Source organism: Eucalyptus grandis, chromosome 7 (genome assembly GCF_016545825.1).
Source record: "Eucalyptus grandis isolate ANBG69807.140 chromosome 7, ASM1654582v1, whole genome shotgun sequence".
Classification (NCBI taxonomy): Eukaryota; Viridiplantae; Streptophyta; class Magnoliopsida; order Myrtales; family Myrtaceae; genus Eucalyptus; species Eucalyptus grandis.
The window spans coordinates 55,555,539-55,625,969 of record NC_052618.1 but is presented as its reverse complement, the minus strand read 5'-3'; the positions used below and the strand labels follow the sequence as shown (position 1 = coordinate 55,625,969).

General features: G+C 40.9%; 8 protein-coding genes, 1 long non-coding RNA gene and 1 pseudogene across 11 annotated transcripts; 4 read left to right on the top strand and 6 right to left on the bottom strand.

The window, feature by feature from the left end:
• The first annotated feature begins 4,031 nt into the window (after positions 1-4,031).
• On the top strand, positions 4,032-6,181 carry LOC104454312 (probable E3 ubiquitin-protein ligase RHC2A). The gene has a single exon (XM_010069123.3). The coding sequence runs from the start codon at positions 4,398-4,400 to the stop codon at positions 5,541-5,543; it is 1,146 nt and encodes a 381-aa protein (XP_010067425.1). The 5' UTR covers positions 4,032-4,397; the 3' UTR covers positions 5,544-6,181.
• Positions 6,182-12,013: 5,832 nt separating this feature from the next.
• LOC104454311 lies at positions 12,014-13,743 on the top strand (annotated as a pseudogene).
• A 2,751-nt stretch (positions 13,744-16,494) lies between these two features.
• LOC104454309 (E3 ubiquitin-protein ligase SDIR1) lies at positions 16,495-20,044 on the top strand. The gene is made up of 9 exons (XM_010069121.3): positions 16,495-16,910; positions 17,368-17,538; positions 17,635-17,689; positions 17,793-17,845; positions 17,977-18,205; positions 18,351-18,465; positions 18,690-18,735; positions 19,105-19,233; positions 19,644-20,044. Exons 2-9 carry the CDS (start codon positions 17,461-17,463, stop codon positions 19,764-19,766), a joined length of 828 nt encoding a protein of 275 aa, XP_010067423.2. The 5' UTR covers positions 16,495-16,910; positions 17,368-17,460; the 3' UTR covers positions 19,767-20,044.
• A 70-nt stretch (positions 20,045-20,114) lies between these two features.
• LOC104454308 (peptidyl-prolyl cis-trans isomerase FKBP20-1) lies at positions 20,115-23,615 on the bottom strand. The gene is given in 7 exon segments (XM_010069119.3): positions 20,115-20,519; positions 20,522-20,532; positions 20,673-20,765; positions 21,042-21,121; positions 21,199-21,332; positions 22,319-22,443; positions 23,459-23,615. Coding segments are annotated over 6 exon segments (564 nt in total). The 5' UTR covers positions 22,428-22,443; positions 23,459-23,615; the 3' UTR covers positions 20,115-20,382.
• Positions 23,616-26,595: 2,980 nt separating this feature from the next.
• Positions 26,596-27,550, bottom strand: LOC120295531. Its single transcript, XM_039316744.1, has one exon. It carries the CDS (start codon positions 27,363-27,365, stop codon positions 27,099-27,101), a length of 267 nt encoding a protein of 88 aa, XP_039172678.1. The 5' UTR covers positions 27,366-27,550; the 3' UTR covers positions 26,596-27,098.
• Positions 27,551-34,657: 7,107 nt separating this feature from the next.
• On the bottom strand, positions 34,658-36,719 carry LOC104454307. Of its 2 annotated transcripts, none has more exons than XR_001988762.2 (2): positions 35,867-36,719; positions 34,658-35,764 (listed from the first exon to the last, which is right to left on the bottom strand). It is a non-coding gene; the product is annotated as an uncharacterized LOC104454307 (long non-coding RNA). The 2 variants fall into 2 exon arrangements; XR_001988763.2 differs by having other exon boundaries at positions 36,049-36,719.
• A 6,434-nt stretch (positions 36,720-43,153) lies between these two features.
• LOC104454306 (protein FIZZY-RELATED 3) lies at positions 43,154-46,636 on the top strand. The gene is made up of 10 exons (XM_010069118.3): positions 43,154-43,825; positions 44,554-44,676; positions 44,817-44,921; positions 45,005-45,184; positions 45,291-45,353; positions 45,440-45,634; positions 45,852-45,953; positions 46,071-46,133; positions 46,223-46,291; positions 46,383-46,636. The coding sequence occupies exons 1-10, from the start codon at positions 43,349-43,351 to the stop codon at positions 46,434-46,436; spliced, it is 1,431 nt and encodes a 476-aa protein (XP_010067420.1). The 5' UTR covers positions 43,154-43,348; the 3' UTR covers positions 46,437-46,636.
• A 250-nt stretch (positions 46,637-46,886) lies between these two features.
• LOC104454305 (ribosomal RNA large subunit methyltransferase E) lies at positions 46,887-49,395 on the bottom strand. Its single transcript, XM_010069117.3, has 6 exons — positions 49,184-49,395; positions 49,003-49,089; positions 48,845-48,907; positions 48,579-48,680; positions 47,396-47,654; positions 46,887-47,264 (listed from the first exon to the last, which is right to left on the bottom strand). The coding sequence occupies exons 1-6, from the start codon at positions 49,259-49,261 to the stop codon at positions 47,152-47,154; spliced, it is 702 nt and encodes a 233-aa protein (XP_010067419.1). The 5' UTR covers positions 49,262-49,395; the 3' UTR covers positions 46,887-47,151.
• Positions 49,396-51,059: 1,664 nt separating this feature from the next.
• On the bottom strand, positions 51,060-54,333 carry LOC104454304 (scarecrow-like protein 9). 2 transcript variants are annotated; one of them, XM_018859613.2, is made up of 3 exons: positions 54,063-54,333; positions 51,552-53,972; positions 51,060-51,345 (listed from the first exon to the last, which is right to left on the bottom strand). In XM_018859613.2, the coding sequence occupies exon 2, from the start codon at positions 53,783-53,785 to the stop codon at positions 51,581-51,583; it is 2,205 nt and encodes a 734-aa protein (XP_018715158.2). In that variant the 5' UTR covers positions 53,786-53,972; positions 54,063-54,333; the 3' UTR covers positions 51,060-51,345; positions 51,552-51,580. The 2 variants fall into 2 exon arrangements, with proteins under 2 accessions (XP_018715158.2, XP_010067415.2); XM_010069113.3 differs by having other exon boundaries at positions 51,552-53,936.
• Positions 54,334-66,435: 12,102 nt separating this feature from the next.
• LOC104455875 (scarecrow-like protein 14) lies at positions 66,436-69,893 on the bottom strand. Its single transcript, XM_039316696.1, is given in 6 exon segments — positions 66,436-66,942; positions 67,148-67,587; positions 67,589-68,082; positions 68,085-68,287; positions 68,289-69,486; positions 69,781-69,893. Coding segments are annotated over 4 exon segments (1,806 nt in total). The 5' UTR covers positions 68,987-69,486; positions 69,781-69,893; the 3' UTR covers positions 66,436-66,942; positions 67,148-67,176.
• Between the last annotated feature and the right edge of the window lie 538 nt (positions 69,894-70,431).

Here is a 70,431-nt window from a genome sequence, read left to right as displayed (position 1 = left end):
TTTTTTTTCGATTCTCTCCTTTTTCGGAAGTGAAAGCTGAAAAAGGGGAAAGGGACAAAAAAGCAAAATATTCAAGAAAGACCCTCAAAATAAAATAAATAAAAATATTCCCTAAAAAGGAGGATAGATTAGTGGGACAACTTGGAAAAAAACAGGGGGGACATGCTCCGTTTTCCTTAATTTCGGCGAAACAATTGTTGGGTGGGTGAGCCGACCTTTAAAATCGAATTGATTAATCGAAAATCATGTGAACATGTAAACCATTTGTCAGGACTATAAATACCAATCGCGTTAAAGTTTTCTCAACCATTTAAAAATGATTTTCTAAATAAAATAATCAATTTGCTGACTAAGTGCGGGGTCCACGGAATGGTTCTCAAACTGTAGGGAGCAAAATAGCATATTCCGGGAATATCGATGTCGACTTTCCTTTCGAGAGTCGTCGGTGTAATTTCTTGGGGCTTAATTCGCACGAAGGCACCAATGAAATTGTGTTTAGGTAGACAAATTAATATAGTACGAATGGGATTGAATATATTTATATAAGTTAGCAGCATTCATCAAAGGGAAATGTTCATATTTAGTTACTTGTGAATTTTAGTGAGGCCACTATCAACTGTTATAAAAAATTAAAAGTGTCCCCCTCGCGTGTGAGTTAAACTTTGGCCTTAACCTAAAACGTGAAAAGATTCAATTGGGAAGGCAAAATAAGGGTTTGCAAGATTCAAACTCATAACTCTCTAACTTTTATATGGTGTGAATTTTGATGAAACTACTGTCGATTATTTTCAAAATTTAAACCGTTAGATGAATTTATAATTTGTTATTTAAATATTCTAATAATGCTCATTTAAATTTCGTTGGATTACTTCACAAATTACACGACTCATGTATAGGTCATTTAAAAGGAAAAATTATGAAACGAAAGAGTCGAATGGTTTTTGAACCATTGAGTTCAATATTAAGGGTATCTAATGTGACTTCCAGTCATGAGGGCTCATATGCGAAGAGGATAATTATCATAAAAGTTGTGAATCGATTGAGTCTAAGCTCAAGGGTATCTAATGTGACTTCCAATCACAAGGGTTCATATGTGAAAGGGATAATTGTCATAAAAATCATGAGTCAATTATACATCGATCAATTCGGTTAAAAACTTTTTTATTTTATTGATGTTAGTAAATATAACATTTTCGGCCAATCTTTGCAGAAAAATCACTGATATGGACGCCGTCATCCTATATGAAACAACTACCATGTCAACGATCTACATTCAAAATTAATCAAAATAACTACATTAGCGAATAGTCAAAATGTTTGGCAAAACTAAAATAAACTATGCCTTTGTAACTTTTATGGCAATTGTCTTCATCTGCGAATGTGCATCACGTTGGTGAAACAAGTTAAGAGTTTTCTTATTTTCTCCTTCATTTTACTCTTTGACTTCGAGACTTGAGTATTCGCCATAGAAGACGAAGATGGATGCACGGTGACAAGACTCGTGTCCTTGTGCGTGTTGTTGGAGGCGGACCATCTTGTGCTTCGAATTCAATGAATATGATCAGACGACTCCTAGTCTTTAACCACTTCTTAGAGTAGCGTACGTGGCTAGTGAGATGATGACGATTAGAATAATTAACTCAAATCTATCATTCATTCGACCGGTATCTTAATCAATTGTCTCTTGCGTTAAAAATTGATAATTAGACGAGAACGCACGCCTGCCATTATTATCTTATCGAAGAGTTTGATTAGTGCTCCAATTTATAATTGTTACGGGTGACTAATTACAAGCTCTCGTCCCCAACTTCCCTCTCCACAACTGTAGATATTTCCCCATCACTTTCTCCTAGCTTTTTTCTCCATCTTCAACGACGGTGATCACTCCACAGCGGCAAAAGGGCAAAAAGGTTCACCCCGTCCGATGTATGAGATTACGGCTTTACTCCACCCCCGCTTTGTAACCCCATGTTTGTTTAGAGGGAAGAATCGATTTGGTCAATTTTATTTATATTTCGACTCCTTGTGAATCCCGTCAAATAGGAGGGAATTGAGTATCGCCTAATAAATTTATCCTTCTTTCTCACTTATACTCTTAGTCTACACATGTTAAAAAAATACACACAAAGGGTATTCATGTCATGATGCATAATCTTCTTTTTTTATTTCTCCACTTACTTTTAAACAACATCGCAACTTAATCATTCCAAATAAGTTCTCTTTTCTTATTTTTTATTGTAATTATGTAAATCCCGTCTTTTCCTACCTAATCGGTCCATTCAAACCACGGCCAAAGACAACAGTTCATGTCAAGAATAATTAAATATTTCGGAAAGTTGGCTTATATATATATATACATGCATGTATGTATGTATGTACAGAAATGTTAAATTGGGAATAAGACCAATTGGGTGGAGTCTTTCCTAAAAATGGGGAAGCAACTGCACTGACTGACAATCAAACTAATTCAAACTCCAGCTCCTCCAGTGTAAAGCAAGGAGGCAGGCCCAATCGGCATCGAGATCTGCGTCCACGTGGCAAAAGATTTTGTCTTGTGATCGACTTGAAACATAAAAAAAGAAAAAAAGGAAAAGTAAAAAAGAGGAAAAAGAGACAGAAAACGGATGTAAACGGCGTTTATAGGACAGCCCATGATTGAATTTGATGTTGTCCCCACGCATCCACCGAACGCAGCCCCACCTGAAGAGAGGGACGGGGGGACAAGGAGGCGGTGACGTGTCGGGCGACCGGCCGTGGCCCCCACCATCCACGTCGAATCGCCATGATTCGGACCCCCACGCGCTGTCGTCTTTCCCCATCTGAGGGGGGGCGCGTGGCCCACCGCTGCTCCCCCCCGAATTCCCATTTCCACATTTGTTCGCATGCTGATATGTCATTTTCCCGCCTAAGGTCTTCTTCTTCTTTTTAATTCGATATTCCACACCGTCATACGGATTAAGAAAAGAGAAAGTAACCCTTTATATTTCCATTTTGACATTATTTTAATCAAATTATACCAAACATTTCCAAGAGAAGAATTCAAATGATGATGTTTTTAAAGCACAACGAGATTACGCCATGTCTATTTGTTGAACTTGCTTCTAATCCTATTTTTTTGTGTCAATATCATCCCAATTACATTTCTTATCGGCATCTCTAATTAAATGAAAGTTTAGTTTTATTGATCTTTCTTCTTTTAATTTTCTTAAGAAGATGCAACCCGAAAAAATCGCTTTTATTGCTTAACATGATTTATCAGAAGAAATTAATTTTACTAATTGAACGGATCAATATAGTACATGAAATCTCATAGAAATTGTAAATGAGATACCTGTGCAACTCTTAGGTAGATTATTTAATTGTTTTGGAGTTAGTCCACAGATTTTGATTTAGTATCGTTTCGTTTTGTAGAATCAAATATTGCAATTTTGAAGATTTAGTGTGGTTTTGGTATGTTCCCATATTTTTAGCACTGTATTCGAAAATTTACTCGCGGTACAACAATCACATATAAGAAATTTATAATAAGTTTAAAAGGTATAAGATATTTATGTAAATGTTATGTTGTATATCAAGTAGCTAGAAAGTGATGGCTCTCGTCAATTCCCACATGTCTAATAAAATTAGATCTACACGAAAACGGAATTACAGCATTTAATAAACAAATTGCCATTTTGGAGTCGTGAGTGGCCTTTTTTATTTTTCCTTTTTATCGGATTACCGAAAAAAAAAAGGGGGCCCGAGTGTAAATCCAACTCAAACGTACCCCACACGCCAACGCGCCGATACGAACATTCCGCGGGCGCGTGAGCCTCCGCCACCCGTCGACCGGCTCGTCACTTAAAACAAAATAAAAAAAATAAAAGATAAAAAAATTCGAAAATGCTCTTGACCGACCTCGCGAAGTAATCGCCGGGACAGAGCCGACGACGTCGTTTAAACTTTAAGCCGCGCCCCGCACCCACGGCGGATCCACGTGTCCTCTCGCTAAAGGGCTTAGATTACACGCTAACAGATGATAAACGCGTTTTTGCCGTTTCTCCCTCGTATTCCACGCACGATCTCTTCTTCTCTCTCTCTCTCTTTCTCTCTCCTCATTCGCGTCCCCTTCAAGGGGAAAAGAACCAAAGAAGAAATAAAAATTCGATCTTTACTCTCTCCTCGAATGATCTCGAGCCTCTTTTCATGGAGTTGATCCTCTTCTCCGGTCTGGGTTCCGGGAATTAGGGTTTCTTTCGCCTCTTTGAGGAGCAAAATCGGCTCGGATTCGCCGGCGTTCGAGCCGAAAGTCTTGATTTTTAGGGTTGTCTCGGGTTGGGGTTTCTTTGCCTCCTTCGGATCTGCAGGAGGAGGAGGGATTCAGGGGCTCGATCGGCAGGTTCCCCGGGGGCCATTAGATGTCTTCGGCGACGTCGTCCTACTGGTGCTATAGGTGCAGCCGCTTCGTTAGGGTTTGGAGCCCGGATTCCATCACTTGCCCCAATTGCGACGGCGGGTTCGTCGAGGAGATCGAGAACGCCGCGCCGCTTCCGATCCCCGGCGATGCTCGCCGCAGCCGGAGGTTCCCCACCGCCGCGATGTACATGATCGGGTCGAGGTCGAACCAGGATCGGAGTCCCGACTTCGGCGGCGGCGGCGGCGGCCTGCGCAGGAGCCGCAGGAACGGGGGCGACCGGTCGCCGTTCAATCCGGTCATCGTGCTGCGCCGGCCGTCCGACGGCAGCGGCGACGGTGGCGAGAGGAGCAGCTACGAATTGTACTATGATGATGGTGGTGGGTCTGGGCTGAGGCCCTTGCCTGCGAGCATATCTGAGTTTTTGCTCGGATCCGGGTTTGATAGGTTGCTCGACCAGCTGTCGCAGATCGAAATTAATGGTATTGGGAGGTTTGAGCATCCGCCAGCGTCGAAAGCGGCAATCGAGTCAATGCCCACAATTGAAATCGGTGAGCACCACGTGTCGACTGAATTGCACTGTGCTGTTTGTAAGGAATTGTTTGAATTTGGGTCTGAGGCTAGAGAAATGCCCTGCAAGCACTTGTATCATACCGATTGCATATTGCCTTGGCTGTCCTTGCGCAATTCGTGCCCTGTGTGCCGCCATGAGCTGCCGGCAGATACCTCAGAATCCCAGGACACGAATAGAGGTGAAAATGGTAGGTCGGAGGATGAGGACACAGTAGGTTTGACCATATGGAGGTTGCCTGGTGGTGGGTTCGCGGTGGGACGGTTCTCTGGTGGAAGAAGAGGTGGCGAGAGGGAATTACCGGTTGTTTACACAGAAATGGATGGTGGGTTTAATAATGGAGGAGTGCCCAGGAGAATTTCTTGGGCTGCAAGAGGGAGTAGAGGTAGAGAGAGCGGTGGGATCAGGAGGGTCTTGAGGAATCTGTTTGCTTGTTTTGGTGGACGGTCAGGATCATCTGTTGCGTCGAGTTCTGGGTCCAGTTTGGATTCAGCTGCGAGAACTAGGTCGATTTCGACCTCTAATATGTCTTCTTTGAGGAGGCAGAGAGCTTTAGCTAACGCTGCAAACAGGAGATAGGGCATATTCTTTGAGCTAAAGCGCCAATGCAGAAGGGACTGAATATTAGTGGGGGAAGGATCAATGTAAATAGAAAGGTGATGTGATGTTCTCTCAATACTTGTTCTGCTGGGATGCCGAGTTGATCACTAGATTGATGAAGATTTAAAAGCAATGTGACGTTCTGTCGATACTTCTTCTTGCGGGACTTTTGAGTTATCTTCTGCATGGAAGGATTTAGTGGGGGAAATTCGTTCCTGTATAAATAGTCATTATCTGTTCAAGCAAAAATTTTATGAGGATCACTGTGAATGAACAGACTATGCAAGAAGGGATTGTGTATTGTGGAGAAGAAGTGAGTCCACAATCTCATGTACCCCACCCATGTCTGGTCCAAGTCACGTCAGTTTAGCAGGATTTATGGCAATCTCTTTTGTGTATTTCCCTTTTCTCTATCTGTTTAGATAGGATGCATTTTGTTGTATTTGTCGGTGTCATTTTTTTTTTCCCAAGGCAATATGATAAATCTTATGCAGCGGAAGAATGAGTTAGTGAATGCTTCTTTCTGCTAAATTATCTTTTTCTCCTGGATGAGTGATGAATTTCTTCACAGAGCTGTCAACCTCCGCCGATGTATTTCCAACCGATATCAAACTTAATTCTTAACTTTTGTTGATAGGTGAGAATTGAGATCCATTTAGCAACTTGGATTTACAATGATGGTAGAGAAACTTATGTTTCTGGTATAGCAGATCACCTAACTAGTCATCATGAGGTTTTCCTAAGTTTTGTTACACCAGCACTCGGAGTTCTGAGCGGAGGGACGACTAAAGGGGCAGTGAATAGAGTGATTTCTTTCCGGGGTCTGGTGGGTGCTATGGAGTTTGTTACCCGAATGTGGTGATCTCCTTTGTAATTGTTGATAGTCATCTGTTGCACCGTAATTCATAAAGGTCTGTCGATTATTTCTTTGCGTCTGTCGTCATTGAAAATCTGATCAGGGGAACTTTTTGTGAACAAGATGTGCATAAATCTTGCTTTCTTTTTTACCTGAAGTGAAAGGTCTTCTGTGGAATTTGATCTTTCACCGGGTGATAGGAGAATAGAGATGAGAATTGAATCCGGACCACTAATCAGGGTAGATAGAAATTGTGCTTTGTTTCCGTCTACTGTCCAAATCCTCACCACCATCCCTACCCGACTGGTAGTATACAAATTTGAATGCCTGCAACTTTGAGACTCGATTCGCTACAGACCTGCCGAATGAGCAATTTGTCGTCTGGACTCTCTTTGCGATATGTCCCGCGATTCTCATCCAATTGCTGGGCAACTGAAGTTGTATTGCATTCCACAAGAAACAAAGGAAATGAGTGTGGAAAGGGCTGTAATCGCGTGCCTCCATGATTAATTCCTCCTATCACTTTTCCGGGTGTCTAGTTATTCATACGGACATAACCAACTATATTATTCAGTTGAGTTTGCATAGAAGTGATGCCCATAGTTTATTAACCATAGATCAGAAGTCCTCTGATCAGGGATAGAGAAAATATAGCCGTGACTATTGCATAAGCCATGCAATTGCGAGTGCCAGATCAGCTGAACAGAGAGAGAGAGAGAGAGAGGGAGTCCCATTTTCTGCAGGGTGACAGGGCTTATAAGCAATGTGTGGTGTATTGATAAAGACAGTTTGCAGGGCTTCCCTTCATAGGTTAGTGCCTTTGTCAGAAATGGGAAGTAGGGAACCTTTCACAGGAGGAGGAGAGCAATGCTCTGCCCCAGCTGCCCTTTTTCTCTCTTCTCTTTCTTGGACCTTAAAGGGGTTCGCTCTGTCCTTGGTATTCCTCAAGTAAAGCGCAGAAAAAGAAAACGTTTCTTTTCCCTCTTTGCTCGTTTCCTTAGGTGCCAATGGCATGTGCATTCAGATTGGCAATCTTTTGGACTTTCGGAACAGCCCGGGGGGTCTGCCGTGCGTAAGTGTCATTTCATTTCTAAGCAACTTTCAAACGTTCGAATGATCATCATTGAACCGTCGAAACAGCTAATTCCCTTCTGTAATTCTCGTCTGTGCGTTACGTTCTTAAAAGCATCATCGACATGATGACTGACCTGCGCCCATTTTCAATGCTTTCTCTGTCGTGGCAGGTGTCCAATCACCAAAGTTAAGGGGGAGAGAACAGTGATTCGCTGGTCTCCTCTGCCCCTTCTCCACTTACTCAGAGTATGGTACGTAACGTATAAATGAAAATTTTCTGGATTAGATGCTTTCACTGGCACCGACCAGGAAGGTAGCTGTGCTTCATTTATTCGTGCCCTGTTTTCGGTTTGACTTCACATTGGCAGATGCTGTGATATTTGCTATCGCTTGAGAATGACACTGATGATCTTGAAACATTTGGAGGACGACTCTCTGCATTATGGAACCGCTGATTGCTCAATCACCCGACCTAATTCCTCCTCGTTTGGTCACAGCTGTGTTCTTGAATTTTCCGAAACAGCTAAACTTGAATTTAGTCGGGTGTTCGCGATAGACAAAGTTACATCAAATTTCATGGAGCGAACCCCACGTAACCTGTCCCTCGAGTCAATGAATTGATTATCATAAGGTTCGCATAACGTGAGATTATAAAGGTAATAAGACGATAGAGATCATGAGAGAGAGAGAGAGAGAGAGAGGGAAAAAGACAATTGCACGCAAAACCGAAGGTTCAAGACTGATTTAAATGTTTGGGTTGCGTCTGCGTGGGGGGTCCCTACAGTGGTGCTACTACAGTGCAATGCTTAGATTCAAGTTTCATCACGACCTGCATTTTCTCCTCTGAGGGCGAAATATCACCAAATTTTTTGTTTGCTACTTATGATCTCTTGAATTTCCTATTTCAAATTGGACTTCGTAGTATCTTTACCATGGCTTGGACAGCCATCTTTCTTTTGCTTTGCTATTATTTATTATTAGGTTTAATACCACGAAAAATCCTAAACTAATATACCATCGGCTAACTTGTCCCAAACTAATTTTATGTTCATCAAAATTCTAAACTAGTACTCTTGTGACCAATTTACTTCCGTTAGTTCCCATTGAATTTTATAGTCAAATTGCTTTGCACAAATATACTAATTTAGGATTTTTAATAATCATAAAATTGATTTTTGGTAAATTCATCACAGTTGTTCTACTTTTGGGATTTTGATGGTAAAAGAAATAAGTTTGGGATAAATTTGTAAAAAAAATGTATAAGATTTTTCATGATATTAACTTATATAAGAATTTATGGCTATTATCATATTCAACTTTGATCCCCAAGCATGCACCCTCTTCAAATTTCAAAATCTATATTTGGCATCTTCACGACCTAAACATGCCTATTTGAACTCATGCACATAGGAAACCTCCGTCAAGAATTGAAATCCAATGTTTCGAATGGAGCAGTTCGAGGAAGAAACTAGTAATTTAGGCCCCGTTTGTTTGCGTTTCTTTTTTTTTTGTTTTTAAACAGTTTTTTCTGTTTTTTTTGTTCCTAGGAACAAAAAAAAGGAACAAACGCGTTTGTGTGCGTTTTGTTCCTTTTTGTTCTTTTGTTCCGTGAACAAAAAAAAAAGTAAACAAGAAACACAAATTTTGTGTTTCTTGTTTCGAACACAAATCGAAACACTTTTTTTTTCTTTTTTCTTTTATTTTCTTGTTCTTCTTTCATGGCCGAGGGCGGCGACCGGCCGACGAGGGCCGCGGCCTCGCCCGACCACGGCGAGGCTCGCCGGCCCGGCGAGGCCGACGCTCGCCGTAGCCGGGCGAGGGTCGGCCTCGCGCCGGCTCGGGCGAGCTCGGCCTCGCCGGATCTCGCCAGATCCGGCGAGGCCGACCGCGCCGGCCCGGGCGAGCTCGATCTCGCCCAGCATCCGGCCTCGAGCTCGCCCGGCCGGCGAGGCCGAGCTCGCCGGCCGGGCGAGCCTCGGCCTCGCCCGGGTGGTGGCCGGCGAGGCCGCGCCGCCCACCGCCGGGCGAGCTCGGCCTCGCCGGCGACCGGCCAAAAGAAGAAAAAAATGAAAAAGAAAAAAGAAAAAAATAGAAAAAAATAAAAGAAATAAAAAAATTATCCAAATTTACCAAACATGTTTTTGTTTATTTTTTATTCCCGGAACAAGTTTACAAACACGTATTTTTTATTCAAAAATTGTTCTGAATGTAAATACTTTTTCTATTTCGTTCTAACAATTTTTAAATGTAAACACAACCAAACGCGCCCGTATATGTGCGTGGGAGTTACTACTCGAAATACGATGCAAAAGGTGACCGTGTTTTTAAAATGCAACGGGAGTATTTAATTTGAGGAGTAAAGTTTGAGAGTAGTATTAGCAATTACGATGATATTCTAGCTAGCACTTATCCCGATCCACAGTAGAATGAAATATAATAACGTATTTCGAAAGCGATTGAGCTCTCTGATTTTGGCACGTCGGATAATTTTCAACCCTCGTGGATTTCGTTCCCATTGACCTCGGAGACAACGAGACCAGCTGTTCTTTTTTCTTCTTTTCTTTACTGTCGAAGCCATCTCATCCATGTACAAGCGCTGAAATCAAACAATTTTCTAGAGAAATAACACTTGGCAATTATTTATTTCCATACAGCAGAAAAAATATATAATATATATATATATATTCGAGAAAACCATGAACTGGACTCCATATGGCACGTCAATCAAGGTCAATAAAGATATCGAGAGAGGTCCCTCTGATTTTCGAAGTTTGGTGGCTTCCCACGGCTCGGATTCTCCATTGGCCCAAACTTGATAACATCGATTAGGTTTATGTATACTGTCTGTTAGGTTGATATATATTTATATAATACAGAGTGATGTCTTTCAAATGTCCGAATCCATATTGAACATATATATACTTTTTTTCCAATGAATTCGAAGTTAGAGATTTTCAATCTTTGGTGGTTGAGAGGTGTGTCGGGATTCTCGCGATGATTGTACATTCGACAAGACACTTTTTTTTGGACGTAACATATCATTTTCTTGTACGTTTTCACAAGGGAGGGAGGCAAATATTCACACTTGAATTAACTTTTATCTTATTTGAATAGAAAAAATTATCTAAAAAAGTCACAGGACAATCATATTTTTATTAATTCAATCATAAAACTTTTGGTTGTGCATTCTACAAGACACACTTTTGTTTGGACATAGCATGTCATTTTCTTGTATGATTTCACAGGGTTCTTTTTTAGGGAGGCGAATACTCACACTTGAGTTAACTTTTATCTTATTTGAGTGGAAAAAAATTATCTAAAAAAGTCATGAAGCCATCATATTTTTATTAATTCAATCATAAAACTTTTGATTGTATTAATTGAGTCTTAAATATTTTTATATCTCCCAATTACAATCTAGCCACTTTTAATCAGAAGTTGCTAACATGAATGTCAATAATGTCACATAGGATGGTCAATCTCGATGTTAATTTTTATATCTGTTGCTTTTTTTTTCCATTCCATTCGGCCAACTTTTATTTTATTTTTTATTTTTTTTCTATCAAGTTTGGTGAGGGTTAACTAACCCTCACTGACCATCGTGCAAGGGCCAACAAGAGGAGGGTTGGCTGGCCCTCACTGACCCTCATTAGGCTTGGAATTTTTTATAAAAAAAAGGAGAAAGAAAAAGCAAAAAAAAAATAACAAGAAATTTTTAAAAAATTTCACTTCTAGCCTAATCGTACTATGTAGGATAGCCACCGTTTATGTTAATGATTTCTGACAAAAATTGGTTTTGACTGGATGGACTCAAATGGTAAAAAATGAAATAAGATTTAAGATTTGATTAATAAAATTGAAATATTTATCACTAATTTGATACAAGTACAATAAATTTAGGATTTTTATGATAATTTTTCCAATATACATGTACTATTAATATATTATCGAGAAAATAGCAAAGTGTGTACCTTAATAATAGTATTTGTTTCTAAATTATGTTCGCCAATCCTATGTTAATATATGTCATTTATCGAGCCATTTATGTACTTCCGAACTTATCATGCAAAAAAGGCGGTCATTAATTATGTATTTGTAGAAACTAGTGTAGCATCAACATCCCTGATGTTGATAAGAGGCACTCCCTCGTGCCATATTTAAAGATAGTAACTATATTTTGACAATAGATTGTTCCGAGTACCAACTGTTTTCGGACAACAAAATCGACATGTAATTTGACACAGCTTTATGAACCTAAGAAAAAAGTTTCGGCTGAAGTAATTACAGTATAAAACACCCATCGATGAGGCACGAACTCAGTTGCCCTCGAAAGTAATCGCACGTTGAAAAGTCGGCCATTGTCCAGACGACACGAACACGAACACGAACACGAACACGTACGCCTGCGTCCTTGTCTCCTTCGTTACCTCTCATCTTCCATCCATCCATCCATCCATCCAGAACCAGAACCAGAACCAGAACCAAACCAGAACCTCCCTCCCTCCCTTAAAGGACCTCCTTCAAAACATGTCCATGGCCGTTCTCGGCCACCGCTCCCGTCTCCACCACCTCGCTTTCCTCTTCTTCGCCGCCATCTTCGACTCTAAGTGCACGCTTTCTCTGTCGCCTCCGACGCCAAACCGACAACAACAACAACCACTCCTGCTCACGCTCAAAACCCAGCACGTCCCGCGCCTCTCCTCGTCCCTCCCGAGGACAAGAGCCACCGCCGCCGCCGGCAAGCTCCCGTTCCGCCACAACGTCACCCTCACCGTCTCCCTCTCCGTCGGGTCCCCGCCGCAGTCCGCCACCATGGTCCTCGACACCGGCAGCGAGCTCTCCTGGCTCCGCTGCACCTCCCCGAGCTCGCCCTCGCAGCCCGTCTTCCGCCCGCTCGCCTCCAAGTCCTACGCCCCCGTCCCCTGCTCCTCCCCGACCTGCTCGGCCCGGACCCGGGACCTGCCCGTGCCGGCCTCCTGCGACCCGGGACCAAGCGGTGCCACGTCGTCGTCTCCTACGCGGACGCCTCCTCCGCCGAGGGCGCCCTCGCTTCGGACACCCTCCTGATCGGCCCGTCGGCCCGGCCCGGCTTCCTGTACGGGTGCATGGACTCGGGCCAGAGCAGCAGCCCGGACGAGGACTCCAAGACCACGGGGCTGATGGGCATGAACCGCGGGTCCCTGTCCCTCGTGACGCAGATGGGCCTCGCCAAGTTCGCCTACTGCATCTCCGGCCTCGACTCCTCGGGCGTCCTGCTGCTCGGGGAGGCGGGCTTCCATTGGGTCGGGCCCCTGAACTACACCCCGCTGGTCCAGATCTCGACCCCGCTCCCCTACTTCGACCGGGTAGCGTACACGGTCCAGATGGAGGGCATCAAGGTCTCCGGCAAGGTCCTGCCCCTCCCGAAGTCCGTGTTCGAGCCCGACCACACCGGGGCGGGCCAGACCATGGTCGACTCCGGCACCCAGTTCACTTTCCTCCTCGGGCCGGTGTACACGGAGCTGAAGAACGAGTTCGCGCGGCAGGCCCGGGGCGCGCTGCGGGCCCTGGACGACCCGAACTTCGTGTTCCAAGGGGCGATGGACCTGTGCTACCTGGTCCCCTCGGCCCGGCCTGAGCTGCCCGAGCTGCCGGAGGTGAGGCTGGTGTTCCAGGGGGCCGAGATGAGCGTGCCGGGGCGGAAGCTGCTGTACCGGGTGCCCGGGGAGAGGAGGGGGACCGACTGGGTGTATTGCTTCACGTTCGGGAACTCCGACCTGCTGGGGATAGAGGCGTTCGTGATTGGTCACCACCATCAGCAGGACTTGTGGATGGAGTTTGATTTGGAGAGGTCGAGGGTCGGGTTCGCTGAGGTTAGGTGTGATCTTGCTAGTCAACGGCTTGGCTTGGGTTAGAGGTGGTTGACCTAGAGTGGGACCAAATAGTCCACATTGTTTCTTGATAGGAAGCGCCGTCAATTTATTACATGGTCGATGAATCTATATCATCTGAATCATTAGTCAAGGGAGCCTCAACTAGGCGCTTAGCTATTCCAAATAGACTTAGTTTTCGTGTTTTGTAGATTATTTGATATTCTTTTCCAAATGTGGCTCACTGGTCAGGTGATGTGAGAAGGGGATGCTATTTAGGTAAATAACTTCAACTGTTATATAATTTGTGTAAAGTTTGATTTTAGGTTATCATTGATGTACGTCACATGCATTTCGGATGATTGTTTTTATGAATCGAGAGTAATCATCTCGGTAATCATTGTAATGTGTGTTGAGAATTAGTTTTAGTTTTATATACAATACATCATGTCAGATTTATTCAAGTTTAGTTTCTAAAGTGATTGGACAGGAAAGTACATAAATATGGTGGTTAGAAATTAAATCTTGAGATCACTGTACTTATTTTTGTCAATTCTAGGCTCGGGATGATTGGAAGGCTAGAGATATTATTCTGTAACTCTATTTAATGTGCCGATGGTACACATGTAAGGTCGATCAATCGATTCAGCTTAATACACATATATAGAGAGAGACACACACACACACTAAGCTTTTATGTAATAGTATGATGACAAGAGCCTATTCATCAACTGGGTAGGCCAAAGTGAACAAATACATACAAATTTACGAACTAACAAATAAAATAGGGTTAAAATTATGAAAAATCCTAAATTAATACACTTGTGAAAAATTTATTTTAGATTAATTTGTTGACCATAAAAATAAAAATTAATACACTTATAACAAATTTGCCTTTCGTTAGTTTTTATTAAATTTTACTGTCAAATTGTTGAGTTGGATAATATATAGTAGTTTATGGGTATATCGATTTGGGGTTTTACCCTCCATTTGTCATATATAGGTTTATAGTTCTTCATGGTATTAATTTAATTTGACGAAATGTAATTGATGGTAAATTAGACACAAATATATCAAATTAGGTTTTTGGTAGTAAAAAATTAATTTTGGGCAAATTTATTATAAATATATTGGTTTGAGGTTTTTGGTGTTCCAAAAATTAACGATGCATCGATTTGAAATCCTTCGTATATTAATCTAATAAAACATTTATCTTTGTTTTTGAAAGGAAAAATAGATTTACCGAATGAAATATGGGTCGTTGCATTGCAGAAAAAGCGAGAAAAGGGAAGGAATTGGGGGTCCCTTTTCTGACCGGCTCTGCAAGTCCTCTCCACCTCGAAAATTCGGGACGAAAGCGAACCACACGTACGTGTGCTGTCGTCTGTACTCGATTCGATTCCCACTCGACGGTCCCCGAACTTTTATAGACCGCGTCTTTTGGCAGTATCACCGCCAGTCGCGCCCGTGATCGCCATGATACCAAGACAAAGCCAGACCCCACTTTCAGATTCTTTGGTTACGGACGACAACGCTTTTTAGCTGGAAAGATTTTTTTTTTTTTGTTTTCAGAAATAGTTCTTTTTGGTTTCTACCTCCAAAAATAATTTATGAATAAAAAAATGCGTTTAGTAATTACACAAAATTTTTACTCTTGAAATAAAAAAAAGAATAGAAATACGTTTGATAACGCAACAGTTTTTTTTTATATATTTATTCGTTTTTTATTCTTACTCACAGATCGGTGGCCCGTGGCCGGCCATGGGAGGAATTGGTGGCGGCCGACCGTGGAAGGAATTGGTGGTGGCCAATGGGCTGTGCGGCGGTGGCCAACGACCGGTGACGGCGTGCGGTTGTGGCGGTGGCCGGCGGTCGGTGGTGGCTCCGGGCGGTTGGAGGTGGCCGTGGCAAGAGAGAAGAATAAAAGAAAAATAAAAAAGAAAATTGACTTATTTCCAGAAATTATTACTGGGAATAAGAAGCAACTTTTTATTTTATTTTATTTTATTTCTCCTTTCTGCTCTAAGTCTATTCTTAGGCTAACCTTCTATTCCGAGGAATAGAATAACAATTTACTGTTACCAAACGGATTTATATTCTTTTTTTGTTCTGAGGAACAAACGAACATAAATTCGGAGAAATAGAAATGTTACCATGCGCTGCCTTTCTGTTGCTCCTTACCTACTCCCTCGACACCCGCTGACACGCACGCGCTGGGACCTGTTCCATGGCGATCGATTTTTCCAGCGTCCGGGACCCTCCTTGAACCTTCCGAACTGGGTTTAATGCGTTGCCCGAAGGGTATACTGCAATGCATGGATTGAGATCAGTCTGGGCCTAACTTGTCTAAACTAAACCCATCCGTCTGCCTATCAAGCCTGTCGAGCCTAAGAGGGTGGGCCACCCGTTCGCTTATTAGTCTTTTGCATTTCTCGTTCGTGAGAACACAAAATGTTTATCCCGCTTTGATTTGCACTTCTCTGGTTTCTCTACACCACTCGTATTCTTGTCTCGTTTTCCTGCGAGAGTCGTTCGGAGAACACTTGTCAATGCCATCGTGTCATGTACTGTGGACTCGACGATCGCTATTGTCAAATCGAATGTTGCGTCCGAAATTCGTTTTTTCATCAATATATGTTCATGCGTCGGCCTTTGCGCCATGTATTGTGGATTTAACAATCACTCTCGTGAAATTGCTATTGTCAAATCGAATGTCATGTCTGAAACTCACTCGTTTTTTCATCGATATCTGTTTATGCGTCGGTTTTCGCGCCATATATTGTGGATTTAACAATCACTATCGTGGAAGAATGTCGCGTTCGGAACTCGTTTTTCTCCACCAACATTTGTTCATGCATCGGCTTTTGCGCCATGTATCGTGGAATCAACCATCACTATCGCGGAATCGAATGTTGCGTATGAAATTCGTTTCTCTCACCAACATTTGTTCACGCATCTTTCTTCGTCCCACTAGCCGCCCCACTACGAGACAAGGACTAGCGAATCCTAATTTCTAAAAGCTACAAGGCTGCCTGCCCACTCACCTTTTCCGTACTCTAATGTTCTAATTTAGTGTCCAGTCAATTCCCCAAACATTTCAATACAATATTCTTTAAAAAAAAATTCCAAACGAGTGGAATCACAAGGATTCCAAGTGAATTAGGTTCCCGTCGCGTCGACTTATGAAAGTAAATAAAGGATTATACAATCACGGCGAGTCGATCGCGTCCATGAATGAGGAGGCGGCAACGCTGAAACGACGTCGTTTGAAAGGCCCCGACATGGGGTGCGGCACTAACGCCTAACGGTTTAACTGTTCGCTCCTGCCAGACGTACGAGGAAGGCGTCGGGGGTTTGTCCTTTGAAGAGGGAGACGAGCCCAGAAGCGCGACTCGTCCGAGCTCGACTCAGATCTCTCTCTCCCGAACTCTCTCTCGACTCGGGCCCCCTCCCCCCCTCGATTCCTCGGAAAAAGTCGAAGCCTTTACGCGGAAAGAGTTCGACCGCGATATCGAATTCGGCGTTTTTCCTTCTCTTCTCGTTGCCCGGTCGTATGAGCATGATCCCGTGAGTTTTTTTCGCTTCGATTGATGATACCCTTTTCTTATTCTGTCGTTTCCGTTGATCATTTCGACGCAAGTGTTGTGCTTGACGGATAAATGTGCAAATTTGGGAATAGGGTCCGGAATTGTGGTGAATTTTGGGCTTAGGGTTCTTCTTAATTTAATCTTTCGGTAGCCTTAACATGTTTGGTTTCAACAATTTTTACGGTGTTAGCCTTCGTGCGGTAAAGGTGCTTGCTTTGGCTAATGTGGAGACTTCTGGAGTTTCATGGTTGCTTTGAATTTCATAAGCAGCAATCTTGCAGCCCGCATTTTGTTTGTGCCCAATGTACATGAGATTAGGGTCCCTTCTCTCGTTTGAAGTCCGATGATTATCGATTCCACCTGAAGATGCTCTTCCTTGCTTAGTTGTACGTCATATATATGACTGCCAAGTTTACAATATCCCTTGATATTTGCAGATAATTGAAGGGACGGTTGGTCGTACTAAATTTTTCTTCGCATTCGACCATTCCTATAGCTGTGACTGGTGCTCTTTGGAAACTTGTACGGAGATGAGTTTTGTGTTTCGAGGTAGTAGACCAGATATAGAGAATGGATTTCCAGAATTTATTCCCGAGCGTCGTGCTGTGGTATGCTTTTTGTACTTTAATAATAGAGTTTGATGCTACATTTGATTTCATTGTGTCCTAGCTGCCTGTATCGCTTAAATTTCTCTGTTTGTCCAGCGTCTTCATGCAGCGCGGCCGGTTAAGTCGAACTCCCTAGCATTTCTTGTCACAGGTACATTTGTTGCCTCTAGAAATAATGTTCTTATTTAGGTTTATTAGCTATGTCAATTGTCAATATTATGTGTTTGATTCGTCTGTGGTTTTGATTGTCACAGTTCTCCTGCTATTCATGATTCTCAACTCCAACCAGATGTCACCAAATTTTTTGGTGCTGCCCTAGGCTTTCTAACTGAAGAATTAGTTTTTGTTTAGATGCCTTTCTTATACATTAGCAGTTTGCAATTGATTAATGAGGTCCTCTTTCCTCTCCCTTTTCCAACCTTTGGAAAATTCGTGCAGCTCTGGCTCGTGCTTGGTGTCTTCTTGATGGCAACAACCCTTAGGATGTATGCGACTTGCCAGCAACTTCAAGCTCAGGCCCAGGTCCATGCTGCGGCTGCCAATAGCCTTCTTGGTCATACTGAATTGCGGTTGCATATGCCACCGTCCATAGCACTTGCAACAAGAGGACGTTTACAAGGCCTTAGGCTTCAGCTCGCTCTATTGGACCGTGAATTCGACGAATTAGGTTCCTGTGGCATACTTCGACTTTGATTTTTGGAGATCATCTTTTGTGATTATCATATAATTCAAGATTTTTCATCTTTTTCATGCTATATGTTTTATTGACATTTGTGAGAGGTTGTTAACAGATAAGTTATATTTGTTTGCAGACTATGAAACTTTGAGAGCACTGGATTCTGATAATGTTCCAACAGTTCCGGCAATGAATGAAGAGGAGATTGATGCTCTTCCTGTCCACAAATACAAGGTTACCAGTCTTCCATGGTAAGACTTCACAGGCATGAGAGATTAATCAAATCTTTTTCGTTTTTTCTGGCATTTGTGTTTGTGGGGTTACTCCTCTCTGTTCTTAGCTTTGGCAGTGATCGATTGTAGTTTAAGATGGCCTAATTAATTCTAGTTTCACAATGTCTTTATAGCATAATTTCTTGGGTGGTACAATCTATAAGTTTTATCGTTATGCTAAATAGTCAACCTGTTTCTTACAGCGGTGGCTCCTCTGCGGAAAATGGCTCGTCTTCATTATCATCCGAGGTATTGACTGTACCATCTTGTATTGTGCCGCATAACATCTAGAATATCGCGTGGATGTCCCTCTCTATTTCCCCCCAAACATGTGTCAGCTGTCATTTTTCTTGTGATTTGTTATTTTGCTGTGCGTAACATTAGGATGGTTTACTTATTATCTGAAGACAGTGTACAATCGTAATCTTAAGACTCGTGCGTCTTTATCTTCATGCATTGTTTGAGGTTTGAGCTGTCCAGGATGATGTGCATTGATGACTTTGTTCTTGCTGAATGTCCATGGCTGGATTAGCTTTCTGTGTCCCAATTATTGTAATGGGTTGTGTTCTTTGATCAATGGTGTCAGTGGAGCATGAATGTCTGTGTGCACGTTTTCAGGAGAAAAAGCAAGATGTAGGTGCTGCAGCTGGGAGCATGAAGAGTTCAGATGATGAGCTGATGTGCAGTGTGTGCTTGGAGCAAGTTTCAGCAGGAGAGCTCATCCGAAGCTTGCCATGCATGCATCAGGTAAATCCCACGGTGATTAATTTTTCTTTTCGCTTGGTTTACCAGAATTTTAAGTTTCGTCAATCAAGTAACTAGTCTGCCAAATATCCTTGGTTTGTCGGAATAAGTCAGACCCACAAAATATAATTTTCCACTAACCATATGTGGCTATTTCGTTGCGAAGTCTTATGATAATTTCTTTTGTGGATTGCATATGAGGCATTCTTGTTGTGCAGCAAGAAATTATTTTTGTTGGGATTAGGTCATCGTGAAAATTTGATAGAAATAATGTCTTTATTGATAGATAGGATTTCATACCGAAGGTATCAAGGGGGCACCAGTACCACCCGACTCAAATTTTACTTTATGGAGCTATCAGTTATGTACTCTTCAAGAAAACTAAGAATTTGATGGATGATGTTATTTTGCAGTTCCATGCAAGTTGCATTGATCCATGGTTGAGACAGCAGGGAACGTGTCCTGTCTGTAAATTCAGAGTTGCCTCTGGATGGCGTGAAAATGGGCGAGGAATCGACGCTACATTCATGGTCTGATTAGCGGCAGAAACATTGTTGTACCATTATCTGCTGAAGTACCGATTGTATCGTAGATGTCCGAATGGGTCGATTGAGGCTTGTGCCTTCTGTGATCATCAGTCATGGGCCTTGTGAAGAAGCAGCATTGAGTATTGGCATTTATGCTTTAAATGGCATCAGAGAGTCTTACAATTACGTTATAACAAAAGAACGAAGATTTTAACTAAGTCCTCGTTACACTGTGTTGATGGCTCGGTTGAGTCACCATTTATCACCAATTCATACAATCTGCAACACCAACAGCTCTATGCGCTCTGCAATGTTTTTTGCAATTTCTCTGAATACGAGTGTGGGACATTCTCGAAATGAGAAAGCTACCGTAATCAAAATGCCATTCATCAGAGTCGATGTACTACATACTTTCTCCTTTCTAGTCAGTTTTGCTCCCTCAAAACGAAGCCAACAAGCATAATATAGAATGCTTATACAGTATATCCAAGCACACCATCAAGTATGGGAAGTCTGGTCTTAACTTATATTCCATAATACTCAAGGTTAAGATCCTAGCCAAGTTTAAAAGGCATATGAAGGAAAACTGAGTTATGATCTACTTGAGTATTCCTTATAAAGCTGTTCATTTTGCTTTTCCCTTTCCCTTCCCGTGACCTTTCTTAGCATCCAGCTTGGCTTGAACACGAGCAGCAGCTGCAGCTTTAGCTTCTTCCCTCCTCTTCTTCTCTTCCTCTTTGGTTGCGGCAGCTATCTCCCTTGCTTCTTCAGCTCCCTATGGAGGATTTCAACAATTAAAAACGCTCAAATTTTCTTTTCTAAAGTACTACCGACATCTTAAAAGCAATGATAATTGAAATTTCAGAACTCCACATTTCCTCAAATACTCGCACAACATTTGCTAATATGACTTACTCAAGCCTAGCCTTGTCTTCTGTGACACTGGTCACTGAAAAGCCCTTGCACGGTTTGCATGCAACTAACTCCACCTCAAAAATAAGGGTTGCACTGCATAAGTAAGTGATAAACACATCATACTATTTCTTCCATAAAAATAAAGAGATTTTTCAGGAACTTAACAAGTAAGCTTTCGTCATGATGCATGAAGATGCCATGTTCATATATAGTCAGGACAGCTTGTTAAAAGCATCTAAATACATTGAGATTTCACCAGCCCAAAACTCCAACTGACATTCTGCTTCTCTTTTGTTGACGAACAAAATGCAGGGTCGTCATATGGTGGTCATATATAACGGTAAAGAATTAGAAGAGCAGAGGCATTACTCTGGTGGGATATCGGGTGGAGAACCCGTGCTGCCATAGGCATATTCTGGCTTACATGTGATTTTTGCAACCTCCCCAACCTTACAAAATCAAGAAAGGACATTCAATGGAGACACAATACACGCTTTCAAATTTCAACAAGTTATAAATCCTTTACCTTCATAGTTCTCAATGCAGTGTCCCAAGCACTGATCACCGAGCCCTTTCCGATCTCAAAGGAGAATAGAGTATTGTCTTCATGTGTTGAGTCAAAGACTTCACCAGTTTCAGCAAGTACTCCTTCATAACGAACTGCTCAACAAAAAGACAAACAATCAGACATTTAAGAGCAGCTTTCCACCTTAATGCAGCTATTAGGATTGTCATTCTTACTTTTCAAAATTATACAAACAATGTATTGATGCACTCTCTAAAACCAGCATTATGCTTCTTACCTAACAGGCTTACTATAAGGCAATGAGTTTGAGCAAAGCTATTATGTTGCTGGATTGTACATAGCATCAAGAAAGAAATAGAGTTTCCTATCTACTTCCTGATTTTACTTGGTGTAATTACATGCCTCTCTGCTCCAATAATCAACTTTAGGAGCACTATCACAAGATGGGCAGATAAATTTCCTTACTGTTAACCATCAAGGCCTAGCATTGCATTAGTAATTGTGAACACAAAATCATTAGTGAATTGTCAAAAACTCTACGATGATTGCCACCATCTTATTTGGCCAAAAAATAAAATAAAAACGCTACAATCAAATGAGAACAAAAAATCGGCTGCATCACAACTAACTTAAGTATGGTCTGGTACTGTAAGAATAAAACTTTGCAACTAGTTCGTCAGCTAACTGCAATAAGGTATTGTTCCTACAAGAAAAGAAAATACCAATATACAACACCGAGCCCAGGGTTCATCCAGAAGGTCTTTTCTTGTCTAGGTCAACGTTAAGGATGTCCACTGATAGAAACAGAAGATCAAAGGTACCCTTTTTTCTTATTCCTTTTACAAATGGAACCGTTGCACTTTGCTATAAATTCTTTTTTCCATACATTGATTTGGTGGCTTCATTTTCAGGAAAGTGCCATTTCCAGTAACATATAAAGAACTAAAAGGTGGATACTACTTGATGCCAATGTCAAATAATATGTGGAGTGTTAATTGTATAAGAAGACAAAAAAGGCCTTAAATAAGGTATCAAATTCATGAACTCGTGTCCTCATATGCACACACAATGATTATCAAACATATGACTATCATTTTAATCAGATTAGTTAGTTGCATACCATCAACAAGAGGAAGGGTCTCTGAAGGAGAGACTGCATCCGGTTTTGCTCGTCGCACAATTGTCTTCATGACCCCTCCATCACCCGTCAAATCGATTGCCTCAGCCATGATTTTTATGAAAAGCCTGCTTGTATGGAAAGGGGAACTGAGTTACAGATGCAAGCCAAAGGGCTTCTGTTGGGTCATGATGTGCTGAACATGCTTTGATCCAAGAAGAAGAATAAGAAGGAGGAGATGATGTGCTCGACATGCTTTACAACCTAGAAAATTACAGCAAAACTGAGAAAGGTTACATTTCTAGGTACAAGATAAATAACTGAAAAGTTGAACTACACAACCCGTTGTCCAGAACTTCCAAGAAGCATTGCCAAGTAAGTCATCGAGGACTTCCATTAGTTCACTTCAACTTCAACTAATTAATATTTTACAAATCTTAGCAATCGATGCTTATATAGTGAAATGCACATTTGAAGATCGAAAAACAAAGAAAAGAAAGGCCCTGCCCGATGGGAAAAAGAAATGAAGGAAAAGCTTACTTGGAACTGTAAGCCTTGTGCAGGAGTGACGCCCAGATGCTAAACTTTTCAATTCTTGCATTCAAGTACTTAACTTTTTACCCAAAAAAGTGCAATCAAATTCCACGACGTCATTACATTCGACACAGTAGGAACGAGAGCTGCGGCAATCGGGACAGCTTAATTGCACTCTTTACAACAAGTCCACGATTTAGATTGCCCTAATTGAAAGATTCATCACTCCATTCCGCAAAATTCACACTCTTCCCAAACAAAAAGAACCCTAATTCAACTAATTCCATGCGCGAATAGCGACTATACAAAGCTGATTAACAAATCCATCCGATAATCAAAGCCAAGGACAAGCAACAACCCCATCCTCAAACGCCACGCTACCAACTACCCATCACACCCATCCCCAGAGGCTTAAACTACAATCGAACACCCAAACTCTTGCACCAGCACAGATTCATCTCAGCATCCGAACAACACCCTACTACATCAACACGCCCACCCAAAAAAAAAAAAAAAAAAAACAATTGATGCGAGTATTCAACGCAGAAGAGGACAGAGAGAGCGGTAGAAAACGGGGCGAAGTGATAAGGAAAGAGCGTGGAAACTGACCGGAGCGACGAGATCAGCCACAGCGATCGGCGAAGACGAAGGAGGAGAAGGAGGAGCGAAGGAGTTGAGCGATCGGCGACCGGCGGCCATAAAAGCTGCTACGCTGCTGCTTCGCGGATTCTCTCTCCACTTTCCCCTGCTTTTGTGCATTTTCAACTGCTGGTCGCGGTCGCGGACCAAACGAGCTCCGTTCGGGCGACGCCACGTGGGCCCGCGGAGGCCCGCCGGGCCGAGGATGTCCGGACGCTACCTTCTTCAGCCCAAAATCAAGACTTGAATATGCTATCTCCAAAACAAATCTTAACGTAATCACGTATAAATTCGACCAAAAAAACCTAACAATCGCGTATAAATCATTGTTAGGTTCATTATTGGTGCAACAAGAGCCTTACAGATTCGCCGTCATATGAATGATATGTTTGTTCAGAATTTAATTTTGTAACTAAATTTATATTCGCATCAATAATGCAGCGATGAATATAATCGTACTCTAAATTTTTACTATAATCTACTCTGGTAAATTGAGAAAATTTTGACCTTGTTCCGGGACGAGACAATTTTCTCTATTAAAACTGACTGCATTGAATAATGGATTGCCACCATGGAGTATAAAAATTTATCATTTCAATCTATGGAACTCTTAAAAAAAAAAATTTATTGTATATTTTATCATGTGGCGCTATTCACAATCTTTATGTGATTAAATTCATTCCTTTTATACCTTATGGATGAAATTAACCTCTATGGATTTCATATTTGTACATTTTCCCCTCAAATTTAGCTCTTTTTCATTACGAGCTTCCTTTAAATTTAAATCCATCACTATTTAGGAAATATAATAGAAAGATTACTTCAATCTGAAATATGAATGAGATTAAAAATTTCTTTCAAATTTTTCTCTTATTTGAGATAAAGTTCGATTTTATTAAGTTTTATCTTCCAAGTTTTTGTCATATTGTGAATCGTAATTGTGACTTTATAGCAAAAAAAAAAAATTAAAGAGGTTTTTTTTTTTTTTTAGTCCATTTTGTGTATGTAAAGTAAAGAAAAAATTGTTTGCACTTTGATTTTTTTCCTGATTTTTACTTGACAATGAGTAAATTTAATCGACAATGTGAAATATTTTTTATAGTTTCTCAGCGAGACAAAGTAATTAATTTGTATAGAAGTAAAGATAAATAAAGAAAAAGAAAATTTAGACTTTTGATGTGCACAATGATATTCACTAAAACATGTTCTTAATCATGGCAATGAGAACTATACAAAACTATAAACCCTAAAAAGACCGTAAGTTGGGGTCTGCAACTTTAAGTTTCGATAATAATAAAGGCATTACCTTCATTATTCATTAATACGTGCTTGTTTTCTAGAAATCTGGAAGAGAAACATATTGGTTAACAAAAAAAAAAAAAAAAGACCAAAAAAACAAGAAAGATAATGTTGTAAAGTGTGATAACTATATGCATTTACTCCGAATGACCCGGCGGCCCAAAAAAGAAAGAAAAAGAAAACCCCAACAAACCTCAGTTTTTGGCAAAGTAGAAAATTAGTCTCTACTAATGGACTGCTAATCAATCATTAGTAAAGTGGTGCTTTTACAAAAGCAGGTGCAAGTTCAATCATTTGCAATCTAGGAATTAATGGACGCAAATCTTCAAGCAATCCATGTATCCACTATCCACCGATCGATCGTTTGACTAATCAATCATTAGATGAATCATTCTCGCGATTTCGTGGGGGGCCCGCGCCTTGAAGTCTCCTGCTTTATCCTTGATCTCGTAGGTGAAGTGGAAAACAATGATTAACTTATAAGCCTTGATTAGGCTGTTCTTAGTGTTTTTGGTTCGGTAGCCGAGAATGTGCATGAAAAGAAGATAAAAAACGACAAGGAAAGCCAAGTTTTTCCTTCTTTTTTTAATGGAAATTACATCTCTTCGTTTTGATTTAATGCTATTTGGAATCAATTTTGGGGCCTTAAACTCGATAAATAATCGAGAACCATGCATTTTATTTAAAATGATGGTCAAAACAACTATGCAACGTTTGAATAAGAAAAAAGGCAGATCACTTTTTTCCTTTTTCTTCTCCTACTTTTGACAAAGAAAATCAACGGAAAATGCCTTGTCAAGCAAACTCAGGGAGGCATCTCTCACTCTGGATGATTATCATTATGTGTACGACTCTCACCGTCGGATTGAAGTGTAAGAGATCGCAACCATTCAAACTGAAACCGATGAAAGCATCGTAATGATACGACGATGCCCCCCCTACAAGCACAGGAACATGCCACTAACGGAAGCAGTTGCTACCAAACAGACGTGATGGGAACTAATGCCGCAGGACGAGGTTGAATCGGAGGAGGTGGTCCAGGAGCGGTCAAACTGGAAAGACAGGACGCAGGACGCAGGGCATTGAAAGGGGCTTGAAATCGAAGGAAAGGGCTTCGCAGGACAAAAGGGTCTTCCAATTTCGGCTCTGTACCCTCCCCCCGGGATTTCTTCTTTATAATTTATCGGGCGCATTGAATTAAAAAAGCCCCCCATCGATGGAAGTGGCGTCATCCACGATGCACGCTCCGTCCGCTCCAATTCACCATTAAATTTTCCTGTTCTTTTCTTCTTCTTTTTTCCCAAATCAAGTCGTCACCACCACCACCCGCAATCGAGTCGAGGTCCATGACCTACTCTTGCAACCCTACCTAGCGCCATTAAAGATTATCATTTCCCTACTCGAAGGCCCGCATTTATAAATTATTATTTTAATCGGAATTCCTAGCAGTAGCATTGTCCACTCATGCGCACCAGATCCAAGCATCATCAAGGCGCAACCGCGAGGTCGGTCCTGCCCTTCAGTCAATTCGACACTAGATTCAGCTGTAGTAACGGTTCGTTCGAAGCGAATTTCGGCTTGAATTTAGCTCAAGAACGAGGTAACTTCGCGCGATGTGGTTTATGTTCGAGACGACGATGGGACTTTTTAGTGCAGAAATTAAGGATGCCGACGATGCATCTTCCTCTGTTTCTGCTTCAGCTTCAGAGCTTCAGAAGTTGCAGCTGGGAGGAGATCAGAGCAGCAGAGCTCAGAGCGAGACAGAGCCAATTGCGAAGAAGAACTGAACTCAAAAACATTAATGGGAGGAATCAGAAAGAAGCCAAGAATCATTTACACAGCGGTTTAAAGTCGTTTATTTTCCCAAGTTACATACCACTTACATCCACCTCTCCTAACCAAGCCCCTAACATCAACCCGAGATTTGAACTGGATTAGCGAAAAGAGAAAAACGAGAAAAGAGAGGGGGAGAAAATCTCTACATGCATTGCGCAAAATCTCCACTCTTTATCTTCCTCGGACGCCACTACGGAAAAAAAAAAAAAAAAAAAAGAAACGGAAACTAAACCTAAACAGGGGTCTTCTTCTTGTTCTCAGATCAAAGCCCAATCAAGAACCGTCGCGCAAAAAAGACAGGCGCGAGATCTTGCGAAAAACGAAGAAGAAGAAGAAAAAAGATCCTTCCTTTGGTTAGACCGACGATCAGGGCCGGCTGATCTCAAGAACCCAGGTACGAATCATCATCGGAGTCTTCGCCCGCGGACGTATTTCGATGACAGCGACGGTAGCAGAGAGCGCGCGGACCCATCCGTCAGTCGCCGTACTCGCGCCAGCAGAGCAGCATGGTGACGCAGCGCCTCACGATGTAGAACCTCGCCCTCTGCTCGCTCACCAGCCTCGCGCACCTCCTGGAGAAGGCGCACCTTCTCTGCGACGGCGACCTCGACCTCGACGCCGACGCCGACGCCGACGCCGGTGGAGACGCCGCCCTCCCGCCCCGCGACGGCGCCGCCTCCTTCCGCGCCAGCTTCCACTTGTCGTCGAAGTAAACCGCCGGCGGGCGATCGCTAGCGGCCATGCGGGGAGGCCTCGTTTGTCCAAGAAAGGAAAAATTAAGGTCTGCTTTTTGAAGGGCTGATCAGTTGAATGAAGTCGTCTGTTTCCCCCCTTCCGCTGCAGCGGTGGCGGGATACCACAGACGCCCACAGAGGAGAGAGAGAGAGAGAGATTACAGCGGAGGGAAGAAGACGATGTGACCGAGAGAGAGAGAATATTTATGAAGTGGAGCGACGGAGGAGGAAGACGACGAAACGGAGAGGGAGAGGGAGAGGGACTGCGCCGGGAGTAGGAAATAGTTTCCGAGAGAACATCGTCGTCCCGGGCCACGTCGGGCCCCACCTAGATAATTTATAAAAAATTTATTTTCAAAGCCATAATGATTTTTGAGGGAAAGAAAATTTGAATCGAGACTCTCTAGGCCACTCGAACGCATGAATTTCCGAAGCTCCCACTATATAAAACATGAGGTAAACAAAGGGTCTATGTTCTTATCCTTATTTCGTTCGAAAAATATCTGAAGGACGACATCTGATCGACATGGATATTTCCATGTGCAGAATAATGGTTTACAAATGATTTCTTTGAGTTTCAGTCGAGCCCATCAAATATTTTGAAAAATCGAAAGTGCTCGGACAGTATGGTGAGTTTTGCGATTTTAATTGAGGGATATATTCAAATGTCGAATCGTGGGACATTACTTAATTAATCAAATGTGAAGATCAGATGTAATGTGGATGGAATCATCATTGTTATTTATTTCACAATGGATTGGGACTTCAAGCAATGCACGTCAATCGTTGCTTCAAGGAAGAAAAAATTGGGAAACTTGCCAATCCAAGAAGAGAGTGAGAAGAGGGGAAAAGGAAATGCGCTCCTCAATAGGCCGATTAGCTATCCGTGTAGGTTTCTCCTCTGGACACGACGGTCACCCTCGAAGCCCAGGGTCCCTGCTCTTCCGAAGGTGAGATTTTCATCTTACATCGGAATTTCATTTGCCTTCGATGTAACTTATCGGTCCTGAGATTATTAGTCGACACTCGTGCCGGATGCTTTGACGCCCCATTATCTGTTGTACGTTAAGCGGTGAGAAGAAATAATTTCAATCGTTATGATCACTTAAATTTTCTTACATTTTTCGTGTTAAAGACGGAAAATCCCGTTTCTCTTTGAATTCTTTCTCCTTTTTTAAAGATTCTATTACATGGCACGTCAAAATATCGAGATTTCCGCAGGTTGTACAACATGCATATATAAAATTAAAAGATATTTCTTGGAGCTCGCTTCATCGAGAGCACAAGTCTATTGCACTATCGAGATTTGATGGGCACGGGTACTCTATGTACGAACCGTTGACGTCCATATGTCTTGTGACTTTCTCTGATGCAATTGTGTATTATGGATTATCATTACTTTGTTTAATTAGATGGTATTTGAAAAATAGAGATTCGGAGAAGTAGAGACCCGCACTAGAAGCACGAAACGATAAATTAAACTAGGAATTAGGTAAAAAGATATGAAAAAATAAATGGAGCCCAACATTGTTAGATCAATCATACATGCGTGAGCTCAAGCAAAGGAGAGGATGAAGTCAACTCGACGTATATAGTGATGATGACCCACCAAGTTGGTCAATCGCATAATCTTGTCATTATTCCTAACGCACGATTATCTTTTCATTAAAGTTTTGGTGGCGTGCAATGTCATCCCTACGTGTAAAAAAGCCACTCAGCCGCATAGATAAATACGTGAGGGCACAAAATGTCGTCGCCCGATTAGCATCTTCCTAATCGGCCCGATAGCGACGCGTTCGTTTGTTAATTGCGGCTAGGGTCCGACTATTTTAATTCCGCTTAGTCACGGAATTAGTCGGGCGAAATTAATTAAATTAAACCGCGATACATGGGGGCGTGCGTGAGCTAGCTGGACCCGTTTTATTGACTCTTTTCCGCTGATATGAACTTGACGTGATGTCTCGATTATCTGCTCAAATCCTAATTAGCCCACCAATTGTCCGAATAGACGTACCCATCTTTGCATAAAGCTTTGTCCTATGTCGTGGTAGATTTTCTTTCTCTTTTTTTTTTTTTTTTTTTTTTCTGGTCTCTTGTTTCATTCCCGAATCCCAGACAAGATGGGAATTGCCTGGTGCCTTAGTTAATATCTAACAATGCTTGGCCGTTCGGCTGGAGACAAGTTTTTGAATTGCAAAACCTCTGGATGATCGAGTCCTTCTGTTGCTCTGTGCATTCGATCAAGTGTATGATCTTGCCTTGCTTTATGAAACTAGCATCGCAAGGAAATTTCAAAAGAGAAAGTTAGCTGCACATTGAAGTTCATAGAACTGCAATTTTCTTATGATATGAGGATGATGATCATGCGGACTTATAATTGTCCATAGATGAAGTTATGAACTATATATGCTGCAACCAGTTGCAATAAATTGTCGGATAAGGGCATATTTTCGATTTGTTTATGTCATAGCATGACATTTTGGAGAGGGGTCAGCGTGTCAGTGATTTTTCCTATTCATAGTAACAAGTGATAACATCTTCATTAAAGTAAGCCAAGAGAGCCCAAAACCATATCGATCAAGTACAATACATTTCACATTTCTAGCGAGTATACTACTTTAAAACCATTTATAAGGATATGCTTAGGCCCTCCTTGTGGGTCTATATTTCCAAAAGAAGTACTCAACTGATGGCGGAACATTTCCTCCCCTAATTTTGGTATAACTTCGGGCTTCATATGTTGCATCTGCTCCAATCACTTAACCGTACGTAGCTGTTCTCAGAACTTATTTTCAGCCTTTTCTCGCACTGCACGCGTGAGGATATCGGGGTAAACGAAGCCTTGTATCAGGGACACGATCCTGATGCGATATGGAACAGTTAGAGTGAGTTTGGAAAAGTTTTGCAAAACAGTGCGGATATGCGAGTGAAAACAACTCCAGGCCTTGGATTATAGAAAGGCTAGATCTGAGCATTTCGAAATGATTTGCGCGAACACAAAAACCCTTTGTAAGAAGGATTTCGAGAGTTTACAAACCGTCATTCAAAAATCTTCCGCAACCTACCCTCCATGATATATCCGGCTGGTTCTTACTTTTGAGTAGATGTCGGTGGGGCTCTCCCTCGACATCTAACGGACCCTCCGAAATTAAGTTATCCACGCGTGTACGCGAGAGAGATGTATACAACGTTGATGGAAAGTAGTAGCTTACTCTCGATTCGAGATTTTAGGTAATGCGGATGTAATCAACTCTCTGGCTTTTCTTCCTTCCTGGCACGCGAATGGACGGCAATCGATTACGCTTACGCACATGTTCATCATCGATCCTCGATCGAGAAGCTGCGCTGCAGCTACGCACTGACCGGCTCCGATAGATCGAATCACGGACCAAAGGGATTACGTATGTGGAATAGGGCCCTCAGCGCCGAGATTGGTGCATGCGTCGGAAGAGTGTTTTCCAAGGATGTCTTCGGCGGATATCGAGAAAAGCCCTTTACCCGCCCCTTCACGTGTTCGTTAGTTCCACTGGCGAAAGCAATTAACACACTTGTCCTCCATGCACCAAAAAAGCTTCCCCCTCCCACCAATTTTGCACCGACCACCCAAAATTTTAATTGTATGCTCGGGCATCGCGCGCGGGCCAGAGCATTCCCCAATCAGATCTTGATTCTTATTTGAGTTTTCAGAATTTCTTCATACATCGTTTTAGAATAAGGGTTAATAATACGAAAAACGTTAAGCTGGCGTTCCCACTCTGATCTATGGGCCATAAGGAAAACCATGTGCTGCCCTATTACAAATCTATTCCAAAATTTATTTTATGATCACAAAAAACCTCAAATTTGGATATCGGTGGTAAATTTATTATCCGTTAATTTTCATTACATTTTACTTTCAAATTACTGAATTAAATAAAACGTGACTGTTGACGGGTTTTTAGTCTTCGTTTATTAGAAGTGTATTGATTTGTAATTTTTTATGGTATTAATTAATTTACTAGAAAATAACAAGTAATGTACTGATTTAAGGTAAATTTATCACATATATCTTAGTTTGTTAAATGTGTATTGGCTTGTGTTTTCCTTTAATATTAATCATTGAAATCAAAAGTATTAGGTAAATGAATGATTTAATATTGGAATTTTGAAAAAAAAAGAAGTAGAAAATTCCTCGATTTTTGGGTTGCTTGCCTTAACTCCCCATAAAATGTTTCATTGGCCACCGAGAAATGTTTTGAGGGCACCTCAACGTGACGCAATGCACGTGCGACGCCGCCGTGGAGCGCACGTGTGTCGGTGGCGGCACAGTCGGGAGACGTTGGGATTAACCGCAATTCATCAGCCGCTCCTCTCCCTCCCTCCCTCCCTCCGCACGTGTGCCTGTACCCACCGACTATTTTTGCTCATTTTATAATGTATCGTTTTCCTTTCACATTTTTTCGAAGGCAAATCAATCAATATAGCTTTTATTTTAATATTTTCTTGACACCAATCTCCAGATAGTCCAAAATAATTTCGCCCAGGTCTTCCTCCATGTGACGTGAATTAGTGATCTCGTCAAACAAACGATCAAAATAGATAAGAGCGTGCACAAAAATTCCACTTTGATGATAAAGATTGAATGAATGTCAATTCCTTTTCGTATCTCTTTCCCCAATTTTTTTCCCTTGAATTAATTTGGACTAAGTACAGATTTTTGGTCCTACTCTGAGTTATAACACGTGTGCAACTTAAGAACTCCTTGACTCCTAGTCTATTCCATTAGAGTTTCTTTTTTTTTTTCAATTTTATCCAAGCAAGTCCTCTTAGTTTTTGATCTGTGCTATTTGGTTCATCTAAATTTTACTTTCGACAAATCAAATCCTCTAACTTTTTCGATTTGTGCAACCAAATACTTTCACGACCGCTCTCACTAAACTATCAGATCAGCTGAAGACGCGGCCTCTTTAATACGGCACGCAATGCTAACGTTACAAAGGACTACGCAAAAAAAAAGAAAAAAGAAAAAAAAGAAGAAGTTAGAGGACAAAATCGCACAAAGTTTCGAGCTTATAAAATAAACCGGACTTATTGTCCAAAAAAAAAAAAAAAAAAACTAAAACCGGACTTGACCCCTGTTATCTTCCATTCCCTGTATGGAAGCACTCGGTCCAGTGGCCCTTCCAAAAGCCCACGATCTCTCCAGCTGTTGTTATTCGGTCCAAAGAACTCGTTAATCAAAGCAGCACAATCACATGATCAACCATGTGTAAACTCTTATTCCTTGTCATGATATGTAGAATATAGTAGAAAAGTTGATCATTTGGTGAGCCAATAGTTCAAAATTTTCACCTGCAATCTCAGCTAGAATCTTGAGACACAAGGTTAATAAAAAGAAGGTAAATCCTGAATGTTAAATGGATGTTCAAATCAATGGCGAATCATGATTTGCCAAAACAAAAAAAATGCCGAATCACACACTTATCTACCAACTTCAAGCTTTAGGTTTCCAGGAAACAGGTCGTCTTTCCTCCTAAATATCATTTAAATCGGACAAACTCCACGTGCTTTATGAAATTGAACTTGGTTTGGGAAAGATTGTTAAGAGGAATTGCAAAGTATGCTGTGCAATTGCCAACTGAGAGAGCAAGGACAATGTCGATTCATGATGGCAAGTATGTACATGAGCTTCGAGAGTGTACAAAACTCCAGTTTATTGTGGAAGAGTAAAACTGGTTAAATCAAACATTATGCGTGTCGGCTTTAGGTGCCAGACTATTTTGGTTAATTATGATTGTACTCTCGTCTCACATACACCCAGTTGTCAGAAAAAGAACACATTGCCCGATGAATTTTTCCATCATGCGATGGCATGAATAATTCTTGATTCCATCTTTTTGCAAAAAGGAGGGCATGAATCCGTATGAGTCTACTGTTTAGTATCCCCCACAGCCTGCTTTGAGTAAAGTCCCAGTTCTCTATAGAGGTAGAAATTACATCTAAGTAATATAATGTAGATACTTATCATATTTATGTCTTCCATTCAACATTGATAATGTAGATACTTATCATATTTATGTCTTCCATTCAACATTGATCAACAATAGTTGCTGAAGATTTTATTCATCAACTAGGAACTTTCATCAGAATAGTTAACATTAGCAGCAAAACAAGTTACACCTTAAAATGTAGATACTTTCTTCTTCTTATTCTTTTTTTTTTTTTTTCTTTTCTTTTCTTTTCTGTAAGGAAGAAAGGACCCTGATGAGACCCAAAGCTCAACTAAGAATTATGAATACACGTACGAACACCCAGGAACAGCAAAAGCGACGTTAGCTGAAGGGAAAGAAAACGCTCTGCAAAACTTTGCTATTTCATTAATGTTTGGAGTGAAAGATCCAAAGGAAGGAGTAATGAGAAAAACCCCAAGAAGCAAAAAGGCCACTCACTCTCTCTCTCATATCTGTCATGATATCCGAAGGTACACATATTTTAACCCAAGTACAGACATACACTGATGATCCAGGTGGGTTTCGCCAGTACGGAAAATGAAATCTCTGCCTCCCTCAGATTTAGAGAATCCAATCATCTTCCCTCACTGTTGCAGACTCTATCATACTGTATGCAGACTTCCCATATTTGAAAGAATTGTAGATAAATGTGCACCATCTACAGAAGAAAAGAGAGAGCCAAATGGATTCCGCATAGAAACCCTCGCCACATGTTTTTCGGAGAGAGAGGAAGAGAATCGCATTTTAGTTGGGAGTGCATTGTTGAAACTTGAAGCTGGTAGAAGGGAGAGTATAATTCTGTGCAGATGCCTAATGAGATTCAATATTCTTCCACAAAATCCGCCTCCTTTTCAGGTTTTCGTAATTAATTTAAATTGGTGTTGTCTCCTGCAACGGAATTGCTGCGTTGGAATGAACGGACTACAAGAGCCATCATCACCATCACCTGGGAAAGCCCTAGAAAAAGCTAATGCACATTTGCATAGTTGGTTATGTGCGTATTCGTAAGTTTCTTTATGGTTGTAACGTATGCGACAACGTTTGCATTGTACGGGCAGTCATGTTCATAGGTGCCATGGAATAACTTCACCGGTCTCGGTAGGTGGCATGGGACCGTCCTAAAATTTGACGCTCCGCCATTTGTGAATCTTGATGAGGTTCCAAAGGGACAAGGTACACTATGCGACCTAGACAATTCTCCGCGAATAATTGAATGGATAGGTGAAGTGGCGAAATCTTTGTGGATATTTTGAGCAAGAGTGCCAGCTTCCACAACCTTACTGAATGAAGGGAGATGGGATTCCAAGCCATAAACAAAACGTCTTGTGTGTCAAATAATTGCGAACTCGCCACAAAAATCTTTCTGGACAGAATCTAATGTAAGTTCTCTTTATACAAGACCGATTACTCTTTTGTTCCACCTCATAGTCACAGATTAGTAAGTACTCGCAAGCCTAGCACCACTGGATATAAGGGGGTCTGATCAAAAGATCACCCAAAAAGAAATTCAAGAAAAGGGTCTTCAAGGATTGATTATGGAGATGTGAATGAAAAAGATCCACTTCATAGAAATAAAGGCTAGCTATCCAATCCACCATAGAACCACTACAAACCCAGATGCTCAGGTTTCCAAAGATGGGGAAATTTGGGCAAGAAGAACTGCTCTGATGGAGTCATGTAGTCCTTTCTTGTATTTGACTTGTGCGTCTTGCAGATCCCATCATACCAAGGAAAACACAGCACAAGATGGATTCCTAGCATAGGATAATGATAATCTCACTAAATTTAGAGGAACCATCTTTCCACTATGTAAGTATGGAAAGGAAGATAGCCATTTTTCAGGTGTTTAGAATCAAAACTTCCCTGAAATCTGCTGTCGTACCTCTTCTTGGCCAAATGTTGTCGTTCTGTGTTAAGATGTGATGGATGAGCACGAGCAGTGAGGTTAGTCAGGTGACATAAGGAAAATAACTCAACGACTCGGTCTCCGCTCTTGAGAAAGATAACGTTTAGTGATGCCAACACCTAAATAAGGCTGACACGAGGTGAACCAGAGAAAAAAGACATGCCAAAGGAAACCATGGATTAAACCACAGAATGCGTAATAACGTACAATTGATATATTATCGCAAAAAAGCAAGTCAGCAACTCTCCCAGTTAAAGCGTGTATTGCACATCTATTGCTATCTAATGACTGCTCCAGCAAACTTGCTAACCTTACAGAACCAAACGAGAACAGTATATGGGCAAATGAGACTCAAAAAACTCCTTCAAAAAACACATACCCAAGATGACACGATATACTAACAATATACATGAAGCAGAAACAGCTTTCAATCGCATCATGCTCTTGAGTTACCCGAGTTCTTCTCTTGTACGCAAGTACAGACATAGCGAGCGAAAGGTCTGGTGCGTTGCTGTGTGGAAAAAATTTAGATGCATCACTCAATCAAATCCCTACAAATATTAACTTCACCGAAAAAGCAGAAACATATTATGATCTTTAACGCAATATATACCAAGGAAAAGTCATCTCCTTTTCTCGAACTTAAACTCTGTTCCATGTTGGGTTAACAGAACCAAGAACCTCAAGACCCATCAACAAAGATAGCAAGCATCGCTCTTCTAAACTCCTCTTCTTCTTGGAGAGTTCTTGAAAAATTAGGGTTTGCTTTTGATTAACTGATAAAAGTATAATTACCTTCATCCTCGTAAATTTGATCTCTGACTTCTGGCTTTTGAGAGTGAATAGCCATTTATTGCCACTGCAGCATCATCAAGATTCCCATGGTAAAATCATATTGAAGAGAGACGCTTTTAAGGTGGAATTAGGGACCACATAAACTAAACCACCGTTAATTATTAAAAAAGACGCTCTCTTCAAAAAAGAAAGTTCTCTTGTGAATCTTCATGATGCTGCAAAGGCAAACAATGACTCGGGCTTCTTCATATAGGGGTAATTTGTCATCACCGATCCACATGCAGATGAGATAAAAACCCTAACCCTAGATTCTATAATTACCCAACTTTTAGCATCCCGTGAGATAAAGGAAAAGGTAAAGCGAAGAAACAAAAGTAAATCAAGGGCATTAAGAAAAAGGTTCGAAACCCTTGTCTTGAGAGAGAGAGAGAGAGAGAGAGAGAGAGAGAGAGAGAGAGAGAGAGAGAGAGAGAGAGAGAGAGAGAACTGCTGTGTTTTTTCTTAGTACTAAAATCCCATGTCAACCACTATAGGAAAAGGGAGAGATCAGGAACACACAAGTGGAAAAATTGCACAGTGAAAAAGCTTGAAAGGAGCCTAAGAACAACAAAGTGGAAGATCAAGGAAGAGGCCAGTGAAGAGAGAAAGAGCCAGAGAGAGAGAGAGAGAGAGAGAGATGTGCGCGCGCCCGCGCGCTTTGAGAGTTGGGATATGAGAGTGCTTAGCCTCTTAATATAGAGTCCGATGGAGCCTCGTCTCCATTAACTCATCATTGCTAAAATACTAAAATAATATTCACTAAATGAATATTTTGACAACGAGTACATGCATGTATGAACATTAAAAAGGCACAGTAAAGGCTTAAAAATATAACTATAGAGAAACCATATGAAGTATGACCATTTTAGGAAACGAATAAGAGATTTCCAAAAATTGGATTTCCAAAAATTGTTGGATGGGGGAGATTTAAATTCAAATTTTGAATACACATTTATGGAATTGATAAAAGATTTATCTTGCCTAGTTTCTTTTTACTTGGGATTAGAATTGGACCTGAGAATAAGTATAATTTGTTTATAAAATGTCAAAGTTGGAAAAAACAGTTCTTCATTTGTAGGTGGAGATATGTCTTACAAGTGCCTTGTGCTCCAATACCAACTATGGTAAACAAAGCTTTAATGCATTTTCTCCTTACTCTAATTTATATGTGGAGTAGATTTCTCCATTTGAATCTAATATTTGGTTTGATCAGTTTCATAAGATCACTTGAACCTACGAATTAGATAGAGCAGGACAACGCAAAACGCTCTATATAATATTTGATATAATGAATCAATGCAGAGGAGGTAATTATTTCACTTTCACACACACAGACAAGCACGTAATAAGGAAAAAGCAGGAGTTATTCACTGCTTAGAAAAAAAATGTGAACACTGCACTAGGGTTTAAAGGCAAATGCGTTTCATAGACTTTGTTCAATCGGTTTTATGCTTTTCTCCTCGGTACTCATGCAACACGCATTTCATGTGTATCCGATTGAGCATATGCCGGGAACATTATGATTGCTAAACTCTGTGAAGTCTTATATTACTGCAGAGTGTGTTTGATAAGACTTAACTAAATGGATGATTAACAAAACTCGGTCCGACTACGATAAACTTGTCTAGACATCTGATAGGTTATTTGCGGAGAAAGCTCGCACGGCACAGGCTCACACGACATGACCACTTCCTTCGGTGAACTCTATATATCTTGTATCCGATGCACATGGCAGAGTCATTACAGAACACAACATCCGGATCAAACTTGATCATCCCGGGGCAAGTCATCGAGCGGGATACGGTGTTTCGAGACTGATCAGGTGAACGACAGCGTGACGACTACCGGAACACCACCCGTGGAATCAGGATGGCACCAAATTTTTTCCCCAGAAAGATAGGCCTGTCCTAAACCAGAGCCTCGTGCCACGAACGTCAAAAGACAACGAAACTCGCCCTAAAAATGGCAAAATATATAATGGGGGTAGGTTTTAGGGTCGTGGAACGTATGTATGCAATGGGGAGAGGACCCCTTGCTTCCTCCACAAGCATTTTTCCGAATAAAGCAATGGAGACACGAGAAAGAATGTGAGGGGAACGCAGGCGACGTGATCTGACCTTTCCCCCTAACATCACGGGGAGTCCCGCCCGATTCGACCGGGATTCAATTGCGTGTACAAGGTTTGAGAATTCCCATTTCCGGTCTCTTTCTCTGGTGCCCTGGTGCCTGATCCCGGAGCTGTGCTCAGCGAGGCCGTTCCCTTTTGTAGCAAGCTTTAAAGTTTGCCAGTCTCTCTCTGCTCATATCTCGACGTCTCGTCCCTCGACCTGACGTTTGCTGGGGCGGCTAAATCAAATCTTAGCTCCCCCTCTTCACGTAACTGGCTCTCTCCCTTTCTTTTCATTTCTTCCTTTGTCTTCTTCTTTCTCTCTCTCTCTCTCTCTTCTTCTTGATAAAAGACAAAATGAGAGGGAATACAATGGTTGAAAGTATACATGTTAGATTTGATTCTTTGGAAGAATCACTCGTGTTAGCTGTCAAGATTCTCTTACTTGAACTTGGAAAAAAAGAGTTCTTCTTCCCCTATCATGCCATCACCGTATCCATGTAGTTTTATCTCCAGCTTATTTCTTCGGTCAAATTTGATTTATCAGCATCACGGTTTTACATGGTCACATACAACATGAGTATTGATGCTATTCAATTGGAAAAAAAAAAATACATGAAAGTATAGTATATCTCAAAATCGATTCAGTTCGCACTCTGAGATAATTTTGACATGCATATAAGATATTCAAATTGCGAACAAATATCGTCATGGTAAGTTTCAAAGCAAGACGGGGTGCCTACACATCTCTAATTAATGCTCCAAAACCTATGTTCCTTGTGTAGAGTACTGTGTAGGGTGATGAGTATGATGAATGGTTCTAACTTCTGTATAGGTTCATTAATTTTTAGAATTTAGAACCTATCTTGTATACCCAGGAATTTGGAATTTTCCCTATCACAAGTTCTAAAGTTGGTTTTAAGATTTATTCAGATTCCACATGTACTTGTTCTAATTGAACAATTATAATGAATCATCATCTTTAATAACCACTATTTATTATAATTTACTAATCGCAACTCATATTTAGACACACCAGTAAAAGTCTTAGTTATATATATTGTCGAAAATGAAAGCTTAGACTAGTGAATTTATGTTATATACTCATCATTGGACGCTATGGAATGACGTAGGATCATGCAAAGACATAAAAACCTACATGTCTTAGCAAGTGTTGCAATTTTTAAAACCGGAAAATTACTTTATATATTCTATAATCTAGAACTGAATTGATTTCTATTGGTCTGATTTTTAAGTTCTTGATTCTACTTTAGAACCGTGCTTATCCTTGACAAGGAGTATAAGAGATAGAATAGCTATACCTTTTTTTTTTTCCTCTTTTGCTTCTTAATTTGTGAGGGTTCCTTTCTACATAAATTTGTCTAGTAAATTGTTTACAATGTAAATTTTTCATGAAAGGAAATCATTCTTACAATATTTCATAATATAATAGAAAATAGAAAAGTTGTCCAAGAAGTCATAAACTTACCGTGCGACAGTCAAGTTAGTTCTAAACTTTTCAATTGTAGTAATATAGTTCTACTTTTTGATATATGTCAATTTTGTCCTAAGAATTTTGATGATTTGTCAATATATTTCTTTTGGCCAATTATCCAAATAATATGCTGATGGCTAAATTGACAAAATTTCCAAAGGTTTAGGATTAAATTGACATTATTGAAAGGTTTGAGAGTAAATTGGTATAATTAAAATGTTTATGATTAAATTGGCCGTTGAATAAGTTTATAGGTTTTTTTGGACAATTATTCGTCATTGGATCCAAACTTGCAAGGTGCAATTTAGATATTATAATCATAGTCGTGAATTGTAATTCGAAATTTCAAACTTATGGATTATGAGTCAGATTATAAGATTGAGTAAAATGCCTAGAATTATCTTTTTCCTTATCATCTACATTTAACTATAATCGGCAAAGTGAAGTTAATTGGTCTCTCTTTTCGGATTTTTCGAGATTACTTTTTGTTATGTAATTGGAAAACTGCCTACCTTTCTCCAATTCGCTTAGACAAGCACACCCATTTGTCTTCTGTAAGATGATTACGCGTGCCTAAACAATTGTATGAATCATGTGCGAAAACGAAGAGATTTTGTGTAAGATCCAAGATCAAACATAAAATTTCTCTTTGACTATGTGCGATAATTTTCACATATAAGACACTGCAAGGCATTATTTTTCTCCACAGTTATCCCACTTAGATACAACGACGAAAAAGCTTACGTGCTTCTTGGTTTGCAACTGGATTGTAAGCGATAACTACGGTCCATTACTTTGAAAATTTTGGGATATGAAATCATTTGTCAGTTAAAACGTCACAAGCCGTAAATCCACGGAATTGAAAAGTTCCTATAAAATCGGTAGGATTGATGGTGGATCCATAAATCGTTCATGATCCGGAACTTTATAGATTCATTTGATTGATGTATCATATACATTTTTAAATCGAATTAGATTATAACAATTCAATCGCGAACCTATTAATTGCAATTATAAACTTTATAGCTCAATATACATAGACTAGTGAAACAGTAACTCAAGTTGAAAATAATCCGACCAAAATTAATCCATTAACTTGTTTTGATCAAATTTCATGCACTACATGTCTAGTGACCCATACCCAATCCGATTCATATTATTAAAACACTTCTTTATTTAACCAAGTTTAAGAAAAATCATACCCAAACTAAGGTAAAAGCACGGAGTGATCGAGCTCGAGATCAATTAAGGGCGATAGAGACTTAAAGAAAGTAATAAAGATGGGTTAAGTCTAATTAAGTTGTGAATCCATTTAAAACTTATTTATAACCCATAAAGTTGGGTCTAAACTCATTTATGATCTAATTATTGAATAAAACTAATCTATATAATAAGCCGGCCAATCAATTATGAGTTAAGAAATGGGTCTACGACCCATTTTAGCAGAAGTAAATACACGGTTGTAGATGGAGATCACCTAACTCTTGTCACCTACTTTTTGGCAAAAAATTCAAAACCGTCATCAATCTGAACGTACGCGGATGCTCGACAAACAAAAAATAAGACGATCGAACGTTGCATCTTTCAGATATCGGTCTCCATCGTTCCTTCATATCACAGCAGTCCCATTATTTACGCAGGACCGTGCATTGCGCGTCGGAAGAACCATCAATTTGGGGCACGACTAGCTCATGATGGTCCTCAGTTTCAACATCATAGGACGATGTTTTTTGCATGGTGGTTCGAATAGTCAACTTTTTTTTCTTCTTCTTTTGCCGTTGCGGTCAACCTGTTTTTTCTATCAAGCACCAAAGATGAAATTCATCCTCTCAATCCAATTGGCCCGATTGGTCGGGCGCGAATTAGAGATGCATTTCTCTAAGATATCCACTATAGGTCGTACTTCGGTACAAAAGTGATGTCGCTTCAACTTCAATTTCCATATTGGAAGGCACAGTCCAACTTTGGTCATTCAATGGATATTGGTGACCCGCTTCACGTGTTGGGATGTCAAATCGCACTTTAGAAATATGCATCTTGCCTTTATATTATATGATTGTTATCGTATACATTTCTATCATGCATAAAATCAATTTTAATTTTAAGATTGTTTATTAGGATTATAACTTTCCCACGGAAAATCAATGACTACACTGGACACTCCGACACTTACCCATTAAAAATATTTGAAGGTAAAGCGGACTCATGCTACGAACTCTCATGTATTTTCTAAACATGCTTTAATCCAACCATCATTTAAATTGATAGGTTACAAGTACGGAGAAAATCCACATCTGTGCTTTATTAAACTCATGTGTACGTGATGCTTATAACTTATAACCAATCAATTAAAGACGGATAGAGGAAAATATAACCCTAAACCGAAAAATTAAAGCTCTCACAATAATCTGTAACAGTAGAACACTGTGATTTTGTACTTTGATGCCACAGGTCCACAATCGTGGGCCAAATAATGACCCGACCCGTCCATCAATACGATAAAAGCCTGAATAAAAGCAGTAGTGTTAGGCCCCAAAGGTAAGTCAGGTCTCAAGGCACGTAGAAAGATGACTTGAATTATTGAATTCTTCTTTTCCTTTCTACAAGATATTCATTAATCTTTCAAATCCTTTACTCTTCATAGAAATCTGCTCTAACGCAAAAGACAACCAACACCATGATACCCATAAGGGAAGACCAAACTTAATGAAGACCCAACCTATATCAAAATCGCACAATAGAGAAATAATATAAAAATATCCATCTAGGATTTCTATTAAAAAAAACGATAATCTTCTTTTAGACACCGAAATAATTCAATAGTGCGTTGACTCGACAATATAAATTAACTATAAATTTGGAGATTGATAATGTTGTAGATAGTTTTAACGTATAGGAAATTTTAATATTAGGGATGCACTTACTTTTGTGTATAAACTTCCTGAAAATCCAAACAATCACACGTTAGGAGGTCATTAATACTCATGAATGGAAAATCAATAGTGAGAAAAGAAAGGTTACATACAGTAAGGATTAAACAACACTAGATGAGAATGACTCACATATTAATCGTTCTCGATAGTTTCACACTTTATTTATTTATTTATTTATTTATAGTTTCACACTTTCAATGTCCCTGATTATTGTCGATTTTTACGCCACCATAAGTGCGATCCTACTTCATCAAGCGACTTAATTACTACAGCTCGATTAAATAAGCGGTAATTAACATGTAAACCAAAGAAATTGAAGAGGAACAAGAGAAGGCTGGAGGCAGTGGCACTTGAGTAAATAATGCACGAGATCGGCACCAAAAGAGCAACGGCTAGTCGCTAGTTTTGGCAAGCCAAAAAGCGGCAGCAGATTTCATTACAGCTAGATCGAGCTCCTTCCACTGTACATGCGAATTCGACCGTTACGATGTTCCTGTCCCTCTCCATATAAAACCTCGGACACTACGTATCTCACTTTTCTTTTCACCAGGAATTCAATCATCCCGCTCCTGTAGACCGTTGCAAATCTTCCTCTTCACGCCGCGACTGCTAGAAAAGCCCTCTCTCCGCGAGCCAAGAAGAGGGCTTTTCTGTCCAGTCTTGCACGAGGTCGAAGATCAAGGATCACCCAGATACGGAGAGACAGAAATAAGCAAAACCCGGAAAATGGATTCGGCTCCGAGGAGGAAGAGCGGCGGCATCAATCTCCCGTCCGGGATGTCCGAGACCTCGCTTCGGCTTGACGGGTTCTCGGGTTCATCATCGTCTTTCCGGGCCATCTCCAACCTGACGTCCCCGTCCAAGTCCTCTTCCATCAGCGACAGATTCATCCCTTGCAGATCCTCTTCGAGGCTCCACACTTTCGGGCTCGTCGAAAGGGGGTCGCCGGTTAAGGAAGGAGGGAACGAGGCGTACTCGAGGTTGTTGAAGGCTGAGCTCTTTGGGTCTGATTTCGGTTCTCTCTCTCCTGCAGGTCAAGGGTCGCCCATGAGCCCCAGCAAGAACATGTTGCGGTTCAAGACCGAGAGTTCGGGCCCAAACTCGCCGTTTTCGCCGTCGATCCTGAGGCAGGACAGCGGTTTCTCCAGTGAAGCTTCGACGCCTCCTAAGCCACCAAGGAAGGTGCCCAAGACGCCGCATAAGGTGAAGAAATTCTGTTGCTTTAATGTGGTGTTGTTGAGAGTAATCTCGACTCCTTTTGTTAAAATATCCTATAGCCTGCCTACGAGCTTGTATGCTCTCTGTATCTCCCTCCCCTATAAGATTAAGTTTTTGGATTAGACTTTGTCTCCGTTCATCACATTCCACATATCGTTTATAATCCGCTTTGCACATGAGAGTGAGCTTGTTTATGGAGTTTATATGACATCTATAAATTTAAGCTTTTGCATCGAACATTTTAACACTTTTGATCATTTTTTCTTTCAATGGAAGATCGTGTCAAGGTTGAGGATGAAGGATATAGCTGTGTCCATTGCCTAAGAATGAGTTGATGAACTATTCATTAATGCTGAAATCGGTGAAGAAAATTGATGGATCATAGCAGGCGTTTCTCGTAAGCAACTTGTATTAGTTAGACAGCAAAATAGTTTAGCAATTGGACTAATATAGCAAAACTGGCAATCTTGTACAACTCCAGTTGGAATGCTGAACTAAAATGGCCCAAAGGAGTGGGAACCGAGGGAAGGGTAATAGCTAGCTCATTTTGTAAACCGCCAAACTAGTGAGTGCAAAATAGCCAGAAATGAGCCGAAAATAAATCCGCAGCTGGTCGGAAGAAATTAGATCAAATGTAGTGAGCTTAATTGATGGCTGTAGTAGGTATTAAGCACTAAAGAATGGGAGCAGACAAATAATTGTTTACTATGCAGGTTCTGGATGCCCCATCGCTGCAAGATGACTTCTATTTGAATCTGGTTGACTGGTCATCTCAGAATACGCTTGCGGTCGGGTTGGGCACTTGTGTTTACCTATGGAGTGCATCAAACAGCAAAGTAAGTTGGCATTTCTAGTTTTAACTGATCTCTGCCAGATTTTGATTCTCAATGTCTTACTGAGAGTTTCCTGTAAAATCGGCAAAGAGCGATGTCAAATTGGTTGTGCTCTTACAGTAATGCTATCACCTCGTTTTCAGGTGACAAAGCTCTGTGATCTGGGACCTAATGATGGTGTCTGTGCAGTACAGTGGACTCGAGAGGGTTCATACATTTCAATTGGTACCAGCCTCGGTCAAGTTCAGGTAATAGGATGTAAACCTGCACACATTGGCACATCATAAGGCTCATAAGATTTGAAAGATCACCAAGTGACGTTGTATGACAGATATGGGATGGAACTCAGTGTAAGCGAGTTCGGACAATGGGTGGTCATCAGACTAGAACAGGGGTCTTGGCATGGAATTCGCGCATATTAGCTTCTGGTAGCAGGGACCGGGTCATACTTCAGCATGATCTTCGCGTTCCAAATGAATTCATAGGCAAGCTTGTTGGCCACAAATCTGAGGTAAAACTTGAGCAAGAAATTTTTCTTGCAGTCTATAAGTTTTGGTGTGGAGGGCTAATTTGAATCTTGAGCAACCTCAATCATCCCTTTTGGTTTAATTACTCAGGTATGTGGATTGAAATGGTCCCATGATGACAGAGAACTCGCATCAGGTGGGAACGACAATCAGGTAATTCTCGTTTTCTGGTAAGTCGTTTTATCTTCCATATTAAACTGAGTATGGAATATTAAACAAGCTTATTATTGGTTGATCAGCTACTGGTGTGGAATCAGCACTCTCAGCAACCAGTTCTGAAGCTTACTGAGCATACAGCAGCAGTGAAAGCCATAGCATGGTCTCCCCATCAGAATGGGCTTCTTGCATCAGGAGGAGGAACTGCTGATCGATGCATACGCTTCTGGAACACCACCAATGGCCATCAGACGAGCAGTGTCGACACTGGGAGTCAGGTACTGAATTGATTTACTACCAATACTTGAGTGCGTAACTACTGGTAGCCTAGGAGCATGTGAGATCCACTTACTCCATATGGTATTTATAGTTCTTGAGTGCACAATTGCAAATTCCTTCGAACATTTGGGGACAGAACTCAGAAGTGGTAATGCGAATAAAAGAAGAGCAATCATTAAGAAAACCTATATACTCACAGTCACATTTTGCTGGCAGGTATGTAATCTGGCTTGGAGTAAGAATGTCAATGAGTTGGTGAGCACTCATGGGTATTCACAGAATCAAATAATGGTGTGGAAATATCCATCCATGGCAAAGGTAAGAAAGCCTTTGAGGGAGTGTTAGGGTCTCAACCGTTTCATTATCACAGCTTTCGAAGGCTAGACTAATCGGGGAACGGCATAAGCTGATGTTGGTCATTTCTTATATCAACAGGTTGCAACTCTAACTGGCCATAGTCTTCGAGTACTTTATCTTGCCATGTCTCCAGATGGCCAGGTAATGTGACTGTTCTTCCGATGGAAGGGGTGATAGTGTTGTCAGGCATTTGCCAAAATCGCGAGTCATAATTCAATTGTTGCTTGCAGACAATAGTGACAGGAGCTGGTGACGAGACCTTGCGGTTTTGGAATGTATTCCCATCGGCTAAGGCACCGGTGAGTGACATGTGACCATGTCATTCTGCTCTGATTAAGATTGCTCTTCTTGGTTGGTTCCTTATTAATTTTCCTGTCTTACGTGTTGCAGGCACCGGTCAAGGATACGGGTCTCTGGTCTTTGGGGCGAACCCACATCAGATAAAAGCTGCATGCTTGTTCAAGCTAGCTCGGTCTCTCTTGAAAAGAAACATGTTTGATTTCATTACATGTAAAAAAATCTTGCACGGTCAACTGACATTACACTTTTTGTAAATTGTGAGTAGAATAGGAGAAACTTTTGTACAAGATTAATACGTGTGGCATAATAAGATTTGCAAATGATCTTTGATCAGTTTATGGTCTCATGATGTGTAAATTATGTGACGCCCTAGAGGGTTTCCTTAGATTCCCTGTCACCGTCTAAAACAAGCTCATAGCATCGGAAAAAATAGATATGTTTAATCAAGGAGTTTCCAGCTGCTGTGAAAACCTCATGCGAACTTTCTGGAAAGAAAAAGGTAACAGTGAATTGGATTGTAGCTTAAATCCAGGAGTTTCCAGCTGTTGTGAAAACCTCATGCGAACTTTCTGGAAAGCAAAAGGTAACAGTGAATTGGATTGTGTAACCAAGAGAGCAATTTATCCGCATAGTGGCTGTGCCATTGAAGGCCAGGATTCCGTACTGTGAACTACCATCATCACAATAGGACAGCCCTTGTGTAAGTTAAAGAAAAAGAAAGTCCGCCAACGATTAGGTTTTTGTAGTGGACTGGGGAAAAGAATACAAGCCAGATAATACAACACGCCAGCCAGCTACAGTTGCTCAAGAAAGCCTAACTTCCAGGAAAATTGTCAAACGAGTAAAGCAAAGGTTTTTTTCAGGAAAGCAAACTTTGACAGATAAAATAGATCTCTCTTGATGACGACCTTGTAGCTTTGGGCCTTAACCATGATGTCTTTCTGAAAAGTGGGCTGCAAATCCGGCGGAATTCTGTAAATTTGATAAGAAGAAAGGTTAGTACATGACTCGAAATCTCTCTTAGCAACACACATTAGAGAAGCCACAATATGACTCAAGACTGAAAATCTCTCCTATTGGTACAGAATCAAATGCAAGTCTACCTTGTGCATCCTCACTTTCCAGAAGCTTAATGACTAGGTGTCCTCCTGGTCGCAACACACCCTTGTCATCAGGAGCACAAGCAGAGGGCTTTGACTGTCCATCCATTTGGATATTGCTATTCATATGACCTAAGGCAGAGCTGCCAACAGCTACCTCAAGTGCTCGCATCCCTAATTCAGTGGATAAAGCCGCATCTGTAGTTGTGATCCCAGAAACTGAGGGACACATATCCGAGAGTACGACGGAAAACCCTCTTTGCTGAGAAGAGGCAGGAAAATGTCATTTGCTTATAAATTCAGAAGCAACGCTGCATTTAATCCAGTGCTGCAGAGTACAGAATAGTGAAGGAAAAAAAAACTGTCTACTCAATGACTGATATGGCAAGACTGACTAGCATCAGACCCTATGCCAAAGCACCTTCTAGTTGAAGGAGGTTAGTTACCTGATGCAAACGCAGCATGTGACATGGATTAAGAAACTGTTGTTAGTAGGATCAAACTTCCTAAGAAATGATGTATAGTAAGCAAGATGAGTACTTTGCATTAATTGCATATTCACACGCTGCAGAGTGTAGAGTGGATGCCCTACCTTCACTAGTTCTAATTTGTGAGGCTTGAAGGCAGTAAGCATAATAAATAAGCAAGGCCCAAATAGTTTTCCATTGGTGTCATCTGATGTTAACATACCTAGCCATATCTCAAATTGCTGAAGAATATATAATAAATCTTGCTTCAACCCAAAGGATGGACTTAGTGCTTAGAGAAATGGACTCGTGGCTTAGGCGCATTCAATACAAGACCAACCAATCTTGTGTCGAGAGTACTCACTCAGGCTTCAGGTAGTCTCTTATCTTGTTCATGAGGTTAATAAAGAGATGGATTTAGACATCCAAGGTGGAGTTCGTGGGCATTGAGACAAAACAAACCAGAATCTTGGTTCCAATTTTTTGGAGGATAACTTGTGAGGAAGCTATAAATCGTTTCTGTACATGCTTAACCTCGGTATCCATGACACTGCATGATTTTCCAGTGACAAAAAACTCACCTTGGTTCAGGAGGAAGCAGAAAGTAGGGATCTTTACAGTGATTTACAAAACATTTAGAACTCAAATACCTCCCCATTCACAAAGTAAACATGCATATTTTCGTTTCAAGTCCGCAAGATTACTTTGCAACGAGCTACCTTTGGAGAAAGGGCCTTAATTTGGTGCTTCGGGAAGTTCCTCACATCAGCACAAACGGTCTGAACTCTAGCATCACAATGCATTGTAGGAACCTTGACCTTCTGTTCTGCACATCCCCAATTCTCACATCATACACCCAGAAAAAAACACTCTTTCAAACAACAGAAAAACTTAATTCAGAGATGAACACTCTCCACGTAGTCCACTCCATTTGTTCAGAATCCAACGGGGCCACGCACAACACGCACGCGAGAGGGCAACGAACCTTGAGATCAATGCCCACGACAGACCCACCATTTTTCAGAGGACCCAAGTTCTGGCAAGCAACCTGGACGCGAACCCGTCAGTCAGATTGGATAATAAACGAAAGACGCACGGAGGGATTTCGACAAACACGTCGGGTGGTGGCCGAGCAGAGAGAACCTGAAGCCAAGCGCCAGGGGCACAGCCGAGGTCGAGAACAGAGGACCCGGCAGTTATCAGCTTATACTTGTTCTGCATCTGAAGCAGCTGTACGACGAGAAAATTTCACACGGTTTCGAAAGCAGGAAATCAATATACGAATTCAGAGCAAAACGAGGAGCGAGAACAGAGGAGGAAGGACCTTGAAGGCAGAGCGCGCGACATAGCCGAGGCGCTGCGCTTCTCTGTAGAAGAAATCCGGGGCGCCCGCTCCGGCCATCGCCCGCTCTCCTCGATCTCCGTCTCCGGGCAGCCGAGGCGCGCGACGAAGCCTCCGGAGCTGATGCAGCAGGGTCGGCGGCGTCGCCTCAAGCAGTCGCGCCGCGCCGACGAGCCGCAACCCACCCCACCCCTGCTTCTCCTTCGCAATCAATGGGCGGGCCCGGGTCGGGCCGGTTCCTCGCGTTGGGCCCATATTTATATCCTTCAAATCGGGGCCGGGTGGGCCGGGCTGGCTTTTCCTTGGGCTTTTGCCCGATCATGGGAATTGACTTTTTTTAGGCCCGCCTACCGGATTACGATTTGGTCACCGCTTCAAAAAGTCAACGCTGTCGTCACCGTAAACTCGCGAGTTTATTCGCAGAATCTCACCAATTATTCGCATTCTCGAGCCGGCAACATCACCGTCACTTGCGCAGAGCTGTATTCGGATAGCGTGTTTGGAATCACATCAGTTTTTTTTTTTTTTCTTTTAAAGGTCTTGGTAAACTCTTCATAAACTTCTATAAAATATCACATATATAGTACGCGTGAATAATCACCGGTCAAATGACATTAACAAACCAAGCATGCTTCATCGGTCTTTATTCAATGTCCGTCATTCATTTAAATGTAATTCCTGTTGCATTAGGTGGGTGTTCCGACATCAGCGCTAGATCTTAATGGCTGATAAACTAATATCATATGTAGTAATCTATAGACCTCGAAACCCTCAACCAGTAGATGCAAAGTCAAACTTGGGAATTCGATATCCTGTGCCGCTTTTCAAGCTTTTGTCATCTGACCAGGGGAAAATGTGGATAGGTCGATGCATTCCAGCGACATTTTCGGAATTCGGAAACTTTCTTAATTCGCCGAGCGCTCCCGCGTTGCATCCAATTTGCTCTCCTCGGAATCAATCTCCGAAAGAAAAGACAAAAGGGTAGCTCCAGCTCTTGACCGCAAGATACCCATCTCTGCACATCATTCGCACATTATAATAATAGCTACTGGATTTCCGTACGTTCTCCGATTGCCAGTGCTAAGTAGAAGTCGAGTTAGCAGAACATGGATTCCCAGAGATGAATAATCTCCGTTGTTAGAATGACCACGACATGACAGGACATGTCATTGCCGCAGCTCGAGATCATAGCGTAATCCTAAGTGCAATTCATAAGCACCGTTTCATGACCGTGTCTGTGTTTATTAGAATTAGGCATACTGAGCTACAACTAGTCCCCGACCCAACCTAATGTTTAGCTAGTACCACAACATACGTATGCGCATATAGCATGTATGTGTACGTTTAATAACCTCAAACATTAACTGAACTCTTGCGTGTACACATTTATCATCCGGATTATTTGAAATCGGCAACCGGATAATGCGAGGCATTGATCATATGAGTCCAACCAAATCTAACGTTTTGCACACACGATGCTCATATAAACTTGGTGTGCACGAAGACAAGATGATTACTTAATGGCTTCCTTATTGGGAAGAGAAAGAGGGGACGAGGGACGAGTCGGAGAAGTCGGCATTTTAATCAACGTCCTCTTTCCAACCATAGATAGATCAAGATAAAGGCACATACATTGCGTTTCCAGCATTCAGATATATAATTCGCACAAGCACAAACTAAATCTTGAATTGCATATAGAAAGAAAAACAAACCCCTTCCCATTAAGCCTAATTCAGACTGCGGATCATTGTCGCCCACTTTGGCAAATATGGATCTCACAAACGCCATTAACTTTATCAAATCAAGCTCAAGAATGAGCACGGAACAAAGAAAGGCCAACATCCGACAGCCGACGGTGAAAAGAAAGAATGGATATTTAAACAAAGAATGGTCTGCATTTCTAAAAATTAGTGCATCTTCGAAACTTACTGGAATCAATATATAACATAAAGAAAATTATCCAAAAATTACAGCCATAAATCTGCTGATGCAAATGCTGCCCAGATATCTTCAGCGTATGTTCAGAAACCTATGAGGGTCTCTCCAAATGAAGAACATATAAGCAGTACCGTCCATGATTCACCTATTTCTGGATTGGCAAGTCGCCATGTCATCTCGAGCTGTCTGAACATGTCTCTCTCCATCTGATTCAGAAGAACAGAATTCAGCTCATACATCTTTCTGTTATCAAATTTCAAAGTCAGCAGCATCAATTATATGTACTTATGCAGCAGGATGCAAATGGCAAACGCACAAATTCGGCATGGCAAAGAGATCTCCGATGATAACAAGAGGGAGTAACTTAGATAAATAGAAATCCCAAATTATGTAGAAACAAAACCAGACTCACCATAAGAAAAACTTCTTGTCCTATCATCTTCATGCCTTGGGTGAACATGTATTGGCGGAAGGTTTCCATGTTGAGAATGCACGTACAATTCGGCCCTTCCATCCTAGCAGAAGCCACTGGCCATTTTCATCAACGACATAGTCCTTATGGCAGTTAGATTTCACTCTGTCCTTTACCTTCTCCACGATCTCCTCATTCAATGGAAGTGGCGTAAACCCTCCCCTCGTGAACCGCACCTGCCACTGTTTGTAGGTCTCTGGCCTTTCAATCCTCTCTGAGCCTTCGCATGCAATGACATTCATGGCTTCCCATCCAAAGAACTCTTTCTCAAGCAGCATCCTCTCTGGAATGTCGCGGGGAACATTCGTATCAAGCATATCAAAGATAGTAGAGAAGTGAAAAAGAGCCTCTCGAAACCGGGAGATAAAGAAGGGGGCACTATGGGCCCCGTTTGTAACTCCAAGAATAAAGACCGCTGGGTTCATCTTCCTCGTTAGATTCACAACAATATCTCTTGGACTCTCAGTTACCACTGTCTCATCGAGTAGGTTCTTTAATCTGCACATACAGTTCACCACGAGGACCTCATCTTTATCAATCCTAAGATCCTCCAGTTGGATAGTGTCCCACCTCTGTGCTATAGCATTGAACTCAAATGGCACGCTGAAAGTCTTCGCATAGTTCTTCAAGCGGCGCCCTGTCTCCTCCACCCTTTCAGTTGGCTTGAATCCTGGCTGTGGAAAATCGATTCCAGTTATCCGAATTTTAGGAGGTCCACCAGGTCGTGAGGAGAGACGTTTTATGAGGCCAGGCCATTGGAAACCGTAGAGGATGCCAAAATCAATGATGTGCAGCCTGGTTGCATTTTCAGCTACATTGGTTATTGTCTTGTTTGAGAAGAAGTTTACGATCTTCGGAGATGGACATGCAGCAAGGAGTAGGCGATAAGCTTTCAAGACAGAGGCAGCTGATGTTGGTTTAGACATGATGCCAGTGCAAATCTGAGTTCCGGAACCGGCTAATCGTGCCTCAAGACCGTTAGCAAAGTAGTGCGCCGTCCTTTGCATTCCATCACCAGTAGGAGATGAGTGCTGTCTTATCTGTTTGAGCATATCATTCGCACTTCTCCTGTCATCTACTGCAACAGACTGCGCACAGAGAGTCAGCAGGGTTCTCAGATCAACTATGTCTTTTTCCCGTCCCTGCTTCTTAACTCGGCCCTTTTTCCCGTTCGACCCTTTTGTTTGTCCGTTCTGCTGCGCCCTTTGCAACTCTTCACGAAGTGGATCATCTTTGCTAAGCAATACTGCATCAAACATATCTGAACTCACATCTGATTCAGTAGAAAGTGATGAATGCTTGTGACTTCTTGATTCCTCCAAGCATACATTCTCAGAGTGAGAATTCTTCTTTCCCCTAGATTTATTCGAGCGTCCGCTCCCCATAGTCTTCTCCACCTCTGGAACGGTACTGATGGCATCATTCTCTGGTATCGTAGAAGACAAGCTATTTTTCTCCAAATTGGCAGACGGAGAACTGTTGTTTGGAAGAAACTTACTTGCCTCCTCAACGCCTTTCACTTTTTCACTTAAAAGTTCAGGCAACCTAAGGATACTCACAGGAGAATCAGCAAACCCATCCGTGATAGGACTATTGCTACTATATGGAGAGCTAACTGAAGTATGGGAACTCGAAACGAAAGAAGGAACAGAGGCCCTGGGCTCACCCATGTCACAACTCCATCCTGGCTTTACCGAGTTGTAACCACACAAATTGCCAGGATAGATGGCAGAAAGATCGGCAGGACTATCATGATTTATATCGGTACGAGATATTGGGTGGCTATTCTGTGAAGGCGGATACGTTTTACCGATGATCTCATAGAAGGACTTCTCGGCAGCCTGAAGAGCCGCGGACTCTTGGAACGTGCAAGCCTTCTCTTCCACATCTTCCTCCATAAGAATTTCGTTGATGTACTCGAGAACTCCGTCGCTGAAATCACAGTCCTCAACCGACTCCTTTTCCGAGTTGACGGAGCTCAAAGACAGAGCCACTCTAGGCAGATTCAGATCAGACGATAATGGCACAACACCCCCGACAGAATTCCGCCCGTTGTCCCCATCATCAATTCTGAGCCTCCTCACGAGATTGTAATCCGGCATGACCGCGGCCGCCACATCGCCACGCGAGTTCCCATTGGCCCGGCTGTAAACATCGCCGACTCTTCCATCCATCGGGCCGCAACACCACCTACTCTATATTGCTGTCCAGAACAAGCTGCACACTCTCTCTACAAAGCTTCCTTTTCTCACCCAGATTCAAGAAACCCAGACACACATAAACCCAGAACTTGGCTAAACGCAAGTCACCTCCTACCACTTTCCCCTGAACAAACAAACGAAACAAACAGAGCAAGGAAATCTTTAGGCAGGCAATAAATGCCCTCGCGCGCGCTTACTGACAACACCCAGAAACGGAAATCGACACGACAACAAGGAAATGATTACTTACGAACGGAACCCGCCGGCGAGCTCAGAAGAGCATCTTCTCCAGGCCGAGAGACGTAATCGGAAGAGCTCTCAAGACCGAAAAGCTCGAAACTTTACACGGAATTCCTTACTTCAAATCCAAAGAAATCGAATGAAAACGAAGAAGAAAGTGAAGCCGACGACTACCTGGGTGACGAACCAGCAGATACTCAGAGAGAAAGAGAGAGAGAGAGAGAGAGAGAGATAGAGAGAAGCGTTGAGTTTTTGATTATGAAGAAAAGGAGGAAAGTGCAGAAAGCGATGACGACGGACATGAACTCGTCCGTATTTGTGGGAATATATACACATGTATATGGCCTAAAAGAAAATTTTGGAATTTCGAACCCAGCAAACAAAAGGGCAATTGAAATTTACTATTTTCCTTTCTGGCTATTTTGATTATGGACATATCCATCATAGTATCTCTTCACATGTGGTAAAAAACGTATAGTAACTTAATAATTATTATTGTTTCTCACGTTCAAAGTGTAGATGACGTCTCATAAATTATCATGCATAAAATTTAATCGTTGCATCACAAAGCACACTAAGAGAGGGACACTTCATTTATCATGAAATTTTCATATATTAAAAGTTCAGGCTTCATTTATACTCTGCTCATTTGGAAGGTCGTACTATTGCACGGGTCGATTCTCCTGTTCCTACTGGTTCGTCTGGTAATTCATATTCGGACCCCGCCCTCCTAAATGGAATCCACGGGCGACATAAGGACACGATCCGCTCGTGTCGTGTACGAAACGAACGTCCCTTTTCCCCATCATAACACCATCATAACATCGACGTTGCCAAAAGGGAGGAGTCTGACATGCCACCTTGAAGAAAATAAAAATACAAGCTCTTCGCAAGAAGATAATCAGTAAATTATGGTACTTCGTGTAAAAAATGTAAGCTGACAAGAAATTAAAATACTACAAACATCTACGTCGGAATATCTAATTGCATTTTTATTTTATTTTATTTTATTATAATTACTCATTTTAGAGAGAATAGTTCATCGGAGCATCCTGCTAGAATTAACATAGTTGATAAGATGGTGATCCGAATGCTCCAATCATGGGAATCTCATATGGATTATATGTTATTATATCCACATTCCAATTAGTGAGAACATATGTTCTCATTAGGCAAAGTAGCTTTGACACATGAAAAAGGTTCATTTATCTACTAGCTATGAACAACAATAAGCATGACCTAGTTACATTTAGCGCGTGATTGATAACGCTTTTGTTCCGGAGAATAATTTTTATTGAGAAATAATTTTTCCTGTTTTTGTTCTCGGGAATAATTTTTAAGCAAAAGAACGCGTTTTGTAACTTTCCAAAATTTCTATTCTCGGAATAGAAATATGTTTGGTAAAATTCTTAGATTTTTCTTTTATTTCTTTTAATTTTTTAATTTTTTTATTATTTTTTCCTTTTTCTTTTTCTCTTTGGCTGGTTGCTAGCGACCGGCCGAGCGATGTCCAGCGAGCTCGGCCTCGCTAGATCTGGGTGAGGTCGACCTCGCCCAGCCCAGGTGAGGCCGAGTCTCACCGTGCTTCGCTTAGCCATGGCAAGGCTTAGGCTGACGAGTCTCGCTGTGGCTCGGCATCTCTGGGGGTTGGCGATGCTTAGTGAGGTTGCCGGCTCTCGTATGGCTGGTTGCCGACGCCGGCCATGGCCAAGGCTGGCGACCGGCCAAAAGGAAGAAGAAGAAGAAGAAGAAGAAGAAGAAGAAGAAGAAGAAGGCGATGCTTAGTGAGGTCGCCGGCTCTCGTATGGTGGTTGCCGACGCCGGCCATGGCCAAGGGCGACCGGCCAAAAGGAAGAAGAAGAAGAAGAAGAAGAAGAAGAAGAAGAAGAAGAAGAAGAAGAAGAAGAAGAAAAAGAAAAAGAAGAGAAAGAAAAATAGATTCTAGAAATTGTTTCCGAAAATAAGAAGTTATTTTTTCTACTTTTTGTTTATGTTATAAATTTATTTATTTATTTATTTATTTTTTGGTGACCCAGGGAACCCCGTATAGCCGGCAGCCTGCGAGTAAATCTGGGGGAACACGTAAGTGGGAGGACCCACCACCCTCGGCGTCCCACTTAAGACCCCGAGCGACCGTGAGGGGATTCAAACTCCTCCCCTTCGTGAGGGGAAGAGAGCCCAAACCATCGCTACCACCAAGGCGGTGGTTGTTCTAAATTTATTCCTAGGAACAAAAAAAAAAAGATTTTTTGTTCCCAAGAACAAAAAGATAGATTTTTTTATTCCCGAGAACAAAAGTTTTATCAAACAGGTTTCTATTCTTTTTTCGTTCCCTGCAACAAAAGAACAAAAAAAGTTGTTCTGGGGAACAGGAACATATTTTAACAAATAGGCTCTTAGCAAGTACGTGCAAGGTTTATCTTCCTTAATTACGAACCGTGTTCTCCTTGCTGACTTCCGATGTATTGTCGCTAGCCTTAATGATTCGGAATGGCACCGATCTAACTTATGTTTTATCCAAATCAAAAAGTTATGTGATGTGCATGCCTAGCTATGATATATCTTGGTCATAGAGAAAGAATTGTCTAATAAGTTCAAACCTATTTTATAATGGCCAATTTATTCATAAATTTTTTAATTTTGTCAATTTAATCTTAAATCTTTTGACAATTCTTCAATGTAGTCCATTTAATCAATTCGTTTGAAAATCACTGAGATTGATGAATTTTCCCTTTTCTTCCCCCCCTACATTCTACAATTCATTTTCTTCCTCCGTTGGTCATATTAACGTCAAAACAGCCATTCCACATAGGATGGATAACATTGAACAAACTGTCCTATTAATGATTTCCGACCAAAATTGGCGAGATAGACTACATTGGAAAATCATTAAAATATTTAGAAAATTTATGATTAAAGTGATTGCTGGACAATAGATTTATAATTTTTTTAGATAATTTGTTTCAATCAAATGTGCTTTTTTTTTTTAATCAAATTTGCTTTTGAATCTTTTAAGTTATTATGTATTTATCGATCTTCTAAGTTATTATGTATTTATCGCCAAATGGAAGCGAAAGCGACCATCGAAATGGACCACCCTTTCTATTGACGAACTAACAACACTTTTGAGTGGAGTTGGGGGAAGTCATCAAAACAACATCAGTCATCATATCAGATTCGATTCGTTGTTCTTGTTCTCGTTTTCGAGATGACAAGATTGTCACCTCATGGTCGGAAACCTTGAGCCTCCAACTTGCCCCCACTCTTTGTCTGGTCCAAAAAAGGATTTTCATCATCCTCTGTATGCATGAATGCACGTCGCTTTCTCCTTCGGGTTTTCCCTCGACTTGCGGACGACGATCCCTCACGCATTAATCTGTTATTTACTCATGTTTCTTGTCATTAAGTGACCGCTTTCCGTGCCTTCAACGCGGGAAAAAAACAGGGTTGTTTCCGTGCTTTGAATCGTCGCTTTGATCTCGTGAAGCTTGATCACAGCGTTGGAAATGGCCTAACTAGGGTTGCGAGGATTCTTTAACGCGTATATAACATCGTTGTCTCTCGTGCTCGTTTCATATGATGCGGGATCGACTGGGTAAGGTACAGAGTCGAGAACAGGAATCAAATTCAAACCTCGTTGTTTAGCTTTTTTAATCGCCACCTAGGATGACATGTTTCCATTGCTAATGGAATGCGACATGAACCCACGGGTCAAAGCCAACGCATTATAATGAAAGTTCTGGGATTTCATCTTCGGTCGACCTTCCTTTTTCCATTTTATGCCTTTTTTTTTTTTTTTCTTTTTGTTATCAATTTCTTTCTGCTAAGCAAGACACAATGCACGAAACCCAATTTGATTTACTCAAAATAGCGATAGGAAATGTGCTGGACAAAATCAATCATAGTGCTAAGCAATAGTTTTTTGTGCGCTTTTTATCGCAATAAGATCTTACGTGGATTGCGTTATATCTCAAAAGGGGAGGAATGATAATGATTTGGCTGTTCATACTAAATTTTTAAGCAAAAAGTTGCTTATCAGTGTTTTACCCAAACGGGAAATAATTGCTTTAACTTCACACAATCATGGAAATTGTTTTGCGTGATGCCTATAAATGTTCGCGTGCGACCAGCTTAAAAATTGAAAGTGTAATTGAGCAGACAATCAACCTGATCGAAGGACGATGATTCTAGCTTGAACTTGAAGACAGTTTGACCTGCGAACGGTAACATGGACAAGGCCGAAGTCCAAAGGCCAGCTCGCGGCGGCGAATTCATCTAGCCGCCGCCGCCGCCATATTCACAAATATCACGTGATGCTTCCTATTTCATCACGTGTCCAGGAGTACATGATCGGTCAGCAAGACCATTCGGACATCAACTTAGCACCAACGAAATTTTCTAGATTCGAATTCTATCAGGAATCGCCTATGTGGACTTATCTGTATACATGAAAACCAGTGCGGATATTATCCGATCGCGATACTTAATTAATGAAGTCATTATTTATGCACCTGAAAAGATTAATATCCTTTCAACTATACTAACTCATTGAGCTAAGCATGTTAATCGCTTGAAAAATCACGAGCATATGATCATCTTCCATTCGATGGTACCCATAGGGATGTGAAAAAGAAATGTTCAGAGAGTACTCTATCATGTTATAAACACATAACAAAGTGATTGACCGTCGGCTATAATTTAGGACCGTGTTTTCCTCCACTTTCTAGTTGGCGGGTCACAAAATGAGGCATCACCTGCATTTTGTATTTAACTAAGTTTTGTTAGGATTCGTTGCACAATCACAAAAAAATAGAGTAAAAACGAGAAAAAAAATTCAAGACGCAAGATTTTATCATAATTCACCCTTAAACTAGGGTTACGTCCAGTTGAGGATTGCATTATAACTAGCACCTCGCACCTCTCTATTATATCTCTCAATTACAAGCAAAAAAATAAGAAATATAAAATAATATATATATATATATATATATCATAATATATATTTAGTAACTATTCATAAGCCCAAACTCAAACCACCAATAAAACATAAGACTTTTCTGCACTTACTGCATATATATATATATATCTAGTAGCTATTCATGAGTCTAAGTCCAAATTATCAATAAAGTATGAGCTCATCCTTCAGAGTTGCAGGACACTACTCCTAGGCAGTTGAGGGGGACTATGAACCACACCATAATATTCTCCCACTCGGTGAATACTCCACATGCTTCTTTAAATGCAATAAAGCTATACACTATTTAGACTTTTCTGCACTTACTGCATAGGCCAAAAAATCTACACTATTGACTTTTTTGTCATTTTTTCTCTAGTACTATGTTTTTTTTTTGTTCCACTTTCTCGCAAATGAAGTGATATTGAATGCCGATATGCTTTGTTCTTGCATGAAATCCAGAATTCTTAACCAAGAATATAGCACTCTGACTATTACATCCAATCTTCACTTCCCCTGATGTAAACCAAGCTCTTTACATAATTTGCACATCCAAATTACTTCCTTAATAGCATGATTAAGGGTCATGTACTCTGCCTCATTAGAAGATAAAGTAATAGTGCTCCGTCTCTTGGTCATCCAACTCATAGCTCCTCCGAATAAAGAAACAATATATTCGTCAGTTGATCTGCTGCTATCAATATCATCTTCCTAATCAGCATATCAATATCATCTTCCTAATCAGCATCCTCAAAGTACTTAAGTCCTAATGCTTGTTGTCCCTTTAAGTTTTACATGCCTTCATAGTATAACTTAAAGCCAGATGTACCGCAAAGATAACAAAGCACCCATTTTGCTACCATCCAATATACTTTCCTTGGATTATATATGTATCTGCTCAATACTCCCACTGCTTGAGTAATATCTTGATGAGTACATACCATTACATACATCAAGCTCCCAATTGCACTTGCATGTGGGACTAAAGCTATCTCTTCAGCTTCTTCTTCAGTCTTAGGACACTGGAGCACTGATAATCTATAACTTGTGGACATGGGGTCTTCACTAGTTTGCAATCTACCATGTTGAATTTCTTTAACACACTTTCAACATATTTATTTTGACTTAACCACAATTTCCCAAGTTCACGCTCTCTTTTTATCAGTATGCCCGCAATAAAGTTTGCTAGGACTAGATCTTTCATCTCAAATTGTTTTGCCAATAGTTCTTTTACAGTGCTAATCATTCTCATATTATTCCCAACTAGCAGCATATCATAAATGCATAAGGTTAAGATAATAAAGTCTTCATTTAACCTTTTCACCTAGACACAATTATCAATATCACAACTAACAAAGCTAAGCTTCAAGACATATGAGTCGAATTTTTGGTACCGCATCCTTGGAGATTATTTTAGGCCATATAAAGACTTGTTCAGTTTACAAACAAAGTCTTATTTTCCTCTAATCACAAACCCTTTTGGTTGCTTCATGAAAATATCCTTCTCCAAATCACTATGGAGGAATGCCGTTTTCACGTCAAGTTGCTCTATCTCCAAATTGTAAGCAGTTGCTAAAGATAACACAAGTTTTATAGAATTTAATTTTGCAACAGGAGAATAAATTTCACCATAATTGACTTCCTCCAGTGAGTATCCATTTGCAACTAAATCTTTCTATTGTTCTATCTATCCATATGCAAATATCTTTTTCTTAACTACCCACTTGCAACCGATTACCTTTTGATCTGTGGGTAATTTTACCAAACTTTACGTTCCGTTTTCATTAAGTGAGTTTATCTCATCTTTCATGACTTTCTCCCATCGTTTGACATCCTTTGCACTTCTTGCTTCCTTGTTAGTACTTGAATTATCACTTATAACAATCAAAGCACAATTTTCATTATCAGCAAATAAGATGTATCTCTCAGGTGGTATTCTCATATGTGCAGACCCTTTTAAGACCGGTTCAGGTGGTGCTTCATTGTCAAATTTAGTTTCAGAATCTACTATATCATCCATCCCATTAGGGTCATCAATTTCAAAATATGAATTTTCTATTCTAGCTTATCTAACCTTTTGCTCTTCCTTCAAACCGACATCTAACTCAACCGTTTATGATTTTTCAGGATCTTGTAGAACAATATGATTTGTTGTAAATTCTCTAAACACCACATCTTTGCTATAAATAATACTTTTAGTATCAGAATTTCACAGCTTATACCTTTTAACACCATCCTTATACCCAATGCACATGTACTTCTCTGACTTGCTCTCAAGCTTGTTCCTCTTCTCCTTTGGCACGTGGACATATGCTTCACAACCTAACACCCTAATATGGGATATATGATATATCTGGCATTTTCCTGAATAGTGCCTCAAACGATGTCTGATCCTTCAAAGCTAATGTGGAAGACCCGTTCTTCACCTAACATGCAATAGCCACTGCTTCTGCCCAAAATTTCAAATGCTAAGCCTGCACTACTTAACATGCTTTTTTCATGAGAGGCTGATTAAGCCTCTCTGCTACCTCATTCTATTGAGGTGAATATGGTGTTGTTTTTTGCCTTGCAATGTCATTGGTCTCACAGAATTGATTAAATTTCATTGAACGTAATTTTCCTTTGTTGTTAGTTCACCAAACTTTAAGGTTTCCATCGAGTTGATTTTTCGCCAAAGTTTTGAACTAGAGAAAATTTTCAAATACATCATCTTTTCTCTGCAAGAAATAGATCCACATAGATCTCGAATAATCATAAGCAAAAGAAACATAATTTCAAAACTATGCTATCGGTATAGGACCGAAGACGTCACTATGGATTAGATCTAGAATTCCTTTAGCTCTCCCTCCTATAGATTCAAAAGATACCTGATTTAGTTTCCCATGTAGACAATATTTACAAAATCCGAAACCCATATAACAGCTTGAGATTCAATCCACCATCTTCTTTGAGATCAAGGTCACCAACTCCTTCTCATTGATAAGATTCAATCTTCGATGTCATAACATCAAAGGATCTTCTTCTACCTATTCTAAGATACAATTCTCACTACCAATTAATGTGCTTCCTAATAACTTTCACAGTTTTCCATATCGTTTGCCTTTGGCAATCACCGTAGATCCACAGATTAACTTGCATGAATAATTGTCGTTGGTGAAAGTAATGTCAACATCTGCCATGCTTCCCATAGAAATAAGATTCCTAGTAAGACAAGGAATATGCATCACATCCTGAAGATTCTTGATTATCTCATCTTTTATCTTCAACTTCACATTTCCACGACCAACTATATCAAGTGTTGTATCATCTCTCATTCGCACTGTACCTCCTTGATATAACTCATAACAGCAAAACCAATCTTTATGAGGCATCATGTGAAAAGACACTCCAATATCAATTATCCATGTACTACGGCCATCTTGCGATGTATTGTAGATGAGATACATGTCTCTCAAACTGCTGTCATCATCCTTCTTTGTATTAGAGGATGATGCATCATCTCGCTGCTTTGGACCCATACTTTTGCTTTTGCAATCTTTCTTCAAGTGTCTTCTTTTTGCACTTTCAACACATTATTTCAGATTGATGTTGGCTTCTAGATTTTCCTTTAGGCTTATTCTTGCCACCAAATCTAGATTTGTATCATTCATTGTTTCTTCATCTTACAAAAAGAGCATCTTGCGTTGCATTATCAGAGCATGCTCTCCTCATCTTCTCAGATAATAAAATAGCTACAACGCCCTCAAAGGATAACGCACTAACACCAGTGCTAATACAAACAATTATACGTTCCCATGAATTCGATAGTGAACACAATAAAATACATGCTTTATCTTCTTCATTCATATAGACATCGATTAGTACAAGTTACCCACAAATGGTATTAGACTTGTTTAAGTGTGCAGAAAAAGAATCACCTTCATTCATCCAAAGATTATACAGTCGCTTTTGCAGAAATAGTTTGTTCACAAGCGACTTGTTTTGATCAAGATTTTCTAGCTTCACTTAGAGATCTTTCGCCATCTTTTGAGAAGTCATGTTTATTAGGATGTTATTAGCAAGACATACCCAGATCAGGCCTCACAACCTTTGATCGCTAATATTCTATTTCTTCAATTCATTGATGTGGATTCCTTTGCCTCCTCTTCCTTCGGCTCCCTCTTGGATTTTTCCTCAGGTTTATCTTCTTCAATCACGTGCCACATATATCTATCCATGAGTAGAGTCTCCATCTTCAATTTCCATAACTCCAAACCCTATCCTCCAAATTTCTTTACTTCAATCCATGATTGACTAGATGACGACATATTTCCAAAATTTGATTTTTTCGGATCTATTTTCACCAAGAAACCCTAATCTCAAACTTGGCTTTGATACCAGATGTTAGGATTCGCCACATAATCACAAAAATAATAGAGAGTAAAAGTGAGAAAGAGAATTCGAGACGTAAGGTTTTATCCTGATTCACCCCTAAACTAGGCTAAGTCCAACTAAGAATTTCACTATAATTAGCACTTCGCACATCTTTGTTACATCCCTCAATTACAAGAGAAAAAATAATAATATTTATTCAAACAAAATATGTATTCACTAGCTATTTGTGAACCCAAGCTCAAACTACCAATAAAATATTTTATAAAATATTTTATATATATATATATTGAAACCGAATATTTATATCCCGTAAGTATTCATAAGTCTAAACTCACATTACCAATAAAATATGAGTTCATCCTCTAGAGTCGTGGGGTATTGCCCTTACAAAGTTGATGGGGAGCATGAATCACACCCTAATAAATTTACATGTATGCAACTTTCATGATTTAGAACCTTACATTAGATAATTTTGGTTGGAAAATTTTTACTCGATGGGGGACAGAAAAAAAATAGCCAAATAACTAGTCATACCTTTTTTTTTGGGTCGAAGGTTTAGCGTACTTCATGAGTCAAATTTTGACATCATGCACTAAGTTAAGAGAAAGTGGTACGGCACCGTCACGAGTTGGTTCCAAGACATTGGAAATCATTAGTCACATCAAGCGAAGACAATTTGTGCTTTGGCACGATGAAATCAATCAATTATTTCGGCGACTATTGGAAATCTCCTCAGTGCAAGTGAAGGTTCCACATCCGAAGAGGACCACACGCCGGCTCCAGTTATTTCCAGATTTCCTCCAAATCGACCTGAAAAGAAGATATTCATTTCGAACCCAGTCCGTATTCAAACTGACCCATTCCTCTTTTTCCCCCCTTAATTCGAGAGAGACGCCTGCGATTTACTCCTTATCCTTTCAAAATTTAGCGAAGAAGGTCTTTACCGTTAATTCGATGCAATATATTTCCCTCCTAAACCTCCGACCCTCGACATGCTTTGGATCATTTGAATGTCACTGTCGATAGCATGTGAAAGACGCGGAGTACTAACTAAAAGGATTTGGAACTCGATGCTGAAGTGGTGAATTTTGGATGCACATCAACTATTTGCTTGACGTTATAGCCTCGCAGCATAAAGCGAGATTTAGGGCACTGTATTAAACCAGAAGTCATAGCTCGGCAGGGCTGCCGCTACTCGCATGCGAAGGAATTTTGCACTTTCATGAGATGCAACTTGAAACGGTGGGCCTTGACCCCGTTCTTACAGCTCTAAGGCTCCTCAAGCAGTGAAGAATGGACTGCGTATTCTGGCCGAACTTAATGAAATGAAAGATGGCTTGCCATGTTAAAAGCATTTGGGTGTAGATGGGGCACGTAGGGGAGCCGACAACATCACCGTCATTTTGCTCAGAGCTGCATTCGGATAACGTATTTTGAGTCGTATTAGTTTGAAGGCAAAAAAAAAAAAAAAAAAAAAAGCCTTGATAAACTCTCAATAAACCCATTTAAATGTATCACATCCGAGGTACGCGCGGATGACTATCCGATGATATTAACAAATGAAGCACTCGTCATCAGTCTTCATTCAATTTCCATCATTCATTTAAATATAATTTCCGTTGCATTATGTGGGTGTTCCAATATCACAAGATCTTTTGGGACATTGGCGTTTAATCTCAATTGCTGAGAAACTAATATTATATGTAGTAATTTATGGACCTTAGCATCCTTGGCGAGGAGACCCAAAGTCAACCTCGGGAATCTGATTTCCTGTGTCGCTTTTCAAGCTTTTGTCATTTGATCAGGGTAGCTCCAGCTCTTGACCGCAAGATACTCATCTCTGCACATGATGCACGCATTATAATAATAACTACTGAATTTCTGTATATCCTCCGATTGCCAGTGCTAAGTAGAAGTCGAGTTAGCAGAACATGAATTCTCAGAGATGAATAATCTCGGTCGTTAGAATGGCGATGACGCGACAGAACGTGTCGCCGCTGCGCCTCGAGAACGTAGTGTGATCATAAATGCACTTCATAAGCACCGTTTCATGACCATGTCCGTATTTAGAATTAGGCATACCGAGCTGCAACTAGTCCCTAACCCAACCTAATTTTTAGCTAATACTTGGCATACTGAGCTACAACTAATCCCTAACCCAACCTAATGTTTAGCTAGTACCACAAGATAGATATGTGCATATAGTATGTAGGTGTACATTTAATAACCTCAAACATTAACTAAACTCTGGCGAATATGCATTTATCGTTCTGATTATTTGAAATTGGCATCCCGACAATACGAGACATTGATCATGTGGATCTCACCAAATCTAACGTTTCCCACGCACAATGCTCATACAAACTTGTTGCACACAATAACAAGAAGATTACTTATTGTGGAGAGAAAAAGGGGACGAGGGACGAGTCGGAGAAGTTGGCATTTTAGGTAGTGCATGATAATGTTTATGTTCCTTTATTCTTTTGTTTTTTGTTTTTGCTCCCCAAAACAAAAACAAAGCAAAAATCCGTTTGATAACGTAACCGATTTTTCTACTCCCCGGAATAGAAAAGTAGCTAGAGAATAGATTTTAAAAAAAAAAAAAAAATAACTTCTTGTTTCAAAAAACTTTTATAAATAAGTCACTTTTGTATTTTCTCCTTTTCTTTTCTTCTTCTTCCTTGCCACTCTCCAAGGCCGTCGGCTGACCGTCGACCACTGCCGACTGCCGCCAACCGCCGATCAACAGTGGCAAGTGGTGGCGGTCAAATGTGTTTCTGGTCTTTTTGTGGATAATATCAATCGCATTATTATTTTTTTCTATTCGGAAAATAATTTTATATAGTTACCAAACACGTTATTTTACTCAGAAATTGTTTTGGGAAGTAAAAATAGAAAATAACTATTTCTAAAAAAAAAATGTTCCTCAACAGATATGTTACTATTCACACCCTTAATCAATATCCTCTTTTATAACCATACATAGATTAAGGTAAAAGTGCATACATTGTGTTTCCAGCATTCATATGTAGAAATCACCAACACGAACACAAACGAAATCTCAAATTGCATATAGAAAGAAAAACGAACCGCTTATATTAAGCCTAATTCAGACTGCGGATCATTGCCGCTGACTTTGGCCAATATGGATCTTACAAACATCATTAACCTGATCGAGTCAAGTTCAAGAATGAGCAAGGAACAAAGAAAGGCCAACAGCCAACGGTCAACGCTGAAAAGAAAGAATGGATATTTAATCAAAGAATGCATATCTAATCATTCTATGAATGGTCTGCGTTTCTAAAAATTAGTGCATCTTCAAAACTTGTTGGAATCAAAATATAACATAAAGAGAACTATCTAAAAATCACAGCCATAAATCTGCTAAAGCAAGTGCTGCCCAGATATCTTCCGACGTATGTACAGAAACCTACGAGGGTCTCTCCTAATGAAGAACATATAAGCAGTAACGTCCATAATTAACCTATTTCTGTTCTTTATGAGTCAAAGGATTGGCAAATCGCCACATCATCTCAAGCTATCTGAACATGTCTCTCTCCACCTGAATCAGAAGAACAGCATTCAGCACATAAATCTTTTTGTTATCAATTTCAAAGTCAGTAGCATCAATCATAGACACTTATGCAGCGGGATGCAAATGGCAAATGCACAAATTCAGCATGACGAAGGGAATTCAGATGATAACAAGAGGCAGTAACTTAGATGAATAGAAATCCCAAATTATGTAGAATCAAAACCAGACTCACCATAAGAAACACTTCTTGTCCTATCATCTTCATGCCTTGGGTGAATATGGATTGGTGGAAGGTCCCCATGTTGAGAACGCACGAACAATTCGGCCCTTCCATCCTAGCAGAAGCCACTGACCATTTTCATCAACGACAAAGTCCTTATGGTAGTCAGATTTCACTCTGTCCTTTGCCGTCTTTACGATCTCCTCATTCAATGGAAGTGGCATAAACCCTCCCCTCATGATCCGGACCTGCCACTGTTTGTAGGTCTCTGGCCTTTCAATCCTCTCTGAGCCTTCACAGGCGATGACATTCATGGCTCCGCATCCAAATAACTTCTCAATCAGCATCCTCTCTGGAATGTCACGGGGAACATTCGTATCAAGCATATCAAACATAGTAGAGAAGTGAAAAAGAGCCTCTTGAAACCGGGAGATAAAGAAGGGGGCACTATAGGGCCCCGTTTGTAACTCCAAGAATAAAGACCGCTGGGTTCATCTTCCTCATTAGATTCACAACAATATCTCTTGGACTCTCAGTCACCACTGTGTCATCGAGTAGGTTCTTTAATCTGAACATAGAGTTCACCACGAGGACCTCATCTTTATCAATCCTAAGATCCTCCAGTTGGATAGTGTCCCACCTCTGTGCTATAGCATTGAACTCAAATGGCACGCCGAAAGTCTTCGCATAGTTCTTCAGGCGGCGCCCTGTCTCCTCCACCCTTTCAGCTGGCTTGAATCCTGGCTGTGGAAGATCGATTCCAGTTATCCGAATTTTAGGAGGTCCACCAGGTCGTGATGAGAGACGTTTTATGAGGCAAGGCCATTGGAAACCGTAGAGGATGCCAAAATCAATGATGTGCAGCCTGGTTGCATTTTCAGCTACATTCACTATTGTCTTGTTTGAGAAGAAGTTTGAGATCTTCGGAAATGGACATGCAGCAAGGAATAAGCTTTCAAGGCAGAGGCAGCTGATGTCAGTTTAGACATGATGGCAGTGTACTGAGTTCCGGAACCGGCTAATCATGCCTCAAGACCGTTAGCAAAGTAGTGCGCTATCCTTTGCATTCCATCACCAGTAGGAGATGAGTGCTGTCTTATCTGTTTGAGCATCTCATTCGCACTTCTCCTGTCATCTACTGCAACAGACTGCACAGAGAGTCAGCAGCATTCTCAGATCAGCCATGTCTTTTTCCCGTCCCTGCATCTTAAATTGGCCCTTTTCCCCGTTTGACCCTTTTGTTTGTCCGTTCTGCTGCGCACTCTGCAACTCTTCACTAAGTGGATCATCTTTTACACAGCTCAGCAATACTGCATCAAACATATCTGAACTCACAGCTGATTCAGTAGAAAGTGATGAATGCTTGTGACTTCTTGATTCCTCCAAGCATACATCCTCAGAGTGAGGATTCTTCTTTCCCCTAGATTTATTCAGGTGTCCGCTCCCCATAGTGTTCTCCACCTTTGGGACAGTATTGATGGCATCATTCTCTGGTATCTTAAAAGACAAGCTACTTTTCTCCAAATCGGCAAACAGAGAACTGATGTCTGGAAGAAACTTACTAGCCTCCTCAATGCCTTTCTTGAAATGAAACGCCGATTCTTTTTCACTTAGAAGTTCAGGCAACCTAAGGATGCTCACAGGATAATCAGCAAACCCATCCGTGATAGGACTATTGCTACTATTTGAGGAGCTAACTGAAGTATAGGAACTCGAAACGGAAGAAGTAACAGAGGCCCTGGGCTCACCTACATCACAACTCCATCCTGGCTTTACCGAGTGGTAACCACATAAATTGCATTGGTCGCCAAAATCGATGGCAGAAAGATCGGCAGGACTATCGTGATTCATATCAGTATGAGATATCGGGTGGCTATTCAGCGAAGGTGGATACTTTGTACCGATGACCTCATAGAAGGACTCCTCGGCAGCCTGATGTAATTGAGAACTACATCGCTGAAATCACAGTCCTCAAGCAACTCCTTTTCCGAGTCGACGGCACTCAAAGATGGAGCCACTCTAGCCAGATTCAGATCAGACGACAACGGCACAGCACCCCCCACGGAATTCCTCCCATCGTACCCATCATCAATTTTGAGCCTATTCACGAGATCATAATCTGGCAAGACCGTGGCTGCCGCATCGCCGCGCGCTCTCCCATTGGCCCGGCCGTAAACATCGCCAACTCTTCCATCCATCGGGCCGTAATCACCACCTACTCTATATCGTTATCCTCAACAAGCTACACATCTCTCTCTACAAAGCTTCCTTTTCTTACCCAGATTCAAGAAACCCAGATACACATAAACCCAGAACTTGGCTAAACGCGAGTCACCTCCTACCACTTTCCCCTGATCAAACGAAACAAACAGAGCAAGGAAATCTTTAGGCAGGCAATAAATGCCCCCGCGGGCGCTTACTTTCGACACCCAAAAAGGGAAATCGACACGACGACAACAAAATGATGATGATGACGACGACGGACGGAACCCGCCACGAGCTCAGAAGAGCATCGCCGCCAGGCCGAGAGACGTAGTCGGAAGAGCTCTCAAGACTGAAACGCTCGAAACTTTACACACAATGCCTTACTCCAAATCCAAAGAATTCGAATGAAAACGAAGAAGAAAGTGAAGCCGACGACTTACTTGAGTGACGAACCAGCAGATACTACGAGAGAGAGAGAGAGAGAGGCGTTGAGTTTTTGATAATGCAGAAAGGTCCGGTTCAAGCGGAGCGATGACGACGGACATGAACTCGTCCGACCTCGGCCGTCCGTATCATCCGGTGGAAAATATAGCATACAATATATTCATGTTTTGGCCTAAAACAAAATTTTGGAATTTCGAAACCAAGAAAACAAAAGGGAAATTGAAATTTACTATTTTCCTTTCTGGCTATTTCGATTATGGAAATATCGATCACAATGTCTTTTCACTCATGGTAAAAAGCGTATAGTAATTTAATGATCGTTCCCGTTTCTCATGTTAAAATCTTGTAAATTATCATGCGTAAGATTCACACATTGGATCACGAAACACGCCAAGAAAGTGACACTTCATTGTCATTTTCACATATTAAAAGTTCAGATTTTATTTATGTTCCGCCCACTTCGAACGGGACGTTGACCTCCATCACATGGATTGATTCTTTGTCCTTGCCAATTTGGGGTGTAAAAATTGAACCGAAAACCGAACTGAAAAAATATTTCAGTTCGGTTCTCATTAAAAACCGAAATTTTTAATTGGTTTAGTTTTTATCGGTTCGGTTAACCGAACCAAACCGATAAAATCCAAAGT

Coding starts and splice junctions, on each gene's coding strand:
- LOC104454312 (XM_010069123.3), top strand. CDS start 4,398: ATGTCTTCGGCGACGTCGTCCTACTGGTGCTATAGGTGCAGCCGCTTC.
- LOC104454309 (XM_010069121.3), top strand. CDS start 17,461: ATGAGTTTTGTGTTTCGAGGTAGTAGACCAGATATAGAGAATGGATTT. Junction 17,690..17,792: donor CCTAGCATTTCTTGTCACAG/GTACATTTGTTG, acceptor TGATTGTCACAG/TTCTCCTGCTATTCATGATT. Junction 18,736..19,104: donor CGTCTTCATTATCATCCGAG/GTATTGACTGTA, acceptor GCACGTTTTCAG/GAGAAAAAGCAAGATGTAGG.
- LOC120295531 (XM_039316744.1), bottom strand. CDS start 27,365: ATGGCCGCTAGCGATCGCCCGCCGGCGGTTTACTTCGACGACAAGTGG.
- LOC104454306 (XM_010069118.3), top strand. CDS start 43,349: ATGGATTCGGCTCCGAGGAGGAAGAGCGGCGGCATCAATCTCCCGTCC. Junction 44,922..45,004: donor CCAGCCTCGGTCAAGTTCAG/GTAATAGGATGT, acceptor GTTGTATGACAG/ATATGGGATGGAACTCAGTG. Junction 45,185..45,290: donor TTGTTGGCCACAAATCTGAG/GTAAAACTTGAG, acceptor TTAATTACTCAG/GTATGTGGATTGAAATGGTC.
- LOC104454305 (XM_010069117.3), bottom strand. CDS start 49,261: ATGGCCGGAGCGGGCGCCCCGGATTTCTTCTACAGAGAAGCGCAGCGC. Junction 49,090..49,183: donor TCGCGCGCTCTGCCTTCAAG/GTCCTTCCTCCT, acceptor CTCGTCGTACAG/CTGCTTCAGATGCAGAACAA. Junction 48,681..48,844: donor TCGTGGGCATTGATCTCAAG/GTTCGTTGCCCT, acceptor TGTGCAGAACAG/AAGGTCAAGGTTCCTACAAT.
- LOC104454304 (XM_018859613.2), bottom strand. CDS start 53,785: ATGGATGGAAGAGTCGGCGATGTTTACAGCCGGGCCAATGGGAACTCG.